Source organism: Lithobates pipiens, unplaced genomic scaffold, assembly GCF_037356315.1.
Source record: "Lithobates pipiens isolate NorthernLeopardFrog02 unplaced genomic scaffold, aLitPip1_a1.2 Scaffold_22, whole genome shotgun sequence".
Lineage (NCBI taxonomy): Eukaryota > Metazoa > Chordata > Amphibia > Anura > Ranidae > Lithobates > Lithobates pipiens.
The window spans coordinates 152,730,968-152,803,056 of record NW_027507784.1 but is presented as its reverse complement, the minus strand read 5'-3'; the positions used below and the strand labels follow the sequence as shown (position 1 = coordinate 152,803,056).

Sequence of the window (72,089 nt, the reverse complement as noted above, 5' to 3'; positions counted from 1 at the left end):
GTTAACCATTTGCCTACTGGGCACTTTACCCCTTTCCTGCCCAGGCCAATTTTCAGCTTTCGAATGGCAATTGCGCAGTCATGCAACACTGTACCCAAACACATTTTTTATCATTTATTTCATACAGATAGAACTTTCTTTTGGTGGTATTTGATTAGCACTGGGTTTTTTAAATTTTTTGTAAAACAAACAAAAAAAGACCAAAAATTTTGATATTTTTTTTTTTTTTTATAGTTTGGTGTACAATTTTGCAAACAGGTCATTTTTCTTCTTTACTGATGAGGCTGCACTGATAGACACTGAAGGGCTGCATTGATGGGCACTGATAGGCTGCACTGATGGGCACTGATGAGGCAACACTGATGGGCACTGATAGGTGGCACCAGGGGCGGATTGACAACTCATGGGGCCCCCGGGCAATAGGAGATCATGGAGCCCCCTGTGTTCCTGCCCACACTCAAGCCACACCCACACAAAGCCCCAACTACATATTGCACTGCTCAAAAACGCTTTAAAGCAGCTATAAAAAATGTAATACTGTAATACAATGTAATACTGACATATAATCACACGCATAGGTTGGACTTGATGGTCTTTTTTCAACCTCCTCTTCTATGTAACTATGACACAGTGAGTGATTAGTACCGATTGCTCCTGTGTCTATTCATGTCTGAAGCATAGTAAACTGTTCACTATGCTTGTGTGTGAATGAAGGAGATGCTCCGAACAGCTATTCCTGTCCATTCATTCAGAGCAGCTTAGGCTGCAGAGATGGATTTTGAAGACCTCAATCTCCTTTCTCTGGCTCAAAGTTGAAACATCAGAGGCATGCTTAGACCCCTGATATACCACCAAAGCCTCCCAATGGTGCTCCAAAAAAATAAAAAATAAAGTGATAAAAAATAACATTGTAAAATAATAATAACAATAAATATTTTTTCAAACAATAACAAAAATAAAAAACTATTGACCCTATCCACTGCCCTACTGACTCTGCTCACTGCCCATCTGACACAGTACACTGCTCTACTGACACCGTCCACTGCCCTACTGACACCGTCCACTGCTCTTTTGACACCGTCCGCTGTCCTACTGATACGGGTCAGTGCTCTACTGCCACCGGTCACTGCTCTACTGACACCGTCCACTGTCCTACTGACACAAGTCACTGCTTTACTGACACCTTTCACTGCACTACTGACACATCCACTGCCCTACTGACACTGTCCACTGCTCTACTGACACCGTCCACTGCTCTACTGACACCATCCACTGCCCTATATATTGGTTTGAATTAACTAAGAAAGCAGATGGGGTTCTCCCCCAATTGAGGGAATTCATAGAATTTAATGAAGGTACAGTGACACCTGGTGTATTGTGGGACACTATGAAGGCATTCCTCAGAGGTGTCCTGATACATCAGGTGGCCAAGTTTAACAAAGATGCTAGAGTGGGGGAAGAAAATATCCAGGGAGAGGTGTTAGAGGCCGAAAATAATTATATAATAGAGCCAACTGTTGAGAGGAAAAAAAGATGGCTGGATAAACAACAAGGGTACAAGTTAGTAATTATGAGGAAGGTTGAGACCAGAAGACTTCTCCAGTGGAAATCCGCTTTTGCAGAGGGAGAAAGCGTGGGAAAGATGCTGGCGCAGTTGGTGAAGTCCAACTCCCCACCATCTACTATCCTTACTATTAGAACTAAAGGAGGAGAGATTATATCCAACACTACAAAAATAGTCCAGACCTTTAGGCCGTGTACACACGGGCGGACTGTTCGCCCAACCTTGTCCGCTGAACAGTGTTTGGGCGGACAGTCCGCTCGTGTGTGGGCTTTCAGCGGACAGTTTCAGCGGACAGTTGGACGGACAAAGTCTTTCGGAAATTCCGAAAAACTGTCCGCTGAAACTGTGTTTGAGCGAACAGTCCGCCCGTGTGTGGGCTTGTCCGCTGTACTTTCGAAATGAGCGGACTGTTCCCGCTCGGAAAGTCCGCCCATTTCGAGCGCGTGTACAGGTAGGCGGGGCCCGCGAAGGAGACGTGGCGGGCTCCGCCGCCTGGAATGGGCTTAAAGGGGAACCCCAACGCCGAAAAAAATCGGCGTGGGGGTTCCCCCCAAGTCCACACCAGACCCTTGTCCGAGCACGCTACCCGGCCGGCCAGGAAAGGGGGGCGAGCGAGCGCGCCCCCCCTCCTGAGCCGTACCAGGCCGCGTGCCCTCAACATGGGGGGTGCCTTGGGGAAGGGGGGGCCGCGCGGCCCCCCCACCCCAAAGCACCTTGTCCCCATGTTGATGAGGACAAGGGCCTCTTCCCGACAACCCTGGCCGTTGGTTGTCGGGGTCTGCGGGCGGGGGGCTTATCGGAATCAGGGAGCCCCCTTTAAGAAGGGGGCCCCCGGATACCGGCCCCCCACCCTATGTGAATGAGTATGGGGTACAATGTACCCCTACCCATTCACCTGTGAACTAAAGTACAATAAAAAACACAACACAGAGAAAAAATATTTTATTGCACAGCTCCGGGGGTCTTCGGGGGTCTTCTCGCCGGACTCCTCCGCTATGTGTGTGTAGCTCTTTTGCTAGCGGAGGAGTCCGGCTTTCTTCCTCCCCGCCGCCGGCCTCTTCTCCCGACTTCGGGGGTCTTGTCCCCCTCTTCGGTTCTTCTGCCGGGCCACCGCGCCTGGTCCGGTGGCCCGGTCTTCTGTCGCCGTCTTCCGTTCTTCTGTCGCCGCCTTCGGTTCTTCTGCCGGGCCACCGCGCCTTCTTGTAGCTCTTTTACAGGCGGTGGCCCGGTCTTCTGTCGCCGCTGTCGTCGCCGCCGCCACCGCCTTCCGTTCTTGTTCTTCTTCTTGTTCTTCTTCTTCTCCTGGAGATGTTGACTCGACGAGCTCTCCGGCCGGAATGCCAGGGACACGCTCCGCTGCCACTTATATAGTGACAATGGGGCGGTGTCACATGGTATATGTCACATGGGTTGGTCACATGGGTTGATGTCACATGGGGACTATGACATCGTAAGGGGGCGGGGTCACCATGTGACCAACCCATGTGACATATACCATGTGACACCGCCCCATTGTCACTATATAAGTGACCGCACAGCGCGGCTCTGGCATTCCGGCCGGAGAGATCGTCGAGTCAACATCTCCAGGAGAAGAACAAGAAGAACAAGAAGAAGAACAAGAACGGAAGGCGGCGGCGGCGACAGAAGACCGGGCCACCGCCTGTAAAAGAGCTACAAGAAGGCGCGGTGGCCCGGCAGAAGAACCGAAGGCGGCGACAGAAGAACGGAAGACGGCGACAGAAGACCGGGCCACCGGACCAGGCGCGGTGGCCCGGCAGAAGAACCGAAGAGGGGGACAAGACCCCCGAAGTCGGGAGAAGAGGCCGGCGGCGGGGAGGAAGAAAGCCGGACTCCTCCGCTAGCAAAAGAGCTACACACACATAGCGGAGGAGTCCGGCGAGAAGACCCCCGAAGACCCCCGGAGCTGTGCAATAAAATATTTTTTCTCTGTGTTGTGTTTTTTATTGTACTTTAGTTCACAGGTGAATGGGTAGGGGTACATTGTACCCCATACTCATTCACATAGGGTGGGGGGCCGGTATCCGGGGGCCCCCTTCTTAAAGGGGGCTCCCGGATTCCGATAAGCCCCCCGCCCGCAGACCCCGACAACCAACGGCCAGGGTTGTCGGGAAGAGGCCTTTGTCCTCATCAACATGGGGACAAGGTGCTTTGGGGTGGGGGGGCCGCGCGGCCCCCCCTTCCCCAAGGCACCCCCCATGTTGAGGGCACGCGGCCTGGTACGGCTCAGGAGGGGGGGCGCGCTCGCTCGCCCCCCTTTCCTGGCCGGCCGGGTAGCGTGCTCGGACAAGGGTCTGGTGTGGACTTGGGGGGAACCCCCACGCCGATTTTTTTCGGCGTTGGGGTTCCCCTTTAAGCCCATTCCAGGCGGCGGAGCCCGCGACGTCTCCTTCGCGGGCCCCGCCTACCTGTACACGCGCTCGAAATGGGCGGATTTGCCTCCGCCTTACGTGGGCGAGTCCGTTCATTTCAAAAGTTGAGCGAACTGTTTGCCCAACCTTGTTCGTCAAACAGTCCGCTCGTGTGTGGGCAAGTCCGCTCATGCAAATTTTGAGCGGACTGTTTGATGAAACTGTTTGCCGAACAAGGTTGGGCGAACAGTCCGCCCGTGTGTACGCGGCCTAAGGGCTTATTATAAAAATCTTTACACAACCCAAAAGGTCGGAGTAGAGGGCGTGATGGAGGATTTTCTAGGGAACCTGGAGATACCGTCCATCACGCAAGAGGAAAGAGAGGAACTGGAAACCTCAATATCCCTTATAGAACTTCAACAAGCAGTCGCTAACATGGCAAATCAAAAATCCCCCAGCCCTGATGGGCTCCCGATAGAGGTATATAAATACTACGGAGAAATTCTACTCCTGGAGATGTTGAATACGTTGGAGGGTACCATTATGGAGGGGGCGACTGCCTGCGTTGATGTTAGAGGCAACTATTATAGTTTTGCAGAAAGAAGGGAAGGATCCTTTAGATTTTGCTGCATATAGGCCTATTTCCCTCCTTTTTTCCAATGCCAAAATCTTGGCTAAGGTTCTTGCAGCTAGGCTGAACAGAATTATCTCAAGAGTGATACATCCAGACCAGGCGGGCTTCATAGCTAATAGATCTACAACCATTAATATTAGAAGGGCATTCTTAAATTTACAGAGTCCAACAGTGAATGAGGGACCAAGAGCTGTATTGTCCCTTTTGTGACCAAAGCATTCGACAGCGTGGAGTGGGGATATATATGGAGAGTGCTGGAAAAGTTTGGAATTGGTCCCTCCTTCGCCGGTTGGATTAAGATGCTGTATGATGGGCCTAGTGGCAGATTAAAAATTAATAATGAATTCTCGTATAAGATAGAGCTACAGAGGGGGACGAGACAGAGGTGCCCTTTGTCACCCCTGCTCTTCGCCCTAGCAATGGAACCTCTGGCCATCGCTACAAGAACAAATTCTGAGATAACGGGCTTCAAGAGGAGGTCGGGAGGAGAGGAAAAAATTGCACTATACGCAAATTATGTTTTGCTTTTCCTGGGAGATAGGGGTCAGTCATTAACAAAAGCAATGAATATAGTGTAGAAGTTTGGCAGTTTTACAGGGCTAGAGATAAATTGGGAAAAATCTGAGTTTTTACCAATAGACCCCATTAGCGATTTAATAATACCTGGTATGCCTCAGCTGACTGTGGACTCATTGAAATACCTGGGGATAGTCCTGATGAAAGACCCTAATCAATTTTTAAGCAAAAATCTTATACCTTTACTGGCTAAATTTAAACAAAAATACATTATTTGGAAGCACCTCCCACTGTCGGTAGCAGGAAGATGCGGTCCAATAAAAAAGATTTGGATGATAATAATATTGACGGGGCCTTGCATAATACAATAATTGAAGCACTAGAGGCGGACTCTTTCTGCTATAGATACCTTACAATTAAAATGATAATTAAAATATGGAAAGTAGTTAAAAAACAAATGAGATACAATGGGATGACTGATTATACTCCCCTTTGGAACAATAATAACTTGCAAGAAGTTCTTTGGATAGGAAAAGTTAGAGAGTGGGAAAGCCATGGCATAAAAAGATTGAGACAACTCTATAAGGGTAATACCATTAAAAAATGTGTGGATCTGAAACGTGAATTTAATATACCACAGTGTACCTTCTATGCTTACCTGCAAATGGGGCACACCCTTGAAGTCCAATTTTCAGATCAACCCTTAGTATGGAAAAAAACTCCTCTCTTTCAAAACATATTACAGGTAGGCTCCACTAAAGGGTTGATATCGGAAATATATGGGCTAATAAGTCGAGAAGTTAATACTGGGGGGAAACTCCAAAATGAAAAAAACAAGATGGGAAGAAGACATAGGAGTAATAACATGGGAGCAGTGGAGGAGAATATTAGAGATGGGCCCAATAGTATCAGTATCCCCCCACAGAGGATATATTTCCCAAGCGATTATTTAAATTTGGTAGGAGAATTGATGATAAATGCCCTAGATGTCAAGAGACGGGTGATCTCACGTATATGTTGTGGAAATGTCCTAAACTGTTCCATTACTGGGAGGGAGTGACCAACATCATGAGAGATATATTTGGGACCACATTAGAGATGGAGGCTATAGTATGTATACTGGAGTACAGAAGGGAAAGAGGAGAGAGGAAAAGCACTACAATAGCAATCCTGAGGTGTTTGTTCCAGGCCAGGAAAATGATTGCAATTAAATGGCATTCAAAGGAGCCCCCCACAGTAAATAGCTGGATTAGGATAATACATGAGACCCTCTGTAGAGAAAGAGCAGTATATATAAAGAGAGGTAATCTCAAGGCGTTTGACAGGATGTGGCACCTATGGCTGACCAAGATATGCCCCCCCCCCCCTAATAGTGGGTAAAAAAGTATAACAACGTTGGTGTAATACCTAGTATAGATAAACAGTTAGGAAAAGGAAACATTAGAGGAAATGGAAGGTGAGGGATAAAGAGAGAGAAGGAAGGAAAGAGGGGGAGGGGGAGAGGAGGAGAGGGGGGGAGGAGGAGAGAGGGAGGGAGGAAAGGAAAGAAAGGGGTAATAAGGTAAAACACGAGAAGTTAGGGGGAGGAGAAGAAAAGAAAGGGAAATAAAAATAAAAAAATAAAACAAAAACTGTTAATATGTGTATAGGAACCTAGGTATGAATATACTTGGAAGGGAAGGGAAGGGAAGGGAGGGGGGGGGAGGAAAGAGGGGAAGTATTAAGAAATAAAGCCAACTATATAGCAGTAGGAAGGGGGTAAGGTGGTTAATCATTCTTAAGCCCTTTTCCTATTTTCTTTTTCTTGGTATAACCTGTTTTAATGTGTGTTTAACTTGTCTTCTTAAAAATACAAGGAATGCTTACTTGCCTTTTTATACTGGAGTGTTAAATATTGTGAAAAATAAACAAAGATTAAAATAATAAATAAAAATTGGTGATGTAATGATAATTGCACCAGCCTGCTCAGGAAGGACATTACGGGGAGCGACTTATTAACCGATTCAGCCCCAGAAGATTTTACCCCCTTCCTGACCAGAGCACTTTTTGCGATTCTGCACTGCATCAATTTAACTGACAAGTGCGGGGGCATGCAACGTTGCATCCAAAAGATATTGACGTCCTTTTTCCCCACAATTAGAGCTTTCTTTTGGTGGTATTTGATCACCTGTGCGGTTTTAATTTTTTGCGCTATAAACAAAAAATTCGACAATTTTGAAAAAATTCTATATTTTGCTATAATAAATATACCCCAAAAATATGTTTTAAACATTTTTTTTACTCGGTTTAGGCCAATACATATTCTTCTACAAAATGCAATAAGCGTATATTGATTGGTTTGCACAAAAGTTATATATTTACAAAATAGGGGATAGTTTTATGGCATTTTTATTAATATTTTTTTTTTTACTAGTAATGGTGGCAATCTGTGATTTTTATTGGGATGGCAACATTATGGCGGACACGTCAGACAATTTTGACACATTTTTAGGACCATTGGCATTTTTACAGCGATTAGTGCTATAAAAATGCATTGATTACTGTAAAAATGTCACTGGCAGGGAAGGGGTTAACACTAGGGGGTGATTAAGGGGTTAATTGTGTTCCCTAGTGTGTGTTCTAACTGAAGGGGGGAGTGGACTGTGTAGGGTAAGAGATAGATTGCTGTTCATGGTAGTTTTGCCCAGCTGTGCCGTTCTGCTGCAGTACAACTGCGGCGGCTGGTGGGCAAGTGGTTAATGATGTCGACCATAGCCTGGTTATCTGTGGTGAAGAGTACTGTCTGATCTGCCCATGTGTGGCCCCAGACTTGGGCTGCTGCCATGATGGGGTAAAGTTTGAACAAAGACAAGGATCGAGCAAAACCAGGAATCAAGCAGATTCCTGGAGGCCAGGAACCGGCAAACCAGTGGTGGCCACAAATAGCAGCAAAGCCTGTGGAGGCTGCAACATCTGTGACTACTTATGGTGACTGGGCTGATACTGAGGGAATAATCCCACATAATAAATAATAAAGTTGCTGCGGGTCTAGTCTGAGGACTTAGTCGAGGTCCTGTACTCGGACGAGAAAGACCAAGAGCTATGAGATGAATGACCGCTCTGCAGAATAATCCTCATCGCAAAATTGAGCATGCCTACTAAGGACTGCAGCTGTCTTTTAGTACAGCCCTGTGAGCAGGTAAAATCGCAAATGACTGACCTAACATGAGCTAGTTTGTCAGCATGCAGGCTAGCCTGCATAGCCTGCGTGTCCAGGATGATGCCCAAGAAGGTGATGGAATGTGCTGGGCCTTCCACTTTGTGTTTGGCTATAGGCACGTTGATATTGTTGGAGACCACTCTTAACCTGTCTAGATCTACCGGGGGTATGTATGGCCGTTCAATGAGCAGAAAGTCACAGAGATAATGGATAACCTTGTGGCACTGGGCCTGGTGTGATAGGATTCAAGTGAGGGACTGGACAAAAACATCAAACAGCCATGGGCTGCTTCTAGAGCCAAAGGTCAGCTTGGTGGCAAAATAGTAAGAATCTCTCCACTTCATGCCTCGCCACCACCAGAGGGATGGTTGGATAGGCAGGAGCTTGAAAGCATCTGCGATATGCGCTTTGGATAGCCAGGTGCCGATGTCTATCTTGAGGATGGCCTGGATGGCCATGTCAACTGATGTATACTTGAGAGAAAATTCCTCGGAAGGGATCAGGGAGTTCAAACTAGGGATATGTGAGAAATGAGGTGCAGACAAGTCGTAAACTAAGCGGAGTTTATTTGTGAACTTGCCCTTGACAAACCAAATAGGGCTGAATCTCCAAATCTGGAAAGGTGACTGTGAGAAGGGGCCGATGATGAACCCTTTATCTAACTCTGTCTGTAAGAGGGTGTCTATGGTCTGAGCATCAATGGTCACTGACTGTAGGTTCTTGCACTTGTGAGTGGAGAGGGGTAAGGCGATGAAGCTGGTGTGGAATCCTGCTGGGAAGCCATGTGTGGAGGGATGGAAACTCAGCCACAGGACATCCACCTGGCTTATTCAGGATTTGTTAGGCTGCTTCATATGACATGTAGACTTTGGGTGGGCCTTGTGGCTTGAAATACAGACGTGCAGTAGTCAGCACTGGCTGAAGGAGCACCGCCTTGGTTGAAGTTGTTACATATCGCCACGCCCCCATTGAAAAGACTGGTCGTACCAACTTGTCTAATTGTTGCTGTTGTGGTGGGCCTAACGGGCCCTGGTTGAAGCTGGAGGTGGAAGGAAAGCCGGAGGTGGAAGGGAAATTGACAGGGCATCTTGTGTCTGCCTCAGGGCACCAATTTGCTGTGTGGGCAGAAGATTGTCAAATCGCACAGAGTGAGGAATGAAGACCAGCAAAGTGAAGACAGAATAGTTCCCTGTCTGTGCCGCTCCAGTCAGTACTGATCTGGAACTGGGCGCATCTTGCTGCTGCTTTGGCTTTTGACCGAAGGCAAGAAGGCAAAGCCACCATATTTGTAAGCAAGATCTAACACTGCATGATGATATAAGTCTAGCTCCTCCCTCCTGCTGGGGATGGTTGAACAAAGGACGTCCCTGAGCATCCTAGGGCCAGGGCGAACTCGGTGGGTGACAGCTTACGACTAAGCCTTGGTTCTTTCGACTTGACAACTACTGGGAGGTCCCCGCAGGGGTGGGATTTGTTGTCAGTTAAGTCGTGGGCTGAGATGAGCAGAGATGCCAAATTGATGTTTTTTGCCCTCTAGTATATCTTTCCTGACGCTGGCCAAGACAAGATGAGCAGGGAGGATAGGTGTAGGGCCTGGTGTAACAATAGTAAGAAGAGCCGGGAAGACTGTAATCCTTGAAGTGTCATTTATTGGTACATCAGAGTTACAATAAAACAATTTACTGACGTGTTTCGGCAATAGCCTTAGTCGTAGATAGTTTGAAACAGATATGGCAATATATATATATATAAATAAGTAAGCTCCACCTCTACATAATTGGCCTAGCAGGTTTTTGTCACAGAAAATGTGCATATTTAATTGATACCACCAGTCATTCAAGTGGTTGGTGACTACACCTGTTTTCAGCCAGAAAGAGAAAGGGGAGAGGAAAGGAAGACAATATAAAAAATGTTGAAATAATGGTAATACAGTGCTGTCTAGTGTTCTATCAAAAATTACCATAAATAGTGAAAAGTACTCAAATTTTAAATAAAAAAATGGGAATTAAAAATTGATGAACCGTTCCTGCTGCAAATTAATGTGAGATAAACACAATATACAATACATAAAGAAAAAAGACTGCGCTGAAACCTACAAAATATATGTGAATACCTTTGAGTAAAGTGCGTACTGAAATATCAAAATACACTAATTAGAACATTAATCCTACTGTGCAATTAAATATCACCATAAATAAATATGACACTGTTTTTTTAATATACAACCCATATTTATTTATGGTGATATTTAATTGCACAGTAGGATTAATGTTCTAATTAGTGTATTTTGATATTTCGATAAAAATTGTTGATCCTAAAGAGAAGTGTATAAAAATGCTACATGAGATGTTAGTATGTTATTATTCCAAAGGAAAATGTATTCCTTAGAAGAAAGTGCAAGTGTAGACCAGGGATCTTCAAACTATGGCCCTCCAGTTGTTCAGGAACTACAACTCCCATTATGCCTAGTCATGTCTGTGAATGTCAGAGTTTTACAATGCCTCATGGGATGTGTAGTTCTGCAACAGCTGGAAAGCCGTAGTTTGAAGATGAAGATTAGTATTCAAGTAAAATACTTTGTGGTAGTAACAGAATGTAAAGTCAAGATTTATGGCAGGATCTAAAAAATAAAAATAAATTATATTTATGGCAGGATCCAACAAAGAAAAGGGGAGGGGAAGATTAACAAGTGATTGGTCAAAAATGTCAGGAGGAATAAATAAAAAGCAGAAGAGAAGCACAGAAAGAACCTACAAAGAGAAAAGGGCAAAAACGAAAGCGGGTGAACATTAAAACCAAAGATGGGATAGGATAATGTAATTTGAGAAATAGATCCACATCCCATCTGTTGTTAATGCCTGTTGGGGTGTGTGTCCCCAACATGAAAATTCACTGAGCTTCCTGTTCTAATAGTCTTCTGTGCTTGTCTCCTTCACATACCGACTTTCTTTTTTTTTCGAACTGCAGAGAAAGAGAAGAAATCATATATAAGATCGCCTCTTAAAGGGCAATGTACAGGTACGTTAGTTTGCCTGTACGAGACCCTCTGCCGACGTATATCAGCGCGAGGTGGTCAGCAAGTGGTTAAAGAAGTATCAGTATGGTCCTAGATTAAAATCAAGTCATCTATGTAACACCCATACCTAAAGATTGAGATGTGAAAAAAGAAAACATTCTTCCCACCATCCCATGTACAAATTAGCTAATGATGGAGAAAATTAAGCTCCCATGGAGGCTCCACAGCATTGTTCATAGAAGGAACCTTGAAAGAAGAAATAATTGTGTTGTAATAAAAAAGTGACATCCATGATACTAAATTCTTTGAGCTGGGGATCATAGAAACTATATTTGGAGAAGTGAAATTGTAGTGCGTCTAGAGCAAGATGATGTGGTATGCATGAATAGAGAGACTAAAGTAACCCACAAAAAATGCTCTGCCCATTATACTTAATTTATTCATTTTAGGATTAATGCTGTATCTCTTATATAGCCCGGTACTCTTGTTACCAAAAGTTGCAGATACTGGTCTACGTATTCACTTAATCTCTCAAGGAGTGAACTAAGGATGAGCTGAACACCCCCTGGTTCGGTTCGCACCAGAACCTGCGAACAGACCTAAACTTCGTGTGAACTTTAGAACCCTATTAAAGTATATGGGACTCGAACGTTCAAAATCTAAAGTGCTAATTTTAAAGGCTAATATGCAAGTTACTGTCCTAAAAAGTGTTTGGGGACCTGGGTCCTGCCCCAGGGACATGTATCAATGCAAAAAAAGTTTTAAAAACTGTGTTTTTTTCGGGAGCAGTGATTTTAATAATGATTAAAGTGAAACAATAAAACAGTAATATTCCTTTAAATTTTGTACCTGGGGGTGTCTATAGTATGCCTGTGAAGGGGCGCATGTTTCCCGTGCTTAGAACTGTCCCTGCACAAAGTGTAATTTCTTACAAAAAAGTCATTTAAAATCACTCGCGGCTATAATGAATTGTCGGCGTAATACAGAGAACACTCATTGAAAGTCATTGTTAGAAAAAAAAAGCGTGGGGTTCCTTCAAGTCTGGTATGGTTATTAAGGGGAACCACGCATCAAATTAATTTTTTTTTACGTGGGTTCCCCCTAAAAATCCATACCAGACCCTTTATCCAAGCACGCAACCTGGCAGGCTGCAGGAAAAAAGGGGGGACGAGAGAGCGCCCCCCTCCTGAACCGTACCAGGCCACACGCCCTCAACATTGGGAGGATGCTTTGGGGTCCCCCCCAAAGCACCATGTCCCCATGCTGATGGGGACAAGGGCCTCATCCCCACAACCCTGGCAGGGGGTTGTGGGGGTCTGCGGGCAGGGGGCTTATCAGAATCTGGAAGCCCCCTTTCACAAGGGGACCCCTAGATCCCGCCCCCCCCCGTTTGAAATGGTAAGGGGGTACAAAAGTACCACTACCATTTCACAAAGAAAGGGTAAAAAATAGTTAAATAAAACAAACACACTTTTGAAGTCCTTTATTAAAAAAAAAAAGAAAAAAAAAAGATTCCAGCGGTGGTAATCCACTCTTGCTATCCAGCGACAGATGATCATCTCTCTGGGGTCCAGCGATGGCTGATCTGATCCAGTGATCTCTCAATCCAGCGCAGCGCAGTCCATCCATGCATTATCTGTCTCCACTGTCGGAGACACTGCGGGATCCCGGCAACCTGACATTTCTAATATGAGGAGGGCAGGGCCACCCGTCAACCTGACCCTGCCCCCTCTCACGCAAGTGGGGAATCTCCAATGATGTGTGGGTGTCCCGCCCCCCTCTGATGTAACGGAAACCTGCGTTACATCAGACAGACAATGTTCGAGTCGAACATGAGTTCGACTCGAACTCGAAGCTCATCCCTAGAGTGAACCAATACCTGCTACTATTGGATGACCTTTTACAGGTCTCTCAAGTTTGTGTATCTTGGGGAGGTGATGGAACACAGGAACGACTGGATTTTTTTTGTCAGTACTCCCATTTCGACACCTGTGTCCAAGAGGTGTTTGAGTTTACTCTTGAAAACTGGAGTGGGTATAGATCTAAGGGGGTGCTACGTGGAAGAATCATTAAGTTGCTACAAGGCTTCAGTTATGTAATCACTATCATTAAGTACCACATATAAGGACATATTTCCTTTATTTCCTCATCACATCATGGCTGTTTCTCGCTTCTCTCCATGCTATTACCACCTCTGAGGTGGGGAAGATTGGAAGGAGAAAATTTACACAAATGGCCAGTCAGGTGCATCAGGTTATATCACATTTTAATAAACTGGCCATTTACATTGCAGTTACTGGTTGCTTCCACAGAAAACAGCATTTCTCATCTTCATAGCTACAAAAAACACTCTACAGTAGGGATAAGCTGTAATAGATACTATCATGGCTTATCTCAGTTTCATAAACAGACACCTCAGTTTAAAGTGTGTGTAAAGGCTTGTTTTTTTTTATAAAAACAACAAGCATGGTGTACTTACCTTCTCTGTGCAAGGGTCTTGAACAGAGCAGCCCTGATCCCCCTTTTCTGGGGTGCCCTGCTGGCACTCCTGGCTGCTCCCCTTTATTGGGTGCCCCACAGAAAGCTGCTTTCTATGGGGGCATCCGTGTGGGCTCCCTTCTGAGTCCCACTGCTGCATCCATTGACACTGAAGTCTGTGAGAATTCTGTCCCACTTCCATGTCATTGGATTTGATTGACAGCACCGGCTCCCAATGGCTCCCAATGGCTCCTGCTGCTATCAATCTGCACATCGCTGGATCGGATCGGGCTCAGGTAAGAAAAAGGAGGGTCTGGGGGGAAGCTGCAGCACAGAAGGTTTTTACCCTAATGCATAAAACATATTAAGGTGAAAAACCTTGAGATTATAGAACCACTTTAATATGGATGCTTTAACAAAACATGCAACACATTATCCAAAAGTTATTACTTATACCAGGATTACTGCCTAGAAAGCAATTGCTCCAATCTTCTCACTTGTTAGTCTTTTGTAGACATGTGCATTCGTTTTCGTCCGAATGCATTTTCGTCCGAATTTCAGGTATTTTCGTTTTCGTTTTGACAAACGATAACGAAAGTGCAGATTCCGAAAAACGAAAGATCCGACATAAATAAATGCTTTTTTTCGTTTTCGTTGTTACAACAGTTCGATATAGAATAGGAGATTCGAAGTGACCGTTCGATATAGAATAGGAGATTCGACGTGACTCCATATGTCTATTGAACCTGTGGTCGAATGTGCCTAAGTTTCGTTTACCTCTATTAGTCCTATTATATAGAAAAGCTTCGACAGAGAGTAAATATTCGACATAGAGAGAACAGAATTGACAGAGAGAAACGATACTGGAATTGGGTGGGGGAAGTAAATTAAAAAAAAGTAATGATAATATTCGACGGGATCGTTGCACGTTTATAATAATATTCGACGGGATCGTTGCACGTTTATAATAATATTCGACGGGATCGTTGCACGTTTATAATAATATTCGACGGGATCGTCGCAACTATACGACACTGCAATCGTACATTTCGGCAATCGAATGCTCCGCCTATAGGCTATATAGTTTAGCAGCTCCATCGAATCTTCTTTATCTATTCGACAGATACCATAAGCCTTCCAAGACAGATTCGACCGTAATTCATGTGGATTTTCGGACGAATGCAATTTTTGCACGAAAAACGAAAAAAATAAAAACGAATTTCGGGAGTAACTAAATAAATAAAATTTACGGACGAAAACGAAAAAACGAAACGAAATATTCTAGTCTGCACATGTCTAGTCTTTTGCTAAAATTTAGATGGATCTTGGCAGCATAAAAATTAATTTTGGGAAATGTTCTGTCCCCAGAGTTCCCTGTGAGATCACTGAAAAAAATGTACATATTTAGTATTGGTCCAAATCAATTGCTAGTGTATAGTAGAATAATTTCATAGGAAATGATTCAATTTTAATGCATATATTGCAATGATTTCCTATTTAAGCCCAGTTAATGTTACATTAAATAGTATCCAGTAATATGCAGGGTCAATGAAGCACTTTTTCTCATTGGACAACAGTTGTTGTGTAATGTTCGTGAATGTTTTTTCACCCTAAGAATAGATGGCAAACATTTAGAAAAATAGAAAAAACATAAAATGGTGGCAACACCGCAGACACAGCCAAAAATCCTTTAACGATGTTTATTTAACGATGTTTATTGATCATCCAGCCAGACAATACACAAAAATGTTTCACTCGAGTCAATCAAGCTTACTCATAACGATAATATTTGGAAAATGTACAGCAAACGTTTTATAAAAATGCTCCTGGCTATTTTATAACACTGCAGCAAAATACTACATGTTAGTTTTTATACAGATTTATTTTTTCTATTTTTAATACCAAATGATTATTTTGTGCCATCTCTACATACAGCATGCATAGCATGTGCAATTATTTATATTTGTTTGCATTTTGCATTTGTATTTTTTTGAATTCCGCTGCTCCTCTCTGCCAATCCTATCACTGGCTTCCACTACCTCACCATATAAAATTCAAAATACAAACCACAACACACAAGGCCATCCACAACATTGCCCACAGCTACATCACCAGCTTCATTTGCAGATATCACCTAAACCGTCCGCTCCGCTGCTCCAAAGACCCCCTGCTCTCTAGCTTCCTTGTTAGGTCCTCCCATGCTCGCCTCAAGGAGTTCTCCAGAGCCTCTCCTGTCCTCTGGAACTCCCTGCTCTAGTATGTCCGGTCAGCCTCTACCCTGTCTACCTTTAGGCTTCTCTGAAAAATAATTTTTTTCAGAGAAGCCTATCCCACTTCCACCTAAGAACCATACTCAAGCCACCTCCACCAGATCATCTCCATAGCTATTACCTTTTGTACCAACTCCCCCTCCCTTCAGATTGTAAGCTCCATGAGCAGGACCCTCCTATATCTGTATTGAACTGTATTGTAATTATACTGTCCCATCTCTGCATTGTAAAGCGCTGAGCAAACTGTTGGCGCTATATAAATCCTGTATGATAATAATCATTTTTACAGTTGTGAATGTTAGTTACCAAAAAATTGTATCACAGATCCATTATGCTAATTCGAATTCTTGTGATTTTTTTTAATGTCTTCATTTTATTCTTGGAATAAAGAATGGGGTAGAAGGCAGCATGCAATATACATTTTTTAATTTTTTTTTAAATAAATTAATTCTAGACAAGTTATGTAATATTTAATAAAAAATGTTATTTGATAATATAGGCCGCTGCTGTTTTATTGGTATAAACAAATAGTATCTTGTAAAACTTTTACTAAAATATATTAAAAAACATCTTATAATCTCACCTTACCAAATACAACCTAGCCACTACGGCTCAGGCTGAATGATATTGAACTATTCCAAATAACAAAAACAATTTACCCCATACAGGAGAGAAGTAGAACCACATAAAAAGCCACGACAAGGGAGTGGGGGGTGGGGAGCTGTATTCTTCAGTTCTTCTTGCCAACTGTCAAAACGCCCATTATAAACGGCTTTACTTATAGGGGTACCTTGCCTTTTACAAATCATTTATTGGTGGATAATCAAAATAAAAGGACCTATCAAATTCTAGTCTAATCTTCTTTTTGTTATAATTGGCCAATTTATATTGACCAATCAATATCGAATAATTTCAAAACTGTTAATTTAATAAATTATTACCACTACCCTCAGATCCCCCCTTTTTCTACATTACGATATCATTTTATATGGTTATCTTTTCTAGTATGAGCTTGAGAGCTATAAATGTTCTGATTATGCAAGGTACAGTTATAATAGGCTGTTGATGACATCTAGTGGCAAAGCCTAATAGGACTACATTTAGTTAGGTGAAAAGGATTTTTGCCAGCACCATGGCTAAAAGGCTCCCTATAAATGATTTTAGGTCTTTGAAAAAAATCTGTATATTTCAGGAATGTGCAAAACAATAAAAAAAAGTATATATATATATATATATATATATATATATATATATATATATATATATATATATATATATATATATATATATATATATATATTTATGGACTATTAAAGTGTCTCGTATTCTAGTACATTAACTGAAAGTGAGTTAAACAACACATATTTAACCACTTTCAGACCGGACCATTTTGCTGGTAAATGACCAGAGGTCTTTTTACACTTTGGCACTGCGCTGCTTTAACTGGTAATTGCGCGGTCATGCAATGTTGTACCCAAACAAAATTTGCGTCCTTTTCTTCCCACAAATAGAGCTTTCTTTTGATGGTATTTGATTGCCTCTGCGATTTTTATTTTTTGCGATATAAACGTAAAAAGACCGCAAATTTTGAAAAAAAATGATATTTTCTACTTTTTGTTATTAGAAAAATCCAATAAACTCAATTTTAGTCATACATTTAGGCCAAAATGTATTCAGCCACATGTCTTTGGTAAAAAAAAAGTCAATAATTGTATATTTATTGGTTTGCGCAAAAGTTGTCACATCTACAAACTAAGGTACGTTTTCTGGAATTTACGCAGCTTTTAGTTTACGACTGCCTATCTCATTTCTTGAGGTGCTAAAATGGCAGGGCAGTACAAAACCCCCCCAAATGACCCCATTTTGGAAAGTAGACCCCCTAAGGAAATTGATAAGAGGCATGTTGAGCCCATTGAATATTTTATTTTTTTGCCTCAAGCGATTGAATAATGACAAAAAAAAAATTTTTTTTTTTTTTTTACACAAAGTTGTCACTAAATGATATATTGCTCACACATGCTATGGGCGTATGTGAAATGACACCCCAAAATAAATTCTGCTGCTTCTCCTGAGTACGGGGATACCACATATGTGGGACTTTTTTGGAGCCTAGCCGCGTACGGGGCCCCGAAAACCAAGCACCGCCTTCAGGCTTTCTAAGGGCGTAAATTTTTGAGTTCACTTCTCACTACCTATTACAGTTTTGAAGGCCATAAAATGCCAAGATGGCACAAAACCCCCACAAATGACCCCATTTTAGAAAGTAGATACCCCAAGCTATTTGCTGAGAGGCATGTTGAGTTCATGGAATATTTTATATTTTGCCACAAGTTGCGGGAAAATTACAAACTTTTTTTTTTTTTTTTTTTTTTTCACAAAGTTGTCACTAAATGATATATTGCTCACACATGCCATGGGCATATGTGAAATGACACCCCAAAATAAATTCTGCTGCTTCTCCTGAGTACGGGGATACCACATATGTGGGACTTTTTGGGAGCCTAGCCGCGTACGGGGCCCCGAAAACCAAGCACTGCCTTCAGGCTTTCTAAGGGCGTAAATTTTTGAGTTCACTTCTCACTACCTATTACAGTTTTGAAGGCCATAAAATGCCAAGATGGCACAAAACCCCCACAAATGACCCCATTTTAGAAAGTAGACACCCCAAGCTATTTGCTGAGAGGCATGTTGAGTCCATGGAATATTTTATATTTTGCCACAAGTTGCGGGAAAATTACAAACTTTTTTTTTTTTTTTTTTTTTCCCACAAAGTTGTCACTAAATGATATATTGCTCACGCATGCCATGGGCATATGTGAAATGACACCCCAAAATAAATTCTGCTGCTTCTCCTGAGTACGGGGATACCACATATGTGGGACTTTTTGGGAGCCTAGCCGCGTACGCGGCCCCGAAAACCAAGCACCGCCTTCAGGCTTTCTAAGGGCGTTACAGTTTTGAAGGCCATAAAATGCCAAGATGGCACAAACCCCCCCCAAATGACCCCATTTTGGAAAGTAGACACCCCTAAATTTAGGGGTACACTAGTGAGACTAGGTAATAAATGGCGGGTGCCCTGAAACTATAAAAAAATAACTAACCAACCAGCGTCACCTGTAACAGTTATATGGTGATCACTGGTGAAAGGGTTAACTAGGGGGCAATCAGGGGGCTTTATGCGGTAGTATATGGGGGTCCCTGGCGCTATAAAAAGCTGCGGCGAACCTAAATACCTACCTGCCTAACTAGCGTCACCTGTGACACTAATACAGCGATCAGAAAAACGATCGCTTATTAGGCTGGGTTCACACTGGAGCGATGCGGGAACGCCACGAATGCGCGGCGGGTTCCCGCATCGCATGCCTCCCGGCGGCAGTTCACACTGCCCTATGCGAACTGCTGGGAGTGTCAGTGAAATGTTACTGACACCCCCAGATCAGTTCGCATATCGCAGTGCGATCTGCAAACTCGGATCGCATGGTGTGAACACCCATGCGATCCGATTCTGCTGCGGGCCAAAAAAAGGGTCCTGTGCGAATTTGCGGCGGGTGCGGCGGGTGTGGCGGGTGCGGCGGGTGCGGCGAATGGCTGAACTCGAATCGCACAGAGATCGGATGTGATTTGCACTGCAGTGCGTTGCGAATCACATCCGTTCTCAAACCGCTGCAATGTGAACCCAGCCTTAGTGACACTGGCGACGGGGGGTGATCACGGGGTTAAACCTTTATTGGGGGGGTTAGGGGGGTACCTTAGAACTAAAGGGGGCTAACCCTAACTGCCCTAACAGTTATTAGTCACAAATGACACCCGCCGGGTGATCAGGGGGTTAAACCTTTATTAGGTAATAAATGGCGGGTGCCCTGAAACTATAAAAAAATAACTAACCAACCAGCGTCACCTGTAACAGTTATATGGTGATCACAGGTGAAAGGGTTAACTAGGGGGCAATCAGGAGGCTTTATGCGGTAGTATATGGGGGTCCCTGGCGCTATAAAAAGCTGCGGCGAACCTAAATACCTACCTGCCTAACTAGCGTCACCTGTGACACTAATACGGCGATCAGAAAAATGATCGCTTATTAGGCTGGGTTCACACTGGAGCGATGCGGAAACGCCGCGAATCCGCGGCGGGTTCCCGCATCGCATGCCTCCCGGCGGCAGTTCACACTGCCCTATGCGAACTGCTGGGAGTGTCAGTGAAATGTTACTGACACCCCCAGATCAGTTCGCATATCGCAGTGCGATCTGCAAACTCGGATCGCATGGTGTGAACACCCATGCGATCCGATTCTGCTGCGGGCCAAAAAAAGGGTCCCGTGCGAATTTGCGGCGGGTGCGGCGGGTGTGGCGGGTGCGGCGAATGGCTGAACTCGAATCGCACAGAGATCGGATGTGATTTGCACTGCAGTGCGGTGCGAATCACATTCGTTCTCATAAACCGCTGCAATGTGAACCCAGCCTTAGTGACACTGGCGACGGGGGGTGATCACGGGGTTAAACCTTTATTGGGGGGGTTAGGGGGGTACATTAGAACTAAAGGGGGCTAACTCTAACTGCCCTAACAGTTATTACAGTCACAAATGACACCAATGCAAAAAAAAAAAAAAAAATGACATTGGTGTCACTGTGACTGGGGGGCAGGGGTAATTGGGGGGGTGATCGGGGGGTAAAGGGGGGGTGTGAGTGTGCCTGGCATGTTCTACTGTGTGTGTAGAGTGTTGGTGCAACTCACCGATCCGCTCTCCTCCGTGTCGGAACGAAAAATACCGACACAGAGGAGAGAATACATCACTTCCTCTCCTGTGTTTACATTACAGGAGAGGAAGTGATGTCACGGGGGATTTCCATTCGTCGAGAGCGATCGCGAGGGGGTGGCCATGAATGAATGGCCGCCCCCTCATCCCGGATCGCTCTCGAAGGAATGCCGACCGCCGCAGGCACCGGGGGGGGGCCCGATCGGGCCCCCCACCCGCGGGCAGGCAGGGACTTATATATACGCCCATATGCCTGCCCGTGCCATTCTGCCGACGTATATCGTCGTGCGGCGGTCGGCAAGTGGTTAAATAACCTTATTAAGGACTTTTTATACTCCTTAAATTGTTAGGTTGCTGTACCAGATAGAAAGGGGAACTTCAGCAGCGTATCTCACAGCAACAAAAGCAGTTAGGTTTTCAACTGACATATTTCAGTATCAAAACTGCAAAAACAAACTACAAACTTCCGCTGGTATCACATACCCTATGAATTACATATATAGTTTAGGAGTTTTTACAGAAAAGTTTTCTTGTTTAGCCATATAATGTATGGTAGCAGTACCATCCAAGACAAATATTCTGGAATAAAAGTAATTTCTTTTTTACAAAATCATGTGCAGATCTTATGTCATAACTTTATTTACTGAATACTGCTAGCTGTCTAATTTCCTAGTTATCAGAATCGCCTTTAACCGTTTTTGCTGCTGAGGCCAGTGTATTTTTTGAGTTTCTTTTTTTGTTGCACACATTTTAAAATGCAAATTTTAGGCTTGAAGATTGCTTAACACCCCCAAAAAATTCTATATTCTCTGAAAGCGGAGAATGTGTACAATAAAATATTGGCAGCTGAAATGCTTTATATCACATGATAGTTGCGCTACTGTTCATCTTTCAGTAAAAAATAAATTTCCACTAGTTTAGTGTGCAAAAAACACAATATAATACCTGATCTTTTGTTAAAATATACAGTAAAAGATGGGATTGCACTGGGTAAACAGATTACAAATATGTCAAACCACAAAACTTAGAATGCCTTGAAAACTATAAAGAGCAGTACCTAAATTGTCTGCCTAAACATCTCATCAGTTTGGCATCAACAGTGAATGATGGTTCTAAAATGATGGCTCTCACTGAGAGCAGTGATAAATAATTTGCGTAAGTAGGTGCATGAATGGTCCTTTCTTTTTTTTTTTTTTTGTTTTTTTCTTTTTTTTAATTAACTCTATTGCTACCAATATTGGAATGTTTCCCTCATATTACCACATGTTGAATTTCCCCTGTGTGACTGTGACATAAAAAGTATATAGAGCTCCTGTCTTTCATGATGATTCCCTTACAATCTCACCCGGATGAGAAATCTGGCCTGTTTATGAACTCTAATGCACACGATCGGACTATCCAGAGGACTTAGTCCAGCGGACAAACCGCCGGACTTTGCAGTGGGGGTCCCCCGGACTTGCGAACGAGCGGACCTGCCCACACACGACCGGACTTTTCCAGCGGACTAGTAGGTCCGCCAGACTTTTGAAATGAATGGACTTGCCCACACATGAAGAAAAGTCCGTTCATTTTGAATGCGGCTCCAGGTAGACAGGACTAGCGCAGAAAGTCAATGTCGCTGCCTCCATCGGCGAGATTGACACCTCACTGGCCCCCATCACCTGGTATGGACTTAAAGGGGAAGCCCTACGCCAGAAAAACGGCATGGGGGTCCCCCCCAAAGTCCATATCAGACCCTTATCTGAGCATGTAGCCTGGCCAGTCAGGAAAGGGGGTGGGGACAAGCGAGAACCCCCCCGAGCCGTACCAGGCCACGTGCCCTCAACATAGGGAGGTACTTTGGGGAAGGGGGGGCTGCACGCCCCCCCACCCCAAAGCACCTTGTCCCCATGTTGATGAGGACAAGGGCCTCTTCCCGACAACCCTGGCCGTTAATTGTCGGGGTCTGTGGGCGGGTGGCTTATCGGAATCCAGGAGCCCCCTTTTATAAGGGGGCCCCAGATAGCGGCCCCCCACCCTATGTGAATGAGTATGGGGTATGATGTACCCCTACCCATTCACCTGGTAAAAAAAGTGTAAATAAAAAACACAACACAAATTTTTAAAATAATTTATTGGACAGTTTCGGTGGTCTTCTCTTCTTCCGTCTTGGGGGGGTCTTCTCGTCGGACTCCTCTGCTATCTTCTACTCTTTTACTAGCAGAGGAGCCTGGCTTTCTTCTTTATCGTTGCCGCCACCCGGGGGTCTTCTTCCGACTTCGGGATCTTGTCCCGCTCTTCTGGGGTCTTGTCCCACTCTTCGGGGGTCTTGTCCCCCTCTTCGGTTCTTCTGCCGCTTTCTTCTTCCAGCTCTTTTACTAGCGTTGGCCCGGTCTTCTGTCGCCGCCATCACCTTCTCTTCTTCTTCCTTGAGATGTTGACTCGACACTCTCTCTGGCCGCAATGACAGGGACATGTTGTGCAGCGACTTATATTGGGACAAGGGACGGGGTCACCGGGTGATGTCACAGGGTGACCCCGCCCCTTATGAATAACTGTTATAATTTTGTATTTTCTTAGTACTACAACAAGAAAACCAATAAACACCCTGAAATAATAAAAAAAAAATATATATAGAGGGCTTCCCCAGTGGAGATTTGATTTCAGATGCACTTTAAGGTCCGCTTTTTCTGGTCCCAGGAATGGATGTTGACCGGATGACTTGTCCAGTCAAGGGTTCTAAGGAGTGACAAAGCGGATGTAAAACATGTTTATGATCATGCAGCTGCCCTCTCCTTAAGATACAGCTTTCTAAATGCATTAAAATGTTTATATGCCCTCAGGTTACAGTCTTGTTACCAGTTTATAATTGTATTATTATATTACCTATATTACCTAGGAGATTGACTATGACTTATCCATCTCTTGCGTCTCTTGTTCATAGTATAGCCATGTTTAGTCTAAAGCCTCGTGCACACGATTGTATTTTCCGGCAGGAAATGTGTGATGACAGGCTGTTGGCGGAAAATCTAACCGTTCGTACACTCCATCGGACAAATGTTGGATGGCAGGTTTTTATATTTTCCACGGACAAATGTCTGTTGTCGGATTTTCCGAGCGTGTGTACACAAGTCTGTCGGACAAAAGTCCAAAGTACAAACACGCATGCTAATGCAGCGTACACACGAGCGGACTGTATGGCATACTTAGTTCGTCATACAATCTGACGGACAGTCCGTCGTACTTTCTACTGAACGGACTTGACCACACACGGATGCACAAACAGTCCGTCGAAAGCTTGCACGATGACGTGTACAGCACGTACGATGGGACTAGAAATAGGAAGTCCAAGACACAGCAAAGCACCCTTCCGCCGTGTAAATCCTTTCTGGGCATGTGCCATTCTTAGTCCGTCGAACTAGCATACTGACGACCGTACTGTCCGCTGAAACCAAAGTACGACGGACAGAATTTTGAAAAAACCGAAATACTTAGTACGCCGGACTGCACGCTGAAAAAGTCCGCTGAAGCCCACACACGAGCGGATTGTCTGCTGAAATGTGTTTCGACGGACTAAGTACGCCATACAGTCCGCTCGTGTGTACGCGGCATCAGAAGCAAGGACAAGCCAGAATCGGTCAGTCTTGTAAACTAGCACTCATAATGGAGAATTAACATTAGTGACATGGCAAATTATGAAATCTCGAAATGCAGCGTACATTCTCTTCTTCTTTAATGGGATAATAATGAAGCTGCCTTGCTGCTGATACTGATGGAGTTATTGCAAACACATTTTCAAAGGCTTTTTTTTCTAGTGATATCAAGAATAATATTATTATGCTTTTTTTTTTTAAACATTTTTGTGCAGGTTACCACAACACCATTATCCCGTAGTTTTTAAGATCAAAGATACAACTATGTTGGTGTCCCTTGTCAATTTTACATTGTATTTTTTGAAATTGAACTGCCTACTCCCAAACTGTCATTTGAAGTAAAACACATAGCCAAGTATTATTCTCCACAATTTGTTTATTGTGCATTGAAAAAAGAAAACAAATAAAATTATACATGCTATCTGCCAATATAACTTAACCAAAAACTGCATTCTAGGCATCCAAAAATATAGAAAATATAACAAATCAAATCATTATTATTCAACTAAAAAATAAAATAAATGGCTCATCCATGTGTCCTGCTTCTTAATATAGGGGGTCAACAATGCCAATAGTTGGTGAAAGCAGGGGTCCGTCATCCAGAGATAATTCTGAAAAACAGCTGGATTATTCTCCTGGAGCTCCCGCAGCAAAGGCATATGACATAATTTTTCATGATTAATAAAGCAACCAAATTCCAACTCCTCCTCCTCCTGTTCCTGGACTGGACATGGGTCAAGGCAATAACTCCAAGGCCAATAATAAATAACAAATTATCTCCTCCGATTTTGCAAAATGTCTGGTTGACGAACAGCTGTTCACAAACGAACTGAAAAGCACTAAATGAAAAGTGTGAAATGAAAAGTGTGAATCAACACTCACCAAACTTCTACTAACATGAAATTAGCAGAAGGAGCCCAAAGGGTGGCGCTAAAGAGCTGAAAAAACACGTAATACGTCACTACATTCGTGTTTGTTTGCCAACAATTCCTTGCCGTTTGTATACAAGACAAAATCTAGACACATGCCTTCGGGCGAAAGTCTAAGGTTTTGTCTGGGGAAAATCCTATCGTGTGTACGAGGCTTTAGGATGAAGGTTTACTTGCTCACAGAGTATTATATACAGTACATGTTTTATAAAAAAAAATCTTAAATATAACAAAAATTATGAAAATTGTAGAAAGCTTAAAGTGGATGTAAACCCCATCCATGAAATCTAACCTGGCTACATACAACATATTACCAAAAGTATTGGGACGCCTGCCTTTCCACGCACATGAACTTAAATGGCATGCCAGTCTTAGTAAGTAGGGTTCAATATTGAGTTGGCCCACCCTTTGCAGCTATAACAGCTTCAACTCTTCTGGAAAGGCTGTTTAAGAGTGTGTCTATGGGAATGTTTAACCATTCTTCCAGAAGCACATTTGTAAGGTTAGGCACTGATGTTGGAGAGAAGGCCTAGTTCGTAATCTCCACTCTAATTCATCCCAAAGGTGTTCTTTTAGGTTGAGATCTGTGCAGGTCAGTCAAGTTTCTAAACCCCAAACGTGCTCATCCATGTCTTTATGGACCTTGTTTTGTTTTCTGGTGTGCAACCATGTTGGAACAGGAAGGGCCATCCCCAAATGGTTCCCACAAAGTTGGGAGCATTAAATTGTCCAAAATGTCTTGGTATGCTGATGATTTAAGATTTACCTTTACTGGAACTAAGAAGCCAAGCCCAACTCCTGAAAAACAACCCCACACCATAATCCCCCCCTTCCACCAAATGATCTGGACCAGTGCACAAAGCGAGGTCCATAAAGACATGGATGAATGGATGAGCGAGTTTGGGGTGGAGGAACTTGACTGATCTGCACAGAGTCCTGATCTCAAACTGACAGAACACTTTTGGGATGAATTAGAGTGGAGACTGCGAGACAGGCCTTCTCTCTAACATCAGTACCTGACCTCACAAATGTGCTTCTGGAAGAATGGTCAAACATTCCCATAGACACACTCCTAAACCTTGTGAACAGCCTTCCCAGAAGAGTTTGAGCTGTTATAGCTGCAAAGGATGGACCAACTCAATTTGAACCCTATGGAGGAAGTTCATGTTTGTGTAACGACAGGCATCCCAATACTTTTGGTTATATAGTGTATATCTGTAGTGTTTACTTATCTCTCTCCAAAGCCCTACGTCTCCTGTCTTTCTGCTCCTCCATTCCTCTGTTATCAGCATGATAACATCTGACAAGCTCTCCAACACAGGAGATAAAAGCAGCTGGAAATTTGTGTCAGGGAGGTAACAGAGATAGATAAGCAGACAACTTATCTATTCACAGCACAGGTCTGTGCGTTTCTTCATTATTATTATTATCATTATTATTATTATAATACAGGATTTATATAGCACCAACAGTTTGCACAGCGCTTTACAACATGAGGGCAGACAGTACACTTACAATACAAATCAATACAGGAGGGATCAGAGGGCCCTGCTCGTTAGAGCTTACAATCTAGAAGGAAACAAAAGGTAATAAATGTGGGGGGTGAGGTTATGGAGAAAATGAAAATACAGTTGTTAGGTGTGGGTAGGGTAGGCTTCTCTGAAGAGAAGGGTTTTCAGGTATCATCTAAAAGCTAATAGGAGTAGGAGATAAGCAGACAGATTGTGGTAAGGCATTCCATAGGGTTGGAGAGGCTTTGAAAAAGTCCTGGAGGCGAGCATGGGAGGAGGTGACAAGGGAGCTAGAGAGCAGGAGGTCTTGAGAGGAATGAAGGAAGTAGGTTGATATTTAGAGACTAAGCTAGTGATGCAGTTGGGGGCTAAATTGTGGAAGACTTTGTAAGTAGTTGTTAGTATTTTGAATTTAATTCATTGGGTGAGCGGAAGCCAGTGGAGGGATTGACAGAGAGTGGTAGTAAACACAAAGCAATTGGTAAGGTGGATGAGTCTGGCAGCAGCATTCATGATGGATTGAAGAGGTGATAGACTATGTAGAGGTAAGCCAATGAGAAGGGAGTTGCAGTAGTCAAGGCGAGAGATGACCAGCGAGTGAATTAAGAGCTTTGTTGTGTCATTGATTAGAAAGGGGCGTACTTTGGAGATGTTGCAGAGGTTGAGGCAGCAAGATTTGGGCAGTGATTGGACGTGGTGCTTAAAGGAGATTTCAGAGTCCAGGATTACACCTAGAACCTTGGCATGTGAGGATGGGCTTATAGATGCGCCATTGATTTTGATAGAGAGATCAGGGGAAGGGGCATATGGGGGAGGAAAAACTATAAGTTTGCTTTTGGATAGATTGAGTTTGAGGAAGTGGTGTGAGATCCAGACTGATATATCTGATAGTAAATTAGTGATACGTGAGGAGACAGAGGGTGTGAGCTGAGGGGTAGAGAAATAAATTTGGGTGTCATCATCGTAGAGGTGGTATTGGAAGCCATGGGAGGCTATCAGCTGACCCAGGGAGAAGGTGTAGATTCGAAATAGGAGATGTTCAAGAACATAACCTTGGGGGACCCCAACAGAGAAAGGAAGAGGAGAGGAGAAAGTAGAGTTGTAAGTAACGTTAAAGGTGCAGTTGGATAAGTAGGAAGAGAACCAGCGAAGAGTACAGTCATGAAGACCAAAGGCATGGAGTTTTTTTTTGAGGAGGGGGTGGTCAATCATATCAAAGGCACAAAGGCAGCAGAGAGGTCCAGGAGTAGGAGTACAGAATAGTGTCAATTGGTTTGGGCCATTAGTAGATCGTTTGTTAGTTTTAGGAGAGCAGTTTCTGTGGAGTCTTGAGGACAAAATCCAGACTGAAGGGGATCAAGAAGGCTATTATCAGCGAGGTGGACGCTCAGTGGGTTGTAGAACAGACGAACAGGGAGTTTGGATAAAAAGGGGAGCAAGAAGATGGGTGTAGGTTGTTAAGATTGGATAGGTCCGGTGAGGGCTTTTTAACCACTACAATACAGGGCACTTTCGCCCCCTTCCTTCCCAGCCCAATTTTCAGCTTCCATCGCTCTCGCACTTTCAATGAAAATTGCGCGGTCATGCTACACTGTACCCAGATGAAATTTTTATCATTTTGTTCGCACAAATAGAGCTTTATTTTGGTGGTATTTATTCACGACTCCATTTTTTATTGTTTGCGATATAAGTGCAAAAAAAGCGGAAATTTGGAAAAAAAAACAATATTTTCTTTTTTCTATTTTAAAAGAAATCCAATAAAATCAAATTTTGTCATAAATTTAAGCCAAAATGTATTCTGCTACATGTTTTTGGTAAAAAAAAATACATTAAGTGTATAATAATTGGTTTGGGTGATCACGGGCATATGTACGCAAATGATCATGTACATATGTGTGCAGGTGATCACGTACATATGTGTGCAGATAATCATTGGAACATGTGATTTTAGTGGGACATATGTGGGGGACATGTGTTTTTTTATTTGGGGACATATTTTTTATTATTTGGGGACATGTGTGGTGACGTGTATTGTGGTAACGTGTGTTTACACTGTAGGTTTATACTAGACTAGTGATCAGTGAGCAAAGAGCTGTAAAAACAGCTCATACTCACTGATCACCAGCCGGCTGCAGCGATCTGCTCTCCTCTCCTCAGCGACGACTTCTGTGTGAGGAGAGGAGAGCCGATTGCCTAGCAACCGGCTGTTTGTTTAGATCATATGAAGGCCATGATTGGACACGGCCGTCATGTGATCAGGAGGGCCAATCACAGAGCCCTCCTGCCGATCCGAGATGCGCCGTGTCTGGGTAACACGAGCACATTGGGATCGCTCCACTGCGCGGGCACGTGCGCGCACGATCCCCCTTTCTTTCTGAACGTCCAGTCAGAAGGAGGCGGCTCCCATCCGGCCGTATATGTACATTGGCCGGGTGGGAAGTGGTTAAGTATGGGTCTGACAAGTGCATGTTTTAGAAAGTTGAAGATGCCAGAAGAGAGGGAGAGATTGAAGATGTGGATTAGAGAGTGTAGCATAGAGCCACAGCGTGAACGTAGCATTTGTGAGGGAACAGGACCCAGAGGGCAGGTGGTAAGGTGGACGTTAGCAAGTAGTTTAGCAATATCGTCTATTGAGGTGGGGTTGAAAGAGGGAAGTAATGATTGTACCTGTGGGCATGAAGTGTAAAGTGTGGAGGGTATCTGAACATTAGAGATCTCCTTGCGAATTGTATCAATCTTCTGTTTGAAGTGATTGGCAATCTCCTGGGCAGTGAGTGAGTTGGCGGGTGGAAAATGCCTCTATCTATGTGGGGGTGTGTGCCTTTCCTCCAAACAGCTCACACTTTAATGTAGACTCTCCCACTGCTGAAACAGGAAGAAACAATTCTAACAGGATGAGCACTTTCTAAAGAGTCTAGAACGATGAAGTCAGCAGATATACTGTACATGTAAAACTTATGTAAGGAGATTTGTTTCATCTCTGTGTATCACCTGAGGCTGTTCACTTCAGTGGCTATTTACATACACTTTAACTGTGTGAATCAATTAATACTGAAAATATGTATCACATAACTGACTGGATTTTTAAGATCCATTTACAGGCATGGATTGAGGGGGACCTGTTAAATGATTTTATGGCATAAAATAAGTCATTTACAATCAAGCCATCTGACTAGTCCCGGGTTATCAGGATTATGCATATGATACCCATTGTCAGTTTACAATGGCCAATTCATGTTCTTTTTTTCAGGAACTTGCAGACATTTGGCCAAAAAGTGTTTTTTTCCACCTGAGATGTACAAACAATAACTTGCTTAATAGTGCTCTGGCTTAATGCAGATGGCTTATTTTTCTTATTCCCTTGCAATGTGTTCATTATCAGCTGTGGAGATGCATTTCCAGGTTTATAAACATGTTTTAAGAGAAGATCACTGGCTGGCTATGTGAATAGAAGTCTGTTCTGTGTCTTTTTTTTTTTTTTTTTTTATTAAACTGTCACTGCTTGTTTACAAATTTTAAAATAACCAGGCTGTCCTGAGTTTGAACATAAAGATTTGCCCAAGCTCTACCACAATATTAGAAAAGGTATAAGTAGAGTGTCAGTGCTCAGGCTGTAACGTTCACTGCAAGTCCATAACAATCATGAGACGGCAATTCGATAGCTTCATGTAGCTCTGAGGAAGACTTCGGCCGAAACGCATTAGCATCTTATGGATTTTGCTGTTTTGCAATAATGACGTTTTCTAGTCAAGAAGCTATCGAGTTGCCGGATCATGATTGTTATGCCCTGTGTTTGCTTATACAGTTTTTTGGTGCTTAGAGCACATTATTGTCACATGCCCCCTTTCCCCTTTTCCTACACTTTCCAATAGGATGGAAAGTGTTTTGTTTGCCACAGAGATAGCTGGGAACAATTTTACTGATAAGAGTTTACCACAAGCAGAAAGGGGAGTGGGAGAATGGAAGGGATACAGCTCCTGAGACGAACTGAGGACAGCACAATGTTAAGCAATACAAGCGTTCTCTTGCAGAGCCATTGTCAATGCTGATGACATAGTGGGTGGTGGAGTGGGAAAACAAGTCAAAACATCCAACATTTTCCAATTCTTCTCATTTTTCATGCAACCATAATGCTGTAATTGCTTAAAAAAATATTGACCAGAGGGTCAATGAAGCATGCACATGAAGTATTCAAAGTAATGCCTTTGGTCTGGTGACAGGATCCCTTCAACACTAGAATACATTTTTTTAAAAAAACTATTATCAAAACAGGAAAGAAGCAAGATTTATATTGATTTATTTTCTTTACAGGTATTAGTTAAACAAGTTTAACAAATTAAATAATGTTGCATCTAATGAAAGTCCATGATTTTTTTCAAAGATCCAACTCTAGCATTTGGGGCTCCCCAGCTGCTATATCTTCTGTATTCTCCAGGTTTCAAGAAGTATTGGTTTCCCCCAAAGCCAGGCTCCTCAAAGAATATCCAGTAGCCCTCAAGCACATTACAGGACAAAACATCATGAACATGGAAGCTTTCATAGATGTTAGAGCAGTCATTTTGGTATTCCTTCATCTGACCACGAAAGTCTTCTCTTTCATACAGTTTTATTCTGTAAGAACCACGATGCTATAAATAAAACATAAAAATTATATTTAGCTCAGACAGGGAGTAACTGCAAACTTTTGGCCTGGAGGGCAACTTCAGGTCTCTATGACCAATTCACCTCCCATATTGATGCAATATGAATCTTATATTTGAATGCTCAACACAAGTGCCTTGAGACAGTTTTGCATTATTGTAGAAACCAATGGCAAATTATCAAAATTTGTGAACTTAGTAACTGTTTTACCAGAAATATCTGTCATAATTCCAGAAACATTCATGGGTCTGTAGACCAATACTCAACTCAAAAAGAATTCTGGGCCTTATTTTTGAGACCCTCTTCTGCCCAAACCAGATATGATGCATAGCATACCGTATATACTCGAGTATAAGCCGAGATTTTCAGCCTCTTTTTTGAGGCTGAAAGTGCCCCCCTCGGCTTATACTCGAGTCATCGCTGTCTGCCCGCTCGATCAGCGTGTCGAGCAGACAGACAGCGGCCATTCTGATTCAAAAGCCGCGCCTCCGGCTCCGCCTTTGCCTGTGATAGGCGGAACACTGAATTTCCCAGCAGCCTGTGTTCCGCCTATCACGGGCATCCGCTCATCCTCGTACTACGGACGAGGATGATACGACGTCCGTGATAGGCGGAACACAGGCTGCTGGGAAATTCAGTGTTCCGCCTATCACAGGCGAAGGAGGAGGCGCGGCTTTTGAATTTTACAATGGCCGCCGACGAAGAGGGCACGGGACGGAGGCAAGGCAACGCACGGCACGGGACAGGACGGGACGGGACGGGACGGGACGAAGGCAAGGCACGACACGGGACGGAGGCTCGGGACAAAGGCTCGGGACACAGGTAGGCTGGACACACACACACACACACACACACACACACACACACACACACGGATGGAGACACACACACACGGATGTATGGATGGATGGAGACACACACACACACAGGGATGGATGGATGGATGGATACACACACACACAGGGATGGATGGATGGATGGAGACACACACACACAGGGATGGATGGATGGATGGATGGAGACACACACACACAGGGATGGATGGATGGATGGATGGAGACACACACACACAGGGATGGATGGATGGATGGACACACACACACACAGGGATGGATGGACGGACACACAGGGATGGACGGACACACAGGGATGGACGGACACACAGGGATGGACGGACACACACACAGGGATGGACAGGCATGTCTCACCCTCGGCTTATACACGAGTCAATAAGTTTGCCAGTTTTTTTGGGGGTAAATTGGGGGCCTCGGCTTATATTCGGGTCGGCCTATACTCGAGTATATACGGTACTTATTGTTTTTTAATGCTATCATATTACTAGAGGATGCTACCACATTGCAGGATATTTTTGGTGCCTGTTTTTTTGAAGAGGCTATAAGGGGTTTTAAGAAACAGTTCGCCATTAAAGAGATTATACAATGTCAAGACTCTGCCATGTGAAAGAGATTGCCATTTGAGAGATGCTGTCATATCGAATTCCTTATCTGCTTTCTTATGCCGCGTACACACGATCGAATTGTCCGGTGGACTTAGCCCTTGTACACACGATCGGAGATTCCGACGGCATGTGTCCGATCGGAGCGTTTTGTCGGATATTCCGACTGTGTGTGGTCTGTATCGGACTGTTTCCGTCGGAATATCCGTCGGACCAAATTTTCCAACTTGCCGGAAATATTTTCCGTCAAAATGCTCCGATCGGACATACTCCGATCATGTGTAGAGAATTCCGATCGGACAAAGTGCCACGCATGCTCAGATCAAATTCCTACATGAAAGCTATTGGCTACTAGCCTGAACATAGTCCCGCCGTAACGAAATAACATCATCACGTTCTGAACGATCGGACATTCCGACAACTTCGTCCGACCGTGTGTATACAACAGTTTCGGATAAAATCCGTCTGACAAAATCCGACGGATTTGGTTGTCGGAATCTCCGACCGTGTGTACAAAGGCTTAGTCTGCCGGACCGGACTTAGAAAGTAGTTTTGACTCAAAATGTGTCCGCCGGACTTGGCTTTCAGCGGACAATCCGTTCATCAGTGTGCTAGTCCGGCGGACTAAGAATGACGCATGCTCTGAAGCAAGTACGAGAAGGAAGCTATTGGCTACTGGCTATTGAACTTCCTTTTTCTAGTCCTGTCGTACGTGCTGTACGTCATCCTGTTAGAAATCACCGGACTTTCGGAGTGTCCGTGTGTGGCCAAGTCCGCTCGTTTGCCGGACTAAGTCTGCCAGACAATTCGATCATGTGTATGCGGCATAACAGAGACTAGGAAACTGGATTTATTATTAGCTTCTTGCATGTCTTTTTTTGTTTCAAAGCAGCAAGAGTTCACCACCTACCAGTACAAGATTTTAAATCAATATTTTTTATCTTATGAGGCCGCGTACACACGGGCGGATTGTCTGCCCAACTAAGTTCAGCAGACAATCCGACAGACAGTCCGTTCAAAATTAGCATGAACGGACTTGACCACACACGATAAGCAGACAGTCCGCTGAAAGCGTGCGTGATGACGTGTACAGCACATACGACGGGACTAGAAAAACGACGTCCTATACACTGCAATGCAACCTTCGGCCGTGTAAACCCTTTCTGAGCATGCGCCATACTTAGTCCATCCAACTTGCCTACACACGAGCGGACTGTCCGCTGAAACCAAGTTTGGACGGACAAAACCAAGTTTGAACGGACTGTCTTACGGAAATTCTGTAAGACTTTGTTAGTCAGACTGTCCGCTGAAAAAGTCCGCTGAAGCCCACACACGAGCGGATTGTCCGCTGAAACACTGTTCAGCGGACTAAGTTGGGCAGACAGTCCGCCCGTGTGTACGCGGCCTGAGAGTGCATTACAGTTACATGTGAACAATAAAGAGGCAATTACAGGCTGAAGATTGATTGCAAGAATAACTTACCAGTGGGATGGAGTGGCAAGATCTAATAGAGTCATTCAAACCCAGCCAGCTCTGGTAGTCAGGGTAATCTCCTTTCTTCAGGTAATATTGATGTCCCATGTAATTAGAACGTTCATAGATCACCCAGCAGCCATTCTCTACACGGATTGAATTGCAGCGTGCAAAGTAAAAATGCAGATCTGCATTGTCACCAGAACATTCATGGGACTTTCCCTGAAAGTTCCTGTCCTCGTAAAAAGTAATCTGCAATAAAAATGAAAAAAATAAAAAGAAGAGTTAGGAAAGTTACATATTTCAATAATACTTTAAACAACTTTGTTATTGTACAATGTTATAGCATTTTTGAAAATTTTGTCTAAAAAATTTAATTAGACAGGTGTCCAAATCACTGTGCATAACTTACAAACTTTGCAATTTTATAACCCATACTTATACAAGCAGATGTATAATGTAGAAATAAAACAGATGATTAAAGTATATCTAAGTCCATCAGCACAAATATTAACATATTGGAGCTTACCAGTCCTCAGATGCACCGGCTGCATTTGTTTTCTTTATTTCAACCTAAGTACCATACATTACAAGCAGAAAATACCTGTCGATCCTAACTGCATTCCAGTGTTCAAACAACGTTATCAGCATTCCCAGCTATTTTCTGTGAACTACAGACACTTCATGTCATGGAGCTGGAGAGAGGGGAAGTGTTCTGTTGTCCTATTACACTTGCTGTCTTTTGCCATGTACACACGATCGGAATTTCAGCCAGCAAAAGACCGATGAGAACTTTTCATTGGAAAATATGACCGTGTGTATGCTCGATCGGAATTTAGCTGGCCAAATTTCTGCCAACAAATATCAGAGAGCATGTTCTCTATTTTTCCAACAGAAATTCCGATTGTGTGTATGCAGTTCCGTCACGCAAAAACTTGCGCATACTCAGATTCAGCTACAAGATGGAAGCTATTGGCTACTGGCTATTGAATTTCCTTTTTCTAGTCCCGTCGTACATGTTGTACGTCACCGCGTTCTTGACGGTCAGAATTTGGTGTGACCGTGTGTAGGCAAGACAGCTTGAGTGGAATTTCTGTCAGAATTCTGTTGGGAAAACCATCAGATCTTTTTCCAACCATAATTCTGATCGAGTGTAAGTGGCATTAGAGTAACAATGCTTCTCCTCTATAGATACAGTGCACCAAGTGAGCATTGTCAGCCTGAAGAAAAAAAAAAAAAAGAATGCAGCCACCACATTTAAGGACTTACTGGCTGAAATATAATAAATGTTGGTTTAGATACACTTTCTGGGCTCATTAACAATGCCTTCATTTACATACATCATAGTGGGATTGATTTACTAAAATTGGTGGGTGAAAAATCTGGTGCAGCTCTTTATAGAAACCAATCAGCTTCCAGGTTTTTTTTTCAAAGCTTAAAGTGATATTACAGTCTTGTTTTTTTGTTGGTTTAAAAATAACAAACATATTATACTTACTCACTCTGTGTAGTGGTTTTGCACAGAGCAGCCAAAATCCTCCTCTTCTCGGGTCCCTCATTGGCATTCCTGGACCCTCCCTCCTGCCGAGTGCCCCCCACATCAAGCAGCTTGCTATGTGTCCATTCATTCGGACCCTCCCCCTTTCTCTCCTCATTGGCTCACTGGCTTTGATTGACAACAGTGGGAACCAATGCCACTTGCTGATGTCTCAGCCAATAAGGAGGGAGAGTCCCGGGCAGCCGAGGCTCTCGTGCAACATCGCTGGATCGAGATGGGGCTTGTGTAAGTATTAGGTAAGTATTAAGTAAGTATTAGGGGGGCTGAGGGGGGATGCTGCACACAGAAGGTTTTTTTTTTTATCTTAATGTATTTCTTAATGCATTAAAATAAAAAAAAACCTCTGCCTTCTGCCTTTAGAACCACTTTAATTGAACAAGCTGAAGTTGGAAGCGGATTGACTACCATGTGCAACTGCACCAGATTTTTCACTTTCCAGTTTTAGTAAACCAACCCCACAGTGTCATGATATTGTCAACACGTGCAATCAAAGTTGCCATTATTACATTATTGATCTCCTTGATCTCCCTCTAGTGTTAACCCCTTCCCTGCCAGTGTCATTTTTACATTGATCAGTGCATTTTTATAGCACTGTTCCCCAAAAGGTGTAATGTCGCAGTTCCGCTAAAAATCGCAGAGTAAAAGCAAAGTAAAAACAATAAAATAAAATAAAAGTCCCTAAGTCTATCCCATAGTTTGTAGATGTGATAACTTTTGCGCAAATCAATCAATATACGTCTATTGCAAAAAAAATTTTTACCAAAAATATGTAAACATGTAGAAGACTATATATCGGCCTAAACTGATCAATACATTTATATATTTTTTGGGGATATGTATTATAGCAGAGAGTAAAAAAATATATATTTTAAATTTTTTGTTTATAGCGCAAAAAATAAAAACCACAGAGGTGATCAAATACCACCAAAAGAAAGCTCTATTTGTGGGTAAAAAAGGATATCAATGTTATTTGGGTACAGGGTCGCACGACTGTGCAATTGTCAGTTAAAACAATGAAAAAAATGGCCTGGTCATTAAAGTGGTTAGTCAAAATCAATAGCTCTATACTCACTAAGCCCTTGTACACACAGTCGGAGATTCCGACGGAATGTGTCCTATTGGACCGTTTTGTCGGATAATCCGACTGTGTGTGTTATGCATCGGACTGTTTCCGTCGGAATATCCATCAGACCCAATTTTCCAACTTGTTGGAAATATTTTCCGACAAACTGGTCCGATCGGACATACTCCGATCATGTGTAGAGAATTTTGATCGGACAAAGTGCCACGCATGCTCAGATCAAATTCCTACACCAAAGCTATTGGCTACTAGCCTGAACGTAGTCCCGTCGTAACGAAATAACGTCATCACGTTCTGAACGATCTGATTTTCCGACAACTTGGTCCGACCGTGTGTATGCAACAGTTTCGGACACAATCCGTCGGACAAAATCCGTCGGACAAAATCCAACGGATTTGGTTGGCAGAATGTCCGACTGTGTGTATAAGGGCTAAGGCTGTGTGTTCAAAGAAAATGCAGCATGCTGTATTTTGTGAGTGTTTTATCCTCCATAGTAACTCAAACATTTTTATTTTTATTGTTTAAGTATGTGTTTTTGGCTACGTGAAGTGTGCATAAGTGCTAAATTAATCAGGTAATTAAAGGCTTCAAATCTAGTTTATAAACATTTTTACATTGGCTATTTTGCCATTTTTGACCTTTTTCACGCTTTCTAATCATCCGTATTTTCTTGATGTTTAAAAGTAAACCTTCCCATTTCTCAATCCACTCCATATGCTGTCTTAAATGCACTTCTTATTTCAAAATATGCAGCCCAGGCAGACTAAACAGCACTGCAATTGATATGCAAATTCTGACTTTTTTTGTCAGAAGTCAGATTTTCCCAATACCACTTCCCATGGTTAGTGGCAATTTCAAAGAGCAGTGACCCATGCGTATTATGGTAGGGGGAAGAGGTTTCTTTGACTGTAATTTAAAACCTGGCTTTACTTTGTGTTGTGCAAGAGACAAATTACCAGCTCACAATGAGGTTCTAACTTGGCCTCAGGGGACAGACTGGAGCTATGTTTGTCCTTTGATTATTCATAATGTGTTTTTGTTTTTATTAACCAAATAGTTTATGCCAGGGAGTGCCCTTTTCAAATATTGAAAAAGGAAAGAGTTGCTTAAAGCTGAAATTCACCCAAAAATATGGAAGCTACACTCTTCCACCTCCTCCTTCCTCCTCTACCATATGCGATTTTTTATGGGGGGGTACCTAGTTTTGGCAGGTATCCGCTCCCACTTTCTAGGCCGAGGCGATGTGAAAGGACTTTCCCCCCACCTGAAACCTTCTTTGACACATCACAGTTCCCAGGTGGCCATTCACACAGCGTAGCATTGCTTGTTCATGCGCAGTGGGAAGCTGGCTGTGAAGCCACAAGGAATCACAACCAGCTTCCCACAATTAACGTTACCTGAAGATGGGCAAGGTGAGTGTCTTTTTAGTCAGCAGCTACAGTTTTTTTGTCTGCTGACCTTTAATTTGTTTTAAAACCAGGCTGGAGCTCCTCTTTAAAGTAAAATGCTTTACTGCCTATTGTAAAATTACAGCCAGATGGAAGCCCTGTTGTTCTGGGAGAACATCATATGACGTCCTCCCAGGATCGCAGACCTCGCTCCTGCGTGATCTACAAGTACAATGTGATTGCTGTGGCCAATCACAGCAGATTACATGGCAATTGTACATAATAAAAGGCTTTGCCTTTCATTATGTTCTATTGTGATGAGCTATGTGGTTGGTCACAATGATCGGATGGTACAGACAGGCCCAGTCACCACCCATCTGTACCATGTGGCCAATCACAGCTAATCACAATAGTAAACACTGAATGAACAGTTTTCATTTAGAAAACATAGTTGCTTATAACTGTAAGGCCGCGTACACACGGGCGGACTGTTGGCTCAACTTTGTCCGCTGAACAGTGTTTCAGCGGACAGTCCGCTCGTGTGTGGGGCTTCAGTGGACAGTTTCAGCGGACAGTTTGACGAACAAAATTTTTCGGAAATTCCGAAAAACTGTCCGCTGAAACTTGGTTTGAGCGAACAGTCCGCCCGTGTGTAGGCCACTTTCGAAATGAGCAAACTGTTCCCGCTCGGAGGGAAGTCTGCTCATTTCGAGCGCATGTGCAGGTAGGCGGGGCCGTCTGGAATGGACTTAAAGGGGAACCCCAACGCCGAAAAAAATCGGCGTGGGGGTCCCCCCAAAAGTCCACAACAGACCCTTGTCCGAGCACGCTACCCGGCCGGCCAGGAAAGGGGGGCGAGCGAGCGCGCCCCCCCCTCCTGAGCCGTACCAGGCCGCGTGCCCTCAACATGGGGGGTGCCTTGGGGAAGGGGGGGGCCGCACGGCCCCCCCACCCCAAAGCACCTTGTCCCCATGTTGATGAGGACAAGGGCCTCTTCCCGACAACCCATTCACCTGTAAAATAAAAGTACCCAAAAAAAAACACAACACACGAGATAAAATATTTTATTGCACAGCTCCGGGGGGGGGGGTCTTCTCGCCGGACTCCTCCGCTATCTTCTTGTAGCTCTTTTGCTAGCGGAGGAGTCCGGCTTTCTTCCTCCCCGCCGCCGGCCTCTTCTCCCGACTTCGGGGGTCTTGTCCCCCTCTTCAGTTCTTCTGCCGGGCCACCGCGCCTTCTTATAGCTCTTTTGCAGGCGGTGGCCCGGTCTTCTGTCGCCGCTGTCGCCGCCGCCTTCCGTTCTTGTTCTTCTTCTTGTTCTTCTTGTTCTTCTCCAGGAGATGTTGACACGTCGCTCTCTCCGGCCGGAATGCCAGAGCCGCGCTGTGCGGCCACTTATATAGTGACAATGGGGCGGTGTCACATGGTATATGTCACATGGGTTGGTCACATGGGTTGATGCCTCATGGGGACTATGACATCGTAAGGGGGCGGGGTCACCATGTGACCAACCCATGTGACATATACCATGTGACACCGCCCCATTGTCACTATATAAGTGGCCGCTCAGCGCGGCTCTGGCATTCCGGCCGGAGAGAGCGACGTGTCAACATCTCCTGGAGAAGAACAAGAAGAACAAGAAGAAGAACAAGAACGGAAGGCGGCGGCGACAGCGGCGACAGAAGACCGGGCCACCGCCTCTAAAAGAGCTATAAGAAGGCGCGGTGGCCCGGCAGAAGAACGGAAGGCGGCGACAGAAGAACGGAAGGCGGCGACAGAAGACCGGGCCACCGCCTGCAAAAGAGCTATAAGAAGGCGCGGTGGCCCGGCAGAAGAACCGAAGAGGGGGACAAGACCCCCGAAGACGGAAGACCCCCGGAGCTGTGCAATAAAATATTTTATCTTGTGTGTTGTGGTTTTTTTTGGGTACTTTTATTTTACAGGTGAATGGGTAGGGGTACATTGTACCCCATACTCATTCACATAGGGTGGGGGGCCGGTATCCGGGGGCCCCCTTATTAAAGGGGGCTCCCGGATTCCGATAAGCCCCCCACCCGCAGACCCCGACAACCAACGACCAGGGTTGTCGGGAAGAGGCCCTTGTCCTCATCAACATGGGGACAAGGTGCTTTGGGGTGGGGGGGCCACGCGCCCCCCCCTTCCCCAAGGCACCCCCCATGTTGAGGGCACGCGGCCTGGTACGGCTCAGGAGGGGGGGCGCGCTCGCTCGCCCCCCTTTCCTGGCCGGCCGGGTAGCGTGCTCGGACAAGGGTCTGTTGTGGACTTTGGGAGGACCTCCACGCCGATTTATTTCGGCGTTGGGGTTCCCCTTTAAGTCCATTCCAGGCGGCGGAGCCCGCGACGTCTCCGTCGCGGGCCCCGCCTACCTGCACACGCGCTCGAAATGAGCGGACTGTTGCCTCGTGTGTGGGCGAGTCCGCTCATTTCAAAAGTTGCGCGGACTTAGTACGACGAACAAAGTTTGCCGTATTTGTCCGCTCAAAAGTGCCGTGTGTGGGCGTGTTCGTTCATTCAAAAGTTTGAGCGGACTGTTTGACGAACTTAGTTTCGGCAGACAGTCCCCGCGTGTGTACGCCGCCTAAAATTCACAATTACTGTATAAGCAATCATAGTGTGAAAAAAAAATCTGACAACCTCCTTGTCTCTTGTCACTGTATGTAAAAAAAGTATTATTATTTTTTTTTTTTTTTACACATACTGTTACTGGTCAGTGTCCCTGATCACCACCACACTAGTTATATGATGGCACTGTATTGCTCTGGTGAAAGTATCTAAAAAAATTTTTTTTGATTTATGTGAAAATATTTTTTTTTTTTCATTTCTTATTTTCCCCAAAAATTGTGACAAAAAATTACAACTTCAAAAGACTCACTATACCTCTTGCTAAAAACCTTTGACTGTCTGCTTTCCAAAAATGGGTCATTTGGGTCATATTTGTACTGTCCTGGCATTTTTGGGCCTCAAAAAATTAGATAGACCGTCAGTACATCAGGATTGATCAATTTGTATATATACAGTATATACCAGGGATTTGCAATTAGCGGACCTCCAGCTGTTGCAAAACTACAAGTCGCATCACGCCTCTGCCTCTGGGTGTCATGCTTGTGGGAGTTGTAGTTCTGCAACAGCCGGAGGTCCACTAATTGCATATCCCTGGAATATACCATAGTTTGTGGAGTCTATAACTTTCCTACAAACTAAATAACATACACTGATTTGAGTGGGGCCAAGATAAGCACAGTGATGATGTGCTGAGCTTGGTGCATTGCACTGTTTCCTTTTTTTTACAAACTTTATTGAGATATCACACAGATCACAGCCACTGCGTCTCGCACTGCGCAAAAAAAAAAAAAAAAGAATATATATATATATATATATATATATATATATATATATATATATATATATATATATATATATATTGCAGTACTGTACACCTGTGCAATGCAGTGGTGTGAACTAGGCACTTGTCCATGTGGTGGGACTGTGCTGAAATAGCCACCCAATGCCGTCCCACTGCATTTGGTGTGACACAGCACATTACATTTCTTTAAACCAGTAAATAACAACAGTTGAGCAGACACCCACACACAATGTGGTGCCATTTCACAAAATAAATGTAATAATTACAATAAAAAGAGGCATTTGCCTGTACATTACTTAGAAAGTATTACAATGAATTACTCTATTTTTTTTTAGGAATAAATGGAACTTCTGTTATATTTTTATTGTTTTTTTGTGCCCCCATCAGGGAGCTTCTCCTTTATTATCTGTTCCAGAGATAAAGAGATAAAGCAATAAAGGGAACAGAACCCCCCACCCGTAAAGTGTGGAAAGCTTACCTTTTATCATTTGTCACTAACACAAGCATTTCCTCTATTACTGTACTGCAAAACCTTGTTTTTCCCTATCTATCAGATTACAGTGGTCACCAGGACAAAAAAAGTATTAAAAATTATAAAAATGTACTTTACCGTCTGATGTCTTGAAATAAAAAAAATATTGGGAAAAAAAAGTAACAGCAATAAAAACTCTACTGTGGTATTAACCTTCCACTATATTATCTAGAACTAGAAAAAAATACAGTAAAACCTTAGATTGCGAGCATAATTCATTCCAGAAACATGCTTGTAATCCCAAGCACTTGTATATCAAAGCAAATTTCCCCGTAAGAAATAATGGAAACTCAGGTGATTCGTTCCACACCCATTTATTCATAGGTCTTTCAGTTTATAGTCCATATAAAAAGATTATAGCAATGTGATAGATTGTGTAACCATAAAATGTTCATGTAACAGCAATAACAACTGTACTGTGGTATTTACCTTCCACTATATTATCTAGAACTAGAAAAAAATACAGTAAAACCTTAGATTGCGAGCATAATTCATTCCGGAAACATGCTTGTAATCCCTAGCACTGGTATATCCAAGCAAATTTCCCCGTAAGAAATAATGGAAACTCAGGTGATTCGTTCCACACCCATTTATTCATAGGTCTTTCAGTTTATAGTCCATATAAAAACATTATAGCAATGTGATAGATTGTGTAACCATAAAATGTTCATTCACAAATGGAAGCCTCCACAAGGGGATTAGAAGCAAAATCCAGCAGGAGCTACAGAGTATAAAAGAGAAGCTCCTCTAAATGTAGCAATATGTTTACATTTAATGAAGGTACAACATTTAGCAACTCACATGGTTGATGATTAAAAGAGGCACATCTAATTATGTGGGCATCTGGGGTAAAGCTGTCCACATAGACCATCCCCCGCACCGCCGGCTCTCACTGCTGTCAGTCTGCAATCATGACTGGGAAGACTACCCTGCAGTAGAGCAGTCTGAAAGCGAGGCTTGAAGCACTCTTGGAGTGCAGCGGGGAAGGGATGACGTTGATGGTGGTTAGGGGGATGGTCTATGTGGACAGCTTTACCCCGGATGCCTGCATAATTAGATGCGCCTGTTTTAATCATCAACCATGTGAGTTGCTAAATGTTGTACCTTCATTAAATGTAACCATATTGCTACACTTAGCCCTTGTACACACGGTCGGAGATTCCGACGGAATGTGTTCGATCGGACCGTTTTGTCGGATATTCCGACTGTTTGTGGTCTCCATCGGACTTGTTGGTAAAATTGTCTGACAAAATGCTCCGATTGGACATACTCCGATCATGTGTAGAGAATTCCAATTGGACAAAGTGCCATGCATGCTCAGATCAAATTCCTACACCAAAGCTATTGGCTACTAGCGTGAACATAGCCCCGTCGTAACGAAATAACGTCACCACGTTCTGAACGATCGGATTTCCCGACACCTTTGTCCGACCGTGTGTATGAAATAGTTTCGGACGAAATCCGTCGGACAAAATCTGACGGACAGAATCCGACGGATTTGGTTGTCGGAAACTCCGACCGTGTGTACAAGGGCTTAGAGGCGCCTCTCTTTTCTTTTATACTCATGTGTGACCTGACGCTACTTGTATATCAAGTAAAAATTTATTTAAACATTTTTAAAACATTTTGCTTGTCTTTCAAAACTCTCTCAAAGTTACTCTCAAACCAAGGTTTTATTGTACTGAAGCTCTGCTTTGATAGTTGGAAAGTGTTAATGTTTCACTTTTATATATGGTCATATGTAATAATGTATCATTTGACAGAATGAGACTTCAGTAAGACACAAATTCTATTTAGACCTTTTAACCCTACTATACTGTAGATACTGTGTAGTCAAATTTTTAATTATTCACTACTTTATTGCAGTCACTACTTATTCACAACTTTTCTAACACTATTCATAACGTCCTGTATATGCAGACCTATTTGTTGCTCCTTTATAAATTGCTGCAAAAATGTCAAATGAGCAATATCAAAAAATTAAAAAAATATAGCCTTGAAAACTGAACCTGCCTAAAAAAAACATTTTTGGTATAAATATGACCTTGGGGCATGGCTTGGCGCAGAGAGAAGATGGACACCTGAATCAGAGCTCCCGGTCCCAGAGGTCCAGCGAACGTAAGCTAGGCAGCTATTCTGTGACACAAGATGGGGAGTACACCGCCGAATGCCTCAGCGATCCACTCCGGATCACCGCGGGGTATAGATCCCCCGCCTCTCCAGCACATTCCGGACATTTTCCGGTCACGGACCCGGGGAGCGCCTCAGGACGCGCAGGCCGCAGCTCACGAGGCCTCCTCACAAGGCAGAGCGACACCTCACTCCAGAAGCCACAGCCCTCAACATCCCCCCTCTGCCTCAGACACACATCAAGCCCTGAGCCTGGCCAATCTCTGCGCCGTAGCCACTGACATAAAATCTGCTATGTCTGCGGCAATCTCAGAACTGAGAGAAGACTTTCACAGTATGGCCATTAGAGTGGAGGAGGTGGAAGAGACGCAGGCCCGCCATGATGCGGCCCTGTGTCAAGTGCAACAAATTTCGGAATCGCATGCAATACATCTGCGTGACATGAACAGACATGTGGAGGACCTCGATAATCGAGGAAGGAGATGGAATTTGCGGGTAAGAGGACTCCCCGAAGTAATTGACTCCCCACAGCTCGTAAAGAAATCACAGCCATTTTTAACGGTCTGCTTGACCGACCCCCTGACACACTAATCCAGATGGAACGCGTCCACAGAGCCTTACGCCCTAGGGGCAGAGAGACTGACCCTCCCAGAGATGTAATTTGCTGTCTCTCTGACTTTATTCTCAAAGAGGAAATAATGAGAAAAGCCAGAAACACTGGGAGACTACTACACCAAGGTTCAGAAATAAAGATCTTTCAAGATCTGTCTACAATCACGCTTCAGAGAAGAAGGGAGCTGAAGCCTTTATTAGATGTTTTGAGAGCTAGAGCGATTCCATATCGGTGGAAGTTCCCGTTCTGTTTATTAGCCTCCGTAAATGGTCACATCTTTAATCTTAAGAAGACCTGGAGCATTTTTGTAATTCTCTTCACATCCCACTGGTAGAGGTACCGGATTGGTACAGCAACTTCCGCCTTTCTCCTTTGCGCCGAGCAGAATCAATGGATGGAATTGCTGAAGCGGGAAATTTCAGCCTGAGTCGTCGCCGCAGACAACACCACCCGTCTTCTCCACCGCGCTCAGCGGAAGTGCAGAGGAATACGAGCCCCACAGCATCTCTAGACCATAGATGACAGAGGAGGGCGTAGAGCAGAGCTGGTTGTATCCCCAACTCACTTTTCGTCGCGATTAAGCTAAGTGATAACTCTGTGCCTCTGACACTTTAAATGCCACTTCTTCATGAATTTCTCTGACTCTCTGCCAGATACTTTCCATTTTTTCGGCTCTTTCAATAACCTAACACCTGTGCATGTGCGTTGGTTGCTTGTGAAACACACCGCACGACAATACAGATATTGGCGCCTAGACTCTCTATCGCTAATATGCCTCGACAAGCCATACCTGCCCGGAAGCTTGACTGCACTGACATAGTATCGGAACATCTGACCAAAGTGCAGCATGTATCTTTTAGGCAGTAATGATCTTCTGTAACTAACTTCACTTCTCTACTTTTATTGCATATAAGGACGGTTGTAAGTATTAATCTGATCACACTTTCTCACAATGGTTAGGACTTGGACATGCTGTCTCTCTTTGATCCGTAACACATGAGATACTTACCTTAATTTTGTTCCAGGACCAGAAAATTCTACGGTATGATAGTCACTGATATATGTGATGATACTGGGCGATTATCCTCCCACTGATATTCATAGCCCTGCCCCTCATTGAGACCTGTCTCATTAGGGAGAGGACTCATACCACACTGTGGTCATTGGTAATTTTACCTATGTTTATGCTGGTCATCTAGCTACTGTTAATTTTTAATCTCTGATGCATAGATGTTATCTTGCTATGGTCGATTGTGACCTGCTCGGCTTCAGATATCCCCCTTGCGTCTAGAGCGAACAAATCTCAACATTGTTCACTCTTATTATTTGTGCCCAGCCTACTGTTAATCACAATTTTACACAAATAGGTGCTGGCACCCCTTCTTCTAGCATAAAACGGTCACGTCCACGACCACTTACAACGAGGCCGAGCGGGCACAACCGATCATCATTCCGAGTCGGAATCATAAAGATAGAGATTACCTAAGGGGACGTTTCGACGGTGCATGCCACCCTGTATACGGGAAGTGTACTGTTGATTCGCCTGCATTCTTACAACACTGGTTGCTGTTGCAACAGAATTTATGTTATACCATGGTTTGAAGGTTTATTTACATCTTATTCTTACTGTTTTGTTTTTTTTCTCTAGGGCTGTTTTTTATACAGTCATAAACTAGATTCCAGTAAATGAATAGTTAGCAAGGTTAACCAATCCTTTCTGACATTCAGAAAGTTAATATGCTGAGTCATGACAGATTCATTTGCCCTCTGATAGTTGTTATACGTATCCACTATCACATTAGTGTTTAGGGGCCTTCTTGGTCTGATCTATCTACCTGTCACAGTTCATCTGAGTACCCGAGTACCTGTCACAGTTCATCTGAGTACCCGAGTACCTGTCACAGTTCATCTGAGTACCTGTCACAGTTCATCTCAGTACCCGAGTACCTGTCACAGTCCATATACAGTGGTGTGAAAAAGTGTTTGCCCCCTTCCTCATTTCCTGTTCCTTTGCATGTTTGTCACACTTAAGTGTTTCGAAACATCAAACCAATTTAAACAATAGTCAAGGACAACACAAGTAAACACAAAATGCAATTTGTAAATGAAGGTGTTTATTATTAAAGGTGAAAAAAAATCCAAACCATCATGGCCCTGTGTGAAAAAGTGATTGCCCCCTTGTTAAAACATACTATAACTGTGGTTGTCCACACCTGAGTTCAATTTCTCTAGCCACACCCAGGCCTGATTATTGCCACACCTGTTCACAATCAAGGCATCACTTAAATAGGAGCTGCTTGACACAGTAAGGTCCACCAGAAGATCCTTAAAAGCTACACATCATGCCGAGACCCAAAGAAATTCAGGAACAATTGAGAAAGAAAGTAATTGAGATCTATCAGTCTGGAAAGGGTTATAAAGCCATTTCCAAAGCTTTGGGATTCCAGCAAACCACAGTGAAAGCCATTATCCACAAATGGCGAAGACATGGAACAGTGGTGAACCTTCCCAGGAGTGGCCGGCCGCCCAAAATTACCCCAAGAGCGCAGCGACGACTCATCCAAGAGGTCACAAAAGACCCCACAACAACGTCCAAGGAACTGCAGGCCTCACTTGCCTCAGTTAAGGTCAGCGTTCATGCCTCCACCATCAGGAAAAGACTGGGCAAAAATGGCCTGCATGGCAGAGTTCCAAGGAGAAAACCACTGCTGAGCAAAAAGAACATCAAAGCTCGTCTCAATTTCTCCACAACACATCTTGATGATCCCCAAGACTTTTGGGACAACATTCTGTGGACCGATGAGACAAAAGTGGAACTCTTTGGAAGGTGTGTGTCCAAGTATATCTGGCGTAGAAGGAACACTGCATTTCATAAAAAGAACATTATACCAACAGTAAAATATGGTGGTGGTAGTGTGATGGTCTAGGGCTGTTTTGCTGCTTCAGGACCTGGAAGACTTGCCGTGATAAAAGGAACTATGAATTCTGCTGTCTACCAAGAGATCCTGAAGGAGAATGTCCGACCATCTGTTCGTGTACTCAAGCTGAAACGAACTTGGGTTCTGCAGCAGGACAATGATCCTAAACACACCAGCAAGTCCACCACCGAATGGCTGAAGAAAAACAAAATGAAGACTTTGGAGTGGCCTAGCCAAAGTCCTGACCTGAATCCTATTGAGATGTTGTGGTATGACCTTAAAAAGGCCGTTCATGCTCGAAAACCCTCTAATGTAACTGAATTAGGACAATTCTGCAAAGATGAGTGGGCCAAAATTCCTCCAGGACGCTGTAAAAGCCTCATTGCACGTTATCGCAAACGCTTGGTTGCAGTTGTTGCTGCTAAGGGTGGCCCAACCAGTTATTAGGTTTAGGGGGCAATCACTTTTTCACACAGGGCCATGATGGTTTGGATTTTTTTTCACCTTTAATAATAAACACCTTCATTTACAAATTGCATTTTGTGTTTACTTGTGTTGTCCTTGACTATTGTTTAAATTGGTTTGATGTTCCGAAACACTTAAGTGTGACAAACATGCAAAGGAACAGGAAATGAGGAAGGGGGCAAACACTTTTTCACACCACTGTAAATACCTGTCACTGCCCTTCAGAGTACCCAAATACCAGTCACCAAGCCATCAGAGTACCTGTCACAGTCCATCATGGTACCCAAGTATCTGTCACGGTTCAACAGTGTACCCGAGTACCTGTCACAGCCCCTTCTTTGTCCTCTTACTCAGAAGAAACAATGTTTACTCCCGGCAGAACACTCTGAAATTGTTATTTCAACCGCTCCCCTTCTTATAACCCACTCATATGTGCCAATAGCTTGCTCTGATCTCCAGCATCTTAGACCTCACGGGACTCTAGACTCACTACTCATAGAAATCCTTTTTTCTTGTCCACCAAACACTCTCACACACAGGGATCTCGAAAGAGAATCGCCTGACCCTTATTGGGTTTAAAAATCGGTATAACTTATTTATAGTTGCCGACCCCAATAATCTACATATCCCTCCCCAGGGGTGTCCTTTCCATACCTTCCATACCATACCTTACTCTGCGGGTGGGACTACACCTACCCCACGTCTTTCCACACTGCTTCCTATTTTCTGATCCTTCTGGTGCCCCTTCCTCCCCTTACTCCCTTTACCTACCCCTCTCTTACTCCTTCACCTATTTCAAACAAATTACAATAGCCTACCACTGGGGACACACAGCTTCCTGACTTTCCTACCATACTAATCATCTGCTTACAATGACATCCTCAAAGACCATGACTGTACCTAAATCTTTAAAACGAATCTCCCTGAACGCATAAGGGTTGAACCTCCCAGAAAAAAGATCTCACCTATTAACCAGTCTACAGGGGATGCGGGCGGACGTGATTTTCCCACAGGAGACTTACTTCAGCTCTCAGGCCACACCGAAACTCTCCAATCGCTATTACCTGACCAGCTACCATGCGAATACGCCCAATTAAAAAACAAAAGGGGTGTCTATATCACTATCCAAAAATGTATCTATACAAATCACAGACTCACTGAGAGATACCCAAGGCAGGTTTCTTTTCCATGAAAGGCACGTGGTACGGTAAGCCCATAACACTGGCTAATATTTATAGTCCAAACTCAGCTCAAGTTACCTTCTTCCGAGAAACCATTGCCCAGCTTACCACATTTCAATCTGGGGTAATAATACTTGGTGGAGAATTTAATGTCCTTTTAGAACCACTTCTTGACACTTCAGCAGGTACTTCACATCTACCGTACAGAGCTCTCCGATAAATAAAGTTATCCCTACAATCCCTCATGTTGCATGATACCTGGCGTACCCTAAATCCCACAGACAAAGACTTCACTTTTTTCTCAGCCCCCCATAACCGATACTCTCAACTCGATTATATCTTTCTTACCCAATCTGACCTCCCCCTTCTTTCTACAGCCAAAATTGAATCTATGACTATATCCGACCACCATCCAGTATCAATCGCATTAACACTCCCAGAAGCCCAGGAACGTACTCATATCTGGACAATGAATCCACACATCTTAACAGACTCACTGCACGCTATTGAAATACACCAATGCCTAACAGAATATTTTGCAAATAACGACACTCCTGACACATCACCCTTGATGCAATGGGTTGCTCACAAATGTGTAGTGAGGGGTAAATTGATCTCCATTTCTGCAAAGATTGATCTTTTTAATAAACTCAAAAAGTTAGAAACTGTCCATAAACGAACCCTAGCTTCTCAAACTCTCTCAGAAATACAAGAGATTTGTACTTCCATTCAAACGGAATTGAACAGAAGGGTGAAAAGAAAGTTTCTTCTTTTTAAAAGACAATTCTACGAATTTGGTAACAAAAGTGGCCGTCTACTGGCCAGAGCCCTACAAACCCACAAATCTAAACTGAATGTTCATTGCTTACACTCATTGATAATAAGGATATTGTGACAGAATTTGAAAACTTCTACTCCAAGCTATATAACTTACATGGAGCCACCGACTCGACTAAATCTCACACAACCCGATCACAACTGATACAAAAATTTTTAGAACAACACTGCCCTAAATTAAATAATGCTGACCTAGATAGCTTAGAGGGTCCCATTAGTCGACACGAGTGGGATGTAGCCCTCAAACAAACTAAAGTAGGCAAAAGCCCAGGGCCAGATGGGCTTCCAACGGCGTATTATAAGACCTTCTCAGACACCTTAAGAGATCCCTTCATGAAAGTGTTCAACTCCCTGACTACTCAAAATCATATCTTATGTATATAGGGGCTCCTGCGCTATATGTAAAAATGGTTAAATAAAAAGGCACAAGTCTATTCTAATAGGTGCAGCAAACACTTTGTGAGTTGGCTCTCATTAATGTGCAGACTGAAAGAAAGGAGGGGGTGTGTTGCGCTTCCTATATTAAAGTCCAATAGTGGGCTATCACAAAAAACAATCCATATTTCAATACTATCATGGAAACAGCAAAAATGCTGTTTCCATGATAGTATTGAAATATGGATTGTTTTTTGTGATAGCCCACTATTGGACTTCAAAATCATATCTTACCTGAAATGTTAGAGGCACATATAGTAGTAATACCTAAAGGTGACAAAGACCCCACGCAAACCGCTAATTACAGGCCAATCTCTTTACTCAATGTGGACGTCAAAATGTTCTCCAAAATCCTTACTAATAGGCTCCAAACAGTTCTCCCCTCAATCATATCATTGGATCAAGTAGGTTTTGTCCCGGGCAGGGAAGCCCGAGACAATACCATAAAGGCTATTAATATCCATCACCTAATCAAAACAACCAAACAGAAAAGCTTTTTCCTATCCTTCGACGTAGAGAAGGCATTCGACAGGGTGGCATGGGACTATATGCATGAAGTCCTAAGATACATTGGCTTTGGGCCACAATTGCTTAACTTTATTCAGTCCCTTTATCGGATTCCATCAGCAAAAATTTGAGTCAATCACACCCTTTTGAATGCCTTCTCCATCAGAAACGGGACTAGACAGGGCTGCCCCTTATCCCCTATCCTGTTTATACTGACCCTAGAACCCCTGCTCAACAGCATCAGACAAAACCCCGATATCACAGGCGTACACACAGGCAGTAAGACTAGTAAAATAGCTGCATATGCGGAAGATATCCTACTATTTCTTTCTGATCCACATACCACTCTCCCAGTCCTTTTAAAAGAATTTCGCCAGTTTGCCCTGATTTCCAACTTTAAAATTAACTTTGATAAATCATATGCACTTAACATTTCCCTTACATCAGACTCGGTGGCTCAATGCAAAGCGAATTTTCCTTTTCAATGGAATGATAGAGAAATAACATACTTAGGTATCAAAATACCAAGCGACTTAGCTGAACTTTATACTATAAACTACCCGGCCATCCTCAAAAAACTCAATAATGACTTACAACAGTGGAATAAAATCCCCTTCTCATGGTTTGGTAGAGTTGCCATCATAAAAATAAACGTCCTACCACACATTCTATATGTATTACAAGCAATACCGATACACCTCCCCCCAGCTTTCTTCAAAGCATATAAATCAACTTGTACCAAATTCCTGTGGGGATTGCATAGACCCAGAATTAAATATTCCCAACTCACCCTACCTAAACATCTAGGGGGAATAGGTTTACCTGACTTGTACAATTACTATGCAGCCACGCACTTAAACCAGAATTGTGGATTGGAACATTCACGCGCAATTGAAGGATTGGGTAAATTTTGAAATATCTTTTACCAAACTACCTTTACGATCGTTCCCATGGCTGAGTCATTCACATTACAAGAAGGACCCCGACTCACATCCATTTATCGCACCAACATTGCAATGCTTCTGCACAGTATGTACGAAACACTCAATCTCCTCTGTACCTGGACCACTTACATCGATAAAACTGAACCCAGACTTCCCCCCAGGAATGCATGAAAACTTTCTTCAGAAAAACTGGAAACATCACCAGATTCTACTAGACATGGGCGCCGTCAATAAATTTGTTTTGTTCTGTTCCGTTACGATTCGTATTAAAATTAATTCGTACTTCGTATTTCGTGTCCGAAATTCCGTTTCCTTTCGTACGAAATACGAATTTCCGTTAGGTTTGTTAAGTTGCATGAACGATGTTCGTTACGATGAATTTAAAGGCAAAAATATACCTCAATATGACAGTCGATGCTGATGGAAGTTTGGTTTTTATCCGAAATATGAAATTCCGATGAAGAATTTCCTATCCGAAATACGAAGTTTCATTAGATGAGAAAGAGAGAAGCGGATTGTCTGCCATGCACCGCTGGTCCAGTTTGCGCCTGCTCCTCCTGGGGCTGCTTATTATGAGGGGCTACCACCATCCCTGTGCTATGCTGACTTCCTCCTGGGGCTGCTTATTATGAGGGGCTCCCACCATCCCTGTGCTATGCTGACTTCCTCTTGGGGCTGCTTATTATGAGGGGCTCCCACCATCCCTGTGCTGTGCTGACTTCCTCCTGGGGCTGTACCTCTGCTGTGCATATTATGAGGGGCTCCCACCATCCCTGTGCTATGCTGACTTCCTCCTGGGGCTGCTTATTATGAGGGGCTCCCACCATCCCTGTGCTATGCTGACTTCCTCCTGGGGCTGTACCTCTGCTGTGCATATTATGAGGGGCTCCCACCATCCTGTGCTGTGCTGACTTCCTCCTGGGGCTGCTTAATATGAGGGGCTCCCACCATCCCTGTGCTATGCTGACTTCCTCCTGGGGCTGTACCTCTGCTGTGCATATTATGAGAGGCTCCCACCATCCCTGTGCTGTGCTGACCTCCTCCTGGGGCTGCTTATTATGAGGGGCTCCCACCATCCCTGTGCTATACTGACTTCCTCCTGGGGCTGCTTATTATGAGGGTCTCCCACCATCCCTGTGCTATGCTGACTTCCTCCTGGGGCTGTACCTCTGCTGTGCATATTATGAGGGGCTCCCACCATCCCTGTGTTGTGCTGACTTCCTACTGGAGCTGCTTATTATGAGGGGCTCTCACCATCCCTGTGCTATGCTGACTTCCTCCTGGGGCTGCTTATTATGAGGGGCTCCCACTGTCCCTGTGCTATGCTGACTTCCTCCTGAGGCTGCTTATTATGAGGGGCTCCCACAATCCCTGTGCTATGCTGACTTTCTCCTGGGGCTGTACCTCTACTGTGCATATTATGAGGGGCTCCCACCATCCTTGTGCTGTGCTGACTTCCTCCTGGGGCTGCTTATTATGAGGGGCTCTCACCATCCCTATGCTATGCTGACTTCCTCCTGGGGCTGCTTATTATGAGGGGCTCCCACCATCCCTGTGATATGCTGACTTCCTCCTGGGGCTGCTTATTATGAGGGGCTCCCACCATCCCTGTGCTATGCTGACTTCCTCCTGGGGCTGCTTATTATGAGGGGCTCCCACCATCCCTGTGCTGTGCTGATTTCTTCCGGGTAGGGATGGCCGAACGGTTCGCCCGGCGGTCGTTTCGCGGCGAATTTCGGCTGTTCGCCGTCCGCCCGATCGGCGGACTATTGGCGCCGTTCGCCTGGCGGACTTCCATGTTTACTGTGAAAAAGAACTTTGACCTATGATGACACATCCATCATGGGGTACAGGACAGCCAATTGAGACATTACAGCACATGGACACTTGGACATTCCCCCTAACTTATAAATAGACCTGATCCGGCGGCCATTTTACATTCTTTCTTTTGTCACTATAGGGAGAGGTTGCTGTGTGGAGCAGGGAGTGACTTCAGTGACCCAAATCGCTATCTATTAGGTCCACAAAAGTTCTTTTAAGGACTGGTATCATGGTATAGGTGTTAGGTGTAGTTAAGGATATAGGTTTGAGGCAGTGCTGTGCTAGTGATTGTTGCAGCAGCCTGAGTGTCTTTTGTCAGTGTAGAGAAAGGGACAGGACGCTGTGTGCTGCAGGGACAGTCAGTTTAATCATTAGCTGTTACTATTAGGTCCACAAAAGTGCTTTTCAAGTTATTGTTACAGCAGCCTGTGTTTTGTCAGTTTAAATAGGGACAGGCAGGAAGCTGTGTGTGAGGCAGTGAGGGACAGTCAGTTTAATCAGTAGCTATTACTATTAGGTCCACAAAGGTTCTTTTCAGGACTGGTATGGTAATAGGCTTGTACACGTATAATATTCTTTCTTCCAAATATAGAAAGAATATTATACTTGACTGCTGCCCTTCTGCTGCAGTCTGCTAATCATTCACAACCTACTTGTTCCACAAAGGTCCTTATAAGGACTGGTAAGGTCTAGGGTGCTACAGTACATAGGGTTGAGTGAGGTACAGTCTGCTATTCCTTAAGGACTGTTATAGGTCCACAATACATAGGGTTGAGGTGCACTACTGCTGACCGCTGCCCTATACTGCAGCAGTCCTTCATCAGTATAGGGACTGACGTACAGTCTGCTAATCATTCACAACCTACTTGTTCCACAAAGGTCCTTATAAGGACTGGTAAGGTCTAGGGTGCTACAGTACATAGGGTTGAGTGAGGTACAGTCTGCTATTCCTTAAGGACTGGTATAGGTCCACAATACATAGGGTTGAGGTGCACTACTGTTGACCGCTGCCCTATGCTGCAGCAGTCCTTCATCAGTATAGGGACTGATGTACAGTCTGCTAATCATTCACAACCTACTTGTTCCACAAAGGTCCTTATAAGGACTGGTAAGGTCTAGGGTGCTACAGTACATAGGGTTGAGTGAGGTACAGTCTGCTATTCCTTAAGGACTGGTATATGTCCACGATACATAGGGTTGAGGTACACTACTGCCGACCGCTGCCCTATACTGCAGCAGTCCTTCATCAGTATAGGGACTGACGTACAGTCTGCTAATCATTCACAACCTACTTGTTCCACAAAGGTCCTTATAAGGACTGGTAAGGTCTAGGGTACTACAGTACATAGGGTTGAGTGAGGTACAGTCTGCTATTCCTTAAGGACTGGTATAGGTCCACAATACATAGGGTTGAGGTGCACTACTGCTGACCGCTGCCCTATACTGCAGCAGTCCTTCATCAGTATAGGGACTGACGTACAGTCTGCTAATCATTCACAACCTACTTGTTCCACAAAGGTCCTTATAAGGACTGGTAAGGTCTAGGGTGCTACAGTACATAGGGTTGAGTGAGGCACAGTCTGCTATTCCTTAAGGACTGGTATATGTCCACGATACATAGAGTTGAGGTGCACTACTGCTGACCGCTGCCCTATACTACAGCAGTCCTTCATCAGTATAGGGACTGACGTACAGTCTGCTAATCATTCACAACCTACTTGTTCCACAAAGGTCCTTAATAAGGACTGGTAAGGTCTAGGGTGCTACAGTACATAGGGTTGAGTGAGGTACAGTCTGCTATTCCTTAAGGACTGGTATAGGTCCACAATACATAGGGTTGAGGTGCACTACTGCTGACCGCTGCCCTATACTGCAGCAGTCCTTCATCAGTATAGGGACTGACGTACAGTCTTCTAATCATTCACAACCTACTTGTTCCACAAAGGTCCTTATAAGGACTGGTAAGGTCTAGGGTGCTACAGTACATAGGGTTGAGTGAGGTACAGTCTGCTATTCCTTAAGGACTGGTATAGGTCCACAATACATAGGGTTGAGGTGCACTACTGTTGACCGCTGCCCTATACTGCAGCAGTCCTTCATCAGTATAGGGACTGACATACAGTCTGCTAATCATTCACAACCTACTTGTTCCACAAAGGTCCTTATAAGGACTGGTAAGGTCTAGGGTGCTACAGTACATACTGTTGAGTGAGGTACAGTCTGCTATTCCTTAAGGACTGGTATAGGTCCACAATACATAGGGTTGAGGTACACTACTGCTGACCGCAGCCCTATACTGCAGCAGTCCTTCATCAGTAAAGGGACTGCCATACAGTCTGCTAATCATTCACAACCTACTTGTTCCACAAAGGTCCTTATAAGGACTGGTAAGGTCTAGGGTGCTACAGTACATAGGGTTGAGTGAGGTACAGTCTGCTATTCCTTAAGGACTGGTATAGGTCCACAATACATAGGGTTGAGGTGCACTAATGCTGACTGCTGCCCTATACTGCAGCAGTCCTTCATCAGTATAGGGACTGACGTACAGTCTGCTAATCATTCACAACCTACTTGTTCCACAAAGGTCCTTAATAAGGACTGGTAAGGTCTAGGGTGCTACAGTACATAGGGTTGAGTGAGGTACAGTCTGCTATTCCTTAAGGACTGGTATAGGTCCACGATACATAGGGTTGAGGTACACTACTGCCAACCGCTGCCCTATACTGCAGCAGTCCTTCATCAGTATAAGGATTGACGTACAGTCTGCTAATCATTCACAACCTACTTGTTCCACAAAGGTCCTTATAAGGACTGGTAAGGTCTAGGGTACTACAGTACATAGGGTTGAGTGAGGTACAGTCTGCTATTCCTTAAGGACTGGTATAGGTCCACAATACATAGGGTTGAGGTGCACTACTGCTGACCGCTGCCCTATACTGCAGCAGTCCTTCATCAGTATAGGGACTGACATACAGTCTGCTAATCATTCACAACCTACTTGTTCCACAAAGGTCCTTATAAGGACTGGTAAGGTCTAGGGTGCTACAGTACATACTATTGAGTGAGGTACAGTCTGCTATTCCTTAAGGACTGGTATAGGTCCACAATACATAGGGTTGAGGTGCACTACTGCTGACCGCTGCCCTATACTGCAGCAGTCCTTCATCAGTATAGGGACTGACGTACAGTCTGCTAATCATTCACAACCTACTTGTTCCACAAAGGTCCTTATAAGGACTGGTAAGGTCTAGGGTGCTACAGTACATAGGGTTGAGTGAGGTACAGTCTGCTATTCCTTAAGGACTGGTATAGGTCCACAATACATAGGGTTGAGGTGCACTACTGTTGACCGCTGCCCTATACTGCAGCAGTCCTTCATCAGTATAGGGACTGACATACAGTCTGCTAATCATTCACAACCTACTTGTTCCACAAAGGTCCTTATAAGGACTGGTAAGGTCTAGGGTGCTACAGTACATACTGTTGAGTGAGGTACAGTCTGCTATTCCTTAAGGACTGGTATAGGTCCACAATACATAGGGTTGAGGTACACTACTGCTGACCGCAGCCCTATACTGCAGCAGTCCTTCATCAGTATAGGGACTGACGTACAGTCTGCTAATCATTCACAACCTACTTGTTCCACAAAGGTCCTTATAAGGACTGGTAAGGTCTAGGGTGCTACAGTACATAGGGTTGAGTGAGGCACAGTCTGCTATTCCTTAAGGACTGGTATATGTCCACGATACATAGAGTTGAGGTGCACTACTGCTGACCGCTGCCCTATACTACAGCAGTCCTTCATCAGTATAGGGACTGACGTACAGTCTGCTAATCATTCACAACCTACTTGTTCCACAAAGGTCCTTAATAAGGACTGGTAAGGTCTAGGGTGCTACAGTACATAGGGTTGAGTGAGGTACAGTCTGCTATTCCTTAAGGACTGGTATAGGTCCACAATACATAGGGTTGAGGTGCACTACTGCTGACCGCTGCCCTATACTGCAGCAGTCCTTCATCAGTATAGGGACTGACGTACAGTCTTCTAATCATTCACAACCTACTTGTTCCACAAAGGTCCTTATAAGGACTGGTAAGGTCTAGGGTGCTACAGTACATAGGGTTGAGTGAGGTACAGTCTGCTATTCCTTAAGGACTGGTATAGGTCCACAATACATAGGGTTGAGGTGCACTACTGTTGACCGCTGGCCTATACTGCAGCAGTCCTTCATCAGTATAGGGACTGACATACAGTCTGCTAATCATTCACAACCTACTTGTTCCACAAAGGTCCTTATAAGGACTGGTAAGGTCTAGGGTGCTACAGTACATACTGTTGAGTGAGGTACAGTCTGCTATTCCTTAAGGACTGGTATAGGTCCACAATACATAGGGTTGAGGTACACTACTGCTGACCGCAGCCCTATACTGCAGCAGTCCTTCATCAGTAAAGGGACTGCCATACAGTCTGCTAATCATTCACAACCTACTTGTTCCACAAAGGTCCTTATAAGGACTGGTAAGGTCTAGGGTGCTACAGTACATAGGGTTGAGTGAGGTACAGTCTGCTATTCCTTAAGGACTGGTATAGGTCCACAATACATAGGGTTGAGGTGCACTAATGCTGACTGCTGCCCTATACTGCAGCAGTCCTTCATCAGTATAGGGACTGACGTACAGTCTGCTAATCATTCACAACCTACTTGTTCCACAAAGGTCCTTAATAAGGACTGGTAAGGTCTAGGGTGCTACAGTACATAGGGTTGAGTGAGGTACAGTCTGCTATTCCTTAAGGACTGGTATAGGTCCACAATACATAGGGTTGAGGTGCACTACTGCTGACCGCTGCCCTATACTGCAGCAGTCCTTCATCAGTATAGGGACTGACGTACAGTCTGCTAATCATTCACAACCTACTTGTTCCACAAAGGTCCTTATAAGGACTGGTAAGGTCTAGGGTGCTACAGTACATACTATTGAGTGAGGTACAGTCTGCTATTCCTTAAGGACTGGTATAGGTCCACAATACATAGGGTTGAGGTACACTACTGCTGACTGCAGCCCTATACTGCAGCAGTCCTTCATCAGTATAGGGACTGACGTACAGTCTGCTAATCATTCACAACCTACTTGTTCCACAAAGGTCCTTATAAGGACTGGTAAGGTCTAGGGTGCTACAGTACATAGGGTTGAGTGAGGCACAGTCTGCTATTCCTTAAGGACTGGTATATGTCCACGATACATAGAGTTGAGGTGCACTACTGCCAACCGCTGCCCTATACTGCAGCAGTCCTTCATCAGTATAGGGACTGACGTACAGTCTGCTAATCATTCACAACCTACTTGTTCCACAAAGGTCCTTAATAAGGACTGGTATGGTCTAGGGTGCTACAGTACATAGGGTTGAGTTAGGTACAGTCTGCTGTTCCTTAAGGACTGTTATAGGTCCACAATACATAGGGTTGAGGTGCACTACTGCTGACCGCTGCCCTATACTGCAGCAGTCCTTCATCAGTATAGGGACTGACGTACAGTCTGCTAATCATTCACAACCTACTTGTTCCACAAAGGTCCTTATAAGGACTGGTAAGGTCTAGGGTGCTACAGTACATAGGGTTGAGTGAGGTACAGTCTGCTATTCCTTAAGGACTGGTATAGGTCCACAATACATAGGGTTGAGGTGCACTACTGTTGACCGCTGCCCTATGCTGCAGCAGTCCTTCATCAGTATAGGGACTGATGTACAGTCTGCTAATCATTCACAACCTACTTGTTCCACAAAGGTCCTTATAAGGACTGGTAAGGTCTAGGGTGCTACAGTACATAGGGTTGAGTGAGGTACAGTCTGCTATTCCTTAAGGACTGGTATATGTCCACGATACATAGGGTTGAGGTACACTACTGCCGACCGCTGCCCTATACTGCAGCAGTCCTTCATCAGTATAGGGACTGACGTACAGTCTGCTAATCATTCACAACCTACTTGTTCCACAAAGGTCCTTATAAGGACTGGTAAGGTCTAGGGTACTACAGTACATAGGGTTGAGTGAGGTACAGTCTGCTATTCCTTAAGGACTGGTATAGGTCCACAATACATAGGGTTGAGGTGCACTACTGCTGACCGCTGCCCTATACTGCAGCAGTCCTTCATCAGTATAGGGACTGACGTACAGTCTGCTAATCATTCACAACCTACTTGTTCCACAAAGGTCCTTATAAGGACTGGTAAGGTCTAGGGTGCTACAGTACATAGGGTTGAGTGAGGTACAGTCTGCTATTCCTTAAGGACTGGTATAGGTCCACAATACATAGGGTTGAGGTGCACTACTGTTGACCGCTGCCCTATACTGCAGCAGTCCTTCATCAGTATAGGGACTGACATACAGTCTGCTAATCATTCACAACCTACTTGTTCCACAAAGGTCCTTATAAGGACTGGTAAGGTCTAGGGTGCTACAGTACATACTGTTGAGTGAGGTACAGTCTGCTATTCCTTAAGGACTGGTATAGGTCCACAATACATAGGGTTGAGGTACACTACTGCTGACCGCAGCCCTATACTGCAGCAGTCCTTCATCAGTATAGGGACTGACGTACAGTCTGCTAATCATTCACAACCTACTTGTTCCACAAAGGTCCTTATAAGGACTGGTAAGGTCTAGGGTGCTACAGTACATAGGGTTGAGTGAGGCACAGTCTGCTATTCCTTAAGGACTGGTATATGTCCACGATACATAGAGTTGAGGTGCACTACTGCTGACCGCTGCCCTATACTGCAGCAGTCCTTCATCAGTATAGGGACTGACGTACAGTCTGCTAATCATTCACAACCTACTTGTTCCACAAAGGTCCTTAATAAGGACTGGTAAGGTCTAGGGTGCTACAGTACATAGGGTTGAGTGAGGTACAGTCTGCTATTCCTTAAGGACTGGTATAGGTCCACAATACATAGGGTTGAGGTGCACTACTGCTGACCGCTGCCCTATACTGCAGCAGTCCTTCATCAGTATAGGGACTGACGTACAGTCTTCTAATCATTCACAACCTACTTGTTCCACAAAGGTCCTTATATGGACTGGTAAGGTCTAGGGTGCTACAGTACATAGGGTTGAGTGAGGTACAGTCTGCTATTCCTTAAGGACTGGTATAGGTCCACAATACATAGGGTTGAGGTGCACTACTGTTGACCGCTGCCCTATACTGCAGCAGTCCTTCATCAGTATAGGGACTGACATACAGTCTGCTAATCATTCACAACCTACTTGTTCCACAAAGGTCCTTATAAGGACTGGTAAGGTCTAGGGTGCTACAGTACATACTGTTGAGTGAGGTACAGTCTGCTATTCCTTAAGGACTGGTATAGGTCCACAATACATAGGGTTGAGGTACACTACTGCTGACCGCAGCCCTATACTGCAGCAGTCCTTCATCAGTATAGGGACTGACGTACAGTCTGCTAATCATTCACAACCTACTTGTTCCACAAAGGTCCTTATAAGGACTGGTAAGGTCTAGGGTGCTACAGTACATAGGGTTGAGTGAGGCACAGTCTGCTATTCCTTAAGGACTGGTATATGTCCACGATACATAGAGTTGAGGTGCACTACTGCTGACCGCTGCCCTATACTGCAGCAGTCCTTCATCAGTATAGGGACTGACGTACAGTCTGCTAATCATTCACAACCTACTTGTTCCACAAAGGTCCTTAATAAGGACTGGTAAGGTCTAGGGTGCTACAGTACATAGGGTTGAGTGAGGTACAGTCTGCTATTCCTTAAGGACTGGTATAGGTCCACAATACATAGGGTTGAGGTGCACTACTGCTGACCGCTGCCCTATACTGCAGCAGTCCTTCATCAGTATAGGGACTGACGTACAGTCTGCTAATCATTCACAACCTTCTTGTTCCACAAAGGTCCTTATAAGGACTGGTAAGGTCTAGGGTGCTACAGTACATAGGGTTGAGTGAGGTACAGTCTGCTATTCCTTAAGGACTGGTATAGGTCCACAATACATAGGGTTGAGGTACACTACTGCTGACCGCAGCCCTATACTGCAGCAGTCCTTCATCAGTATAGGGACTGACGTACAGTCTGCTAATAATTCACATCCTACTTGTTCCACAAAGGTCCTTATAAGGACTGGTAAGGTCTAGGGTGCTACAGTACATAGGGTTGAGTGAGGTACAGTCTGCTATTCCTTAAGGACTGGTATAGGTCCACAATACATAGGGTTGAGGTGCACTACTGTTGACCGCTGGCCTATACTGCAGCAGTCCTTCATCAGTATAGGGACTGACATACAGTCTGCTAATCATTCACAACCTACTTGTTCCACAAAGGTCCTTATAAGGACTGGTAAGGTCTAGGGTGCTACAGTACATACTGTTGAGTGAGGTACAGTCTGCTATTCCTTAAGGACTGGTATAGGTCCACAATACATAGGGTTGAGGTACACTACTGCTGACCGCAGCCCTATACTGTAGCAGTCCTTCATCAGTATAGGGACTGACGTACAGTCTGCTAATCATTCACAACCAACTTGTTCCACAAAGGTCCTTATAAGGACTGGTAAGGTCTAGGGTTCTACAGTACATAGGGTTGAGTGAGGCACAGTCTGCTATTCCTTGAGGACTGGTATATGTCCACGATACATAGAGTTGAGGTGCACTACTGCTGACTGCTGCCCTATACTGCAGCAGTTCTTTATCAGTATAGGGACTGAGAGTTTTGTCACAGGGTCATTTAAAAAATGACAGGCAGAGGAAGAGGCAGGCCCTTCCGCAGGGGTGGTAGGGGTAGGGCAGGAGCAACAGGCTTGAGCCAAAGTGGGAAGTTGCAGAAGGTGCGTTCAATTCATTTAAAGGACGCACCAGACTTGGTTGAGTGGCTCACTCAGCCTTACTCTTCTGCACCCTCCTCATCCTCTCGATCTGCACCCTCTTCTTCACTCTCTGCTATGTGCACCCCCAAAGACACTACCACCAACAACACCACCACCACCACAGACCTTCCGCTTGTGTCACAGGAATTATTTTCCGATCCATATCAAGACATTTCTGATGCGCAGCCACTCTTGGTATTGGATCAGGAAGAGGAGGTAGCAACAACCGCTACTCAGCAGTCTGACGACAGTACCCAGATCAGCCCAAGGAGGAGGTTGGTCCCCGGTGTTGCTGCCTACTCTGAGATCTCTACTTATAGCGTTGGGGAAGGTGACGTAGATGATGACGTGTCTAGTGATGTCACGTGGGTGCCCACAAGAGAGGAAGAGGAGCGGAGTTCAGAGGGAGATATGGACCAGCAGATAGGGAGAAGAAGCAGGAATGACTTACATTGCACAGGAGGGACAAAGCAGACTGCAAATGTATCAGGAGCGAGTCATCGACCATGTACGGTCACATCTGGCACTCCCTGGACACCGGCACATGGCTCCGCAGTGTGGGCTTTTTTTAACGTGTCCGCTGCTGACAATAGCGTTGCCATCTGCAATCTTTGCAGTCAACACATTAGTCGCGGTAAGCCCAACACTCACCTAGGGACGACCGCCTTAAGAAGGCACATGAGCAGCCACATCACCGAGCCGAGTGGGAGCAACAGAACACACAAAACCACACTCCAGGCTCTCACCGTCCAGCCTCGTCTTCTACTTCTCCTTCTCCTCTCTCCTCACAATTGTCCTCCACTCCACCTTCCATCACGCCAAGCTCACGTTTTTCTGCAAAAAGGCAGGCTTCCGTGGGCCTAATGTTCGAGCGTAAAAAAATGATGACGCCATATAACCCTCTTGCCCAACGGTTGGCGTCTGGCTTGTCAGAACTGATAGCCCGCCAACTACTGCCATATAAACTGGTGGACTCGGAGGCCTTTCGCAAATTTGTGGCCATTGGAACACCAAAATGGAAGGTCCCAGGAAGGAAGTATTTCTCAGAGAAGGACATCCCAGAGCTATATGGCCATGTTCAGCGGCAAGTGAATGTATCTCTGGCACACAGTGTCGGTGCCAAGATACATCTGACCACAGACACGTGGTCTAGCAAACACGGGCAGGGAAGATATATCACTTTTACTGCCCACTGGGTGAACCTTCTGACGGCCGTCAAGCATGTAACCCATGGCACCCGTGTAGATTTGGTTTTGCCGCCACGGATTGCATGCAGGCCTGGCTCTTCTTCTCCTCCTCCTCCTACTCCATCCTCCTCCCTCTCCTCTTTGGCTGACTCCTTCTTTTCTGCTGCTAGCGTCTCTTCCGCTGCGCCGCCCAAGCTCCCCAGAACCTATTCGACATGCCAGGTGAGACGTTGCCATGCCGTGCTGCGTCTGTTGTGCCTGGAAGCCAAGAGCCACACTGGCCCGGCACTCCTTTCAGCTTTGCGTTCACAGGCAGATCAGTGGCTAACACCGCTGAATTTGACAGTTGGTAAAGTGGTGTGTGACAACGGTGCCAATCTGCTTAGTGCATTGAAACAGGGCAAAATCACGCACGTGCCATGCATGGCACACGTCTTAAACTTGGTCGTGCAGCGATTCTTTGTCAAATACCCTGGGGTCCAGGACATCTTGCGGCAGGCAATGAAAATCTCGGCCCATTTCAGAAGATCTTACACGGCCATGGCTCGCCTTGCTGACATTCAGCGGCGACACAATCTGCCGGTCAGACGTCTTATTTGCGATTGCCCGACGCGATGGAACTCAACCTTCAATATGCTTGATAGGCTGCTCCAGCAGAAACGTGCAGTTAATGTCTACCTGTATGAACTCTGTGGCAGAACAGGTTCTGAGGAGCTGTTTTTTTTTTCACCACGCCAGTGGCTGCTCATGCGCGATGCATGCAGACTTCTGCGGCCATTTGAGGAGATCACCAAACTGGTCAGTCGCAGCCATGGCGCCATCAGTGACATGGTACCTTATGCCTTCTTTATGGAGCGTGCATTGCGTCGTGTCATTGATCAAGCTGTGGAGGAGCAGGAGCGGGAAGATGAGGAAGTCGCAATGCTGGATGAATTCCCAGGGGGGCTACTCTATCTGAGACAAGTCAACAACAGGAGTCTGAAGAGGAGTCAGAGGAGGATGGTGCCGGGGCAGATGAGGAGGAGCAAGAAGAGCATGCTTTAAACCTTTCTGGGATCCCTGTTGTTGTGCGTGGATGGGGAGAGGAGAATGAAGAGGACGACATTATCCTGAATGATGAGCAGGAGCCAGGCCACCACACCGCTTCCAGTTTAGTGCAAATGGGGGCCTTCATGCTCCAGTGTTTTAATAGGGACCCCCGTATAAAAAGCATAAGGGTCAAGGACCAGTACTGGGTGGCAACGTACTTAGACCCCCGGTACAAACACAAAATGGCGGAAATGCTGCATTCTGCTTTTGCGTGCGCTGGCAGAGGAGCAATTCCCACTCCCAGAGAAGGAATTGCGGGTACCAATCCAACAGCGCCTGCAAGAAGAGGCCGGTTTGAAGATGTGTTGGTGACTTCGGATATGAGGTCATTCTTTCAGCCGACCCATCGACAGGTGTCATCCGGATCCAGCATCAGGGAACGCCTAGACCGCCAGGTGTCCGATTACATTGGGTTAACGATCGATGTGGACGCTCTGAGGAGTGATGAACCCCTGGACTACTGAGTGGGCAGGCTTGACCTCTGGCCAGAGCTTGCCCAATTTGCAATCAAACTGTTGACTTGCCCCTCGTCCAGTGTCCTGTCCGAAGGGACATTCAGCGCAGCAGGGGGGATTGTGACCGATAAGCGTACTCGCCTAGCTCATGACAGTGTTAACTACCTCACATTTCTAAAAATGAATGAGGCATAGATCTCGGAGGAATTCAACACATGTGACCAGTAGACCATGTATACGTCTATAAACAATTTTTTTAATCGAGCACACAGACCTTCTTTCTTCATTTGGCTCACTTCCTTGTCCAAAAAAAGCACACCGTACTATATGCCCGTACCCTCCTGTTTGAAGAGGTTGAGCGGTGTCATATTTCTACTGGGGCTGCTTAATATGAGGGGCTCCTACCATCCCTGTGCTGTGCTGACTTCCTCCTGGGGCTGTACCTCTGCTGTGCATATTATGAGGGGCTCTCACCATCCCTGTGCTATGCTCATTATGAGGTGCTCCCACCATCCCTGTGCTATGCTCATTATGAGGGGATCCCACCATCCCTGTGCTGTGCTGACTTCCTCCTGGGGCTGCACATTATGAGGGGCTCCCACCATCCCTGTGCTGTGCTGACTTCCTTCTGGGACTGTACCTCTGCTGTGCATATTATGAGGGGCTCCCACCATCCCTGTGCTATGCTCATTATGAGGGGGTCCCACCATCCCTGTGCTATGCTCATTATGAGGGGTTCCCACCATCCCTGTGCTGTGCTGACTTCCTCCTGGGGCTGTACCTCTGCTGTGCATATTATGAGGGGCTCCCACCATCCCTGTGCTGTGCTGACTTCCTCCTGGGGCTGTACCTCTGCTGTGCATATTATGAGGGGCTCCCACCATCCCTGTGCTATGCTCATTATGAGGGGCTCCCACCATCCCTGTGCTGTGCTGACTTCCTCCTGGGGCTGCTTATTATGAAGGGCTCCCACCATCCCTGTGCTATGCTGACTTCCTCCTGGGGCTGCTTACGGTGCAGGTGTCAGTGCTGTATATCACGGTGCTGGTGTCAGTGCTGTATATCACGGTGCTGGTGTGAGTGCTTTATGTCACGCTGCTGATGTCAGTGCTCTCTATCACGGTGCTGGTGTCAGTGCTGTATATCACGGTGCTGGTGTTAGTGCTTTATGTCACACTGCTGATGTCAGTGCTCTCTATCACGGTGCTGTTGTCAGATCACTCTATCACGGTGCAGGTGTCATTGCTGTATGTCACGCTGCTGATGTCAGTGTTCTCTATCACGGTGCTGCTGTCAGTGCTGTATATCATGGTGCCGGTGTTAGTGCTTTATGTCAGGCTGCTGATGTCAATGCTCTCTATCACGGTGCTGTTGTCAGATCACTCTATCACGGTGCAGGTGTCATTGCTGTATGTCACGCTGCTGATGTCAGTGCTCTCTATCACGGTGCTGCTGTCAGTGCTGTATATCATGGTGCCGGTGTTAGTGCTTTATGTCAGGCTGCTGATGTCAATGCTCTCTATCACGGTGCTGGTGTCAGATCACTCTATCATGGTGCAGGTGTCATTGCTGTATGTCACGCTGCTGATGTCAGTGCTCTCTATCACGGTGCTGCTGTCAGTGCTGTATATCATGGTGCCGGTGTTAGTGCTTTATGTCAGGCTGCTGATGTCAATGCTCTCTATCACGGTGCTGTTGTCAGATCACTCTATCACGGTGCAGGTGTCATTGCTGTATGTCACGCTGCTGATGTCAGTGTTCTCTATCACGGTGCTGCTGTCAGTGCTGTATATCATGGTGCCGGTGTTAGTGCTTTATGTCAGGCTGCTGATGTCAATGCTCTCTATCACGGTGCTGGTGTCAGATCACTCTATCATGGTGCAGGTGTCATTGCTGTATGTCACGCTGCTGATGTCAGTGCTCTCTATCACGGTGCTGCTGTCAGTGCTGTATATCACGGTGCTGGTGTTAGTGCTTTATGTCACGCTGCTGATGTCAGTGCTCTCTATCACGGTGCTGGTGTCAGATCACTCTATCACGGTGCAGGTGTCATTGCTGTATGTCACGCTGCTGATGTCAGTGCTCTCTATCACGGTGCTGCTGTCAGTGCTGTATATCACGGTGCTGGTGTTAGTGCTTTATGTCACGCTGCTGATGTCAGTGCTCTCTATCACGGTGCTGTTGTCAGATCACTCTATCACGGTGCAGGTGTCATTGCTGTATGTCACGCTGCTGATGTCAGTGCTTTCTATCACGGTGCTGGTGTCAGTGCTGTATATCACGGTGCTGGTGTTAGTGCTTTATGTCACGCTGCTTATGTCAGTGCTCTCTATCACGGTGCTGGTGTCAGATCACTCTATCACAGTGCAGGTTTCATTGCTGTATGTCACGCTGGTGATCATCTCCTGCACCCTCTTCTTTGACTACCCTGCCCTTCCCTCTCCTCCATTGCCTTCATGCGCTCCACAGTCCTGAATTGTCACAACAATTTCACATATAAAAAAAGAATGCTTGTAGTTGTCGATCCCAGATTCACCTCATACATGTGTTATGTCATTGGCCATGTGGTGGGACTATGTTTGCACAGCTATTAATTATTTTGTGGCTGCAAATTTGACCTGTAGGTTTTTAAAGTTCGCCTCCCATTGAAGTCAATGGGGCCCACCGCGAACGTTCCGGTTCGTGAACTATCGGCCGCGTTCGCAGTCCGCGTTCACGAAACGTCCCGTCGGAAGTTCGTCCATCACTGCTTCCGGGTGCTGTACCTCTGCTGTGCTCATTATGAGGGGTTTTCACTATTCCTGTGCTGTACTGACATACTGAGCACAGCAGAGGTACAGCCCCAGGAGGAAGTCAGCACAGCACAGGGATGGTGGGAGCCCCTCATAATAAGCAGCCCCAGGAGGAAGTCAGCATAGCACAGGGATGGTGGGAGCCCCTCATAATATGCAGCCCCAGGAGGAAGCCAGCATAGCACAGGGATGGTGGGAGCCCCTCATAATAAGCAGCCCCAGGAGGAAGTTAGCATAGCACAGGAATGGTGGGAGCCCCTCATAATAAGAAGCCCCAGGAGGAGCAGGCGCAAACTGGACCAGCGGTGTATGGCAGACAATCCGCTTCTCTCTTTCTCATCTAATGAAACTTTGTATTTCGGATAGGAAATTCTTCAACGGAATTTCGTATTTCGGATAAAAACCAAAATTCCATCAGCATCGACTGTCATATTGAGTCCAGTTTGCGCCTGCTCCTCCTGGGGCTGCTTATTATGAGGGGCTCCTCCCCCCTTCTTCGCTCCCTGCTTTATGCATAAGGGTACTTTCAAAGGAAATTTAATATTATTTATTGCTATAACCAACGTACTATATAGATACAGTAGCACTGGGTTTCCAGAGTGATAATTGATAGCTTATCTAGACATATATATCATAGAAAAAACTCCTGATTACTGGAGACTTTAGACACAGCAGAATTAGTATTTTCCCTTACCCTTCTTTTCCTACTTGTTTATACTAAAGACTAAACTAAAATACTATAGATATATGCCACATTGACATATTAAGAGTTTATTTTAGATATCTGCTCTGTACATGATCAATAGCTCAAGATCTCAATCCATATTGAGCCTATGTCACACACTAAGTCTCTATTGTACTAAGTAATTACACTTATCTGTTTATGTGAAACTTTATAGTGACCAATCATAACACAACATTACTGTTGTTACTTGTTGAATCTTTGTACAATTGAATGAAATGTTGGTTTATATTCACAGTTTGACATGTATATTACTACGTATGTATTCTAACCTGTTTACCTCAATAATTTTTTTTTGAAAAAAATAAATAAATATGACCTTGGTGTGTTGTATGGAAGCTAAAAATGTAAAGTATGTAGAATTTATATAAAAATAAAAGTATAACATTACCTTGCTCATGGTTAAGGGACAGCTCTGCTAAATGGCCTGTGTTTTCATAGAGTAATTCTAACCCTTTTATATGTATCAGGCCTTTGAGTATATTTGCATATCCTAAACACATGTATTCCCCCATCCAATCACAATTAAAGTGCATTTTACATAAACTTTTTGTATACTACTGTACGACTGTACATTTTATTGGATGCTATTCATTTAGGGTTTACAGAACTAGCTAGATCAGCACAACCTTTATTATGTTACACTCCACCTGAACTGATAGGGAGCTATCTGGCAAGATGACAAAATTACTGTTTACCTGATTACTTTCCCATTAATATACTGTATAGGCTAATAAATTCTGTAAACCATAAAAAGCAGCAAACCAAACATGCTATAGCTATAAGATCAGTTTTGTTTGACAACACTACCCAAATACAGATATATACTCTTTTATTTTTTCTTTCTCTCTTTGTGTATGCACGTTGACACACGCATACAGTATTCACCTCAAATGTTTTATAAATTGTCCAAAAAAAATGTATGCACAGTAACTCTGGTTTCAATGAGTGAGCCTTTTGCTGTAATTCCAGATGCTTCCCTCATTCAGAGACACAATAGTTGAGCTGACAGCCCAGTTTGCTTTCTGCAGGTCATTCATGCATTTAAACAGTCCAGTGATCCCTTTACCTCTAAATGCATGGATACTAAATTAGACAAAGGTCTAGCGTAAAGTTACATGTGTCTTACTTACTTACAGACCATATCTACAGCACAATCTGCACCGTTGAATTGTAATTTATCGATTTTTTTACATTTACCACATCCCATATATCTGAAGGGAATCAAAGGAAGGTATTAAAGTAGAACTAAAACCAAAACTTTGTTTTCATTTTGGACCAAGTAAGAGAGGGTTTTTTTTGGCATCTGGGTCCCATAAGGGAAATTTCACTTCACTTCCTGTCCCGTAGTCAAAACAAGAATCTATACAAAATTCTTAAAACGTAAGGAAAACCCAGGGTGTCACCAGGGTCAGCAGAACTAGTGTCCCCATTGAAAGATTTACCTTTTATTACTGTCCTTTATTTGCGATTATGATGATAATGGTAAACAGGACAAATAAGAAGGTTGAATCTCCCTAAAGGGGACACAGACAGCAATAAAAACTGACAGGTGTTCTAATTCCCCAAAAAATTAAAAAAAGTTTGCCCTTAGACCCCTTTCACACTGAGGGCATTTTGCAGGCACTATAGCGTTAAAAATAGCACATGAAAAACACCCCAAAACAGCTGATCCATGCACTCAAGTGTGAAAGCCTGAGGGCTTTCACATTGCAGTGGTGCACTGGCAGGGCATCAGAAAAAGTCCTGTCAGCAGTTTCTTTGGAGCAGTGAAGGAGCGGTGAACTCACAGCTCCTCCCCTGCTGCTCCCCATTGAAATCAATAGGGCAGCGCTGCAGTACCGCCGGCAAAGCGTATGCGTATGTTTTTTCACCTTAATGCATTCTATGCACAGTGCCGGCGCCCCCAGTCCCCCCATTTTACTTACCTCACCCCCAGCCATTGGCTTGCACTGCTGTCAATCACATCAAATGACGCAGCTCGCCGGGGGGTGGGGCCGTGTGATACAGCGAGCGGCTATAGCCGCCGGCTGTATCACGGGAGCGCGCCTGCAGGTGCTTCTCACCATGCGAGGGAGCTCGCATGAACGTGAGAAGTACCTGCGGGAAGAAGCAGAGACAGCCGCCGAAGGACCCTAGAAGAGCAGGTTCGGGCCCACTCTGTGCAAAACGAGCTGCACAGTGGAGGTAAGTATAACATGTTTGTTATTTAAAAAAGAAAACATTTTACTTTACAATCCCTTTAAGTATGGTCCTGAGATAGAAGAATTTGAGTTGGGTGTGCTCTCCTTCTAAACAAAAAACAAGGTCATAAAAATTTGTAGTGGAGCAAGTAGATTAAATAAATCATGGAAAACAAATGGAAAGACACAAGCACAAAACCCCATAGTGTAGTATATTAAGCAGAAACCATTTATTAAATGGATAAAATTGCACTAAAAATGGCATGTGCTAAGCATAACCGTTTGTGTCTCCTGGAAGCTGGGAGTAATATAATGTGAAACAAAACCTCTACCTTGGCCACCAGCAGGGGTATGGGAGCACACTTGTGATGGAATAAAGCTGCTGTCACTGAAGGAACGCTGTCACCAATGCACAAGCCTGAAAAAGGTGGCCGCCCGACATAGCTGATGTTCACATGCACAGTAGTATACAGGAACGTTTCCAAGCTTCAAGCTTCTTCCTCCGTGAAAGTGGCTTTATTC

At 44.6% G+C, this 72,089-nt stretch overlaps 1 protein-coding gene across 1 annotated transcript; it reads right to left on the bottom strand.

Annotated features, from left to right (window-relative positions):
• Positions 1–31,151: 31,151 nt before the first annotated feature.
• LOC143924264 (gamma-crystallin 2-like) lies at positions 31,152–69,863 on the bottom strand. Its single transcript, XM_077448471.1, has 3 exons — positions 69,776–69,863; positions 34,451–34,693; positions 31,152–31,499 (listed from the first exon to the last, which is right to left on the bottom strand). Exons 1-3 carry the CDS (start codon positions 69,782–69,784, stop codon positions 31,224–31,226), a joined length of 528 nt encoding a protein of 175 aa, XP_077304597.1. The 5' UTR covers positions 69,785–69,863; the 3' UTR covers positions 31,152–31,223.
• Between the last annotated feature and the right edge of the window lie 2,226 nt (positions 69,864–72,089).

Coding starts and splice junctions, on each gene's coding strand:
- LOC143924264 (XM_077448471.1), bottom strand. Junction 31,500..34,450: donor CTTGCCACTCCATCCCACTG/GTAAGTTATTCT, acceptor TTTTATTTATAG/CATCGTGGTTCTTACAGAAT.